This window comes from Nicotiana sylvestris, chromosome 5 (assembly GCF_000393655.2).
Source record: "Nicotiana sylvestris chromosome 5, ASM39365v2, whole genome shotgun sequence".
NCBI classification, from domain to species: Eukaryota; Viridiplantae; Streptophyta; class Magnoliopsida; order Solanales; family Solanaceae; genus Nicotiana; species Nicotiana sylvestris.
The window spans coordinates 21,953,927-22,025,702 of NC_091061.1; the positions used below are offsets into that span (position 1 = coordinate 21,953,927).

A 71,776-nucleotide genomic window follows, 5' to 3' on the forward strand; every position below is an offset into this window, starting at 1 on the left:
TTTTATTGTTTGTTGAAAATGAAAAAAAAATCGTTATTTTGTCTTTTTCAAAAATAGAAAAGGAAAATAGATTGTCTTGCCAGGAAAAAATAAAAATGGAAAAGAATCATGTTTTAAAATAGTTCGGTTAATTTGCCCGAACTACGCGGGTTTGATTCTCACCGGATGTGAGATACGTAGGCAACCCTCATCGGGTCCAACCCCCTTTTTTTTGCTAAATAGCCAAAAACCAATAAATAAATAAATAACGTGTCAAAATTTTAATTTTTTCATAAAGAAGTCGGACGGTGTACAGCCTTCCCTTTTGCTAAAAAATAGCCAAAAAATATGTCAAATTTTAATTTTGTCATAAAGAAGTCGGGTGACGCTGTTTTGACAAGACATAGTTGAATGTTCCCGAAAGAGACGCCGGAAGGCTGACTTTGCATAAACAGCCACCTTTGGGTCATTTCTTAAGATTTGGTCCAGTTGACCCACAAAGCCTTAAAAATCTTCGTCCCCGAGGCGCTGAAGGGCCGTGTTTGCAACACCAGGTTTTTATTGTAATTTGAAAAAAAACAGTCAGCGGTCAGGTGAATACCTTTGGGTTTTGTCAAAAATAAGCCGAGCCAGCTTCGGCCGCGTCTTAAACCGTTCTTGCCGAAATAGCCTTAGAGTATCTTTCAGTTGTCGAAAGGTTATTTTCGTAAAAGAATGGAAAAGTTTGTAAAGTGTCAAAATAATCCTCCCCGGCCTCAAAATTCATGTGAGATTTGGAAGGGGCCACATTTGCAAAAATAGTTGTTTGGTTGCATTTGTCAAACGGGGAAAGAAACTGGCCGTTTGTAAATCTTTTGATTAGAATATGTGGGTTGTTTGATTTTCGAGTTTGTAGGTCATCTTCAAACCTTTAAAACCCAGTTTGTTTTAATATGAAAATTGAAAAAAAGTTTATTATTGTTTATCTTTTATTGGTCCGAACTACGCAAGGTCTGATTCATGCGGGGTCATGATACGTAGGCAATCTCCATAAGATTCGACCACAACAAAAAATGAGAAAAAATGAAAAAAAATCGAAAAATGAAAAAGAAAAAGAAAAAATGAAAAAAAAAATGATGAAAAAATCGAGAAAAAAAAAGAAAAAAAAAGAAAAAAGATGTTGTTAATAATGAGGACCTTTAGAGTCCATTCTAACCTGTTTTATTTTGAATCACAAAGAAAGAAGGTGGTTGGTTTGTGGTAAGCCGGAAATACAAGGCTCAGAAGCATACTTTGCGGGGATCAGGCCTGATAACAGAAGCACTCAAATCATATTGGGACTTGTTGACTAAAGTTGATGATATTGAAGTTGGCAATGGTCTGGGCAATACTGATGCGAAGCTCAGTGGCTGAAATGCCAGTTTTGATAAAATGGGAGGACGCTCCGTTCCTTGGTTAGCAGGAGAGAAGTTTTTGGTGGCTTATTTTGTTGTCATTTCTGTTGTCCGGATTATTCTTAGGGTTGTAATCCGAATATTGTCTTGTGTCAAACCTTCTTATCTTTCCAGTTTGTCATATCAGTTTGTTTAAGTTTTGTCAAGGCTGTGTTAGGATTTTATTATGGTTGTTTTGTTTGTTTTATTATTCAAACCATTTCGCCGGTAGTCTAATACAAAAGCCGGTCTTTTATTGTTTCCAGTCATCTTTTTGTTTAGTCCTTTCATCATTTTGTTCAGCGCCGATTCTCGTGACATGACATGCGCACACAGTTTGGGCCTAATCTTAAAAGTTAATCATAAAACCCTCGGAAGGTGATCAAAGCATTTAAAGGAAATAAGAACGGTTTGAGATTATTTGAAGCCCGAGTCATGTGGAACTGGGGCAAGTAAAACATAAAGAAAACCGTTAAATGCAAGATTCGCCAAATTGGCATGAGGGTCGTTCATGAGAATGAGAGTGTCGCCCAGCAGTGCTTTAGAAATGACAAATGAAAAAGCAAGTGTTTAACACAATTGTCAAGTCCAGCACCATCGGAAGAGACTATAAATCTATGATCAATTGTGTTGTTTGCACTTGGCATGTTTTGAAGACTGGAATAACGAAAGCATTTTGTTCTGCTACCTAAACATTTTATCCTTCGTTACCCCTTTTGAGCCTTATTTATTTTCTTTCATACCCCTCGTTCGGAATCAATAGCAACGACTAGGAAATACGAGCCTGGAAGGTAAAAGAAAAACAAATAAAAAAACGAAAAAAAAAGGAAAAGAAAAGAAAAATGATAACAAAAAAAACAAAGTAAAGTCAAATGAAAACAGAGGAATTGGGAACTACGTTTGACCGGATTCCTCAAAGAGGATACGTAGGCGCTTCACGGCTCGGTCATAGGGTGCATAATGGTCATAATGTCCATAGTGTGCATGGTGTAATAAAAATAATAAAAAATAAGTAAATAATCCCCAAGCAAGAAACTGGGGCAAGAGTTGTGCTCGTTGTAAGCAAAATTGGTTCCGAAGGTTGTAATTTTGAACCCCAAATTGATTTGTTTTTGAGCCTTTAATACCCTTTCTTTCTAAGCCTATCCAAAAAACCCACATTACGGTCCAAAGAAAGACCTTCTGATCAGTCTGCAAAAGATGCCAAGTCAGACAAATGAGAGTCTTACCGGCGAACATAACATTCTGTTCCACAGCAGAAAGGACTCTAATCTCCAGCAGAGAGAGTCATACCGGCAACACTCCAAATCCCCAGCTGGAAAGTGATACAAATGAGAGAGTCTTATCGGTGAAAATCTTCACGGACACCATAAGGCGATGAAAGCTGAGAGAAAAACCAAAATGAGAGAGGCTTGATAGTGAAAACCCTTCGGGCACTACAAGTCGAATAAGATTGGGAATCAGATGGGGAATTGCCAATTGAAGGTCTTGAAAGACGATTGACGGCAGAGGATAGACCACATGTGCATGTAATGACCATTAGAGTCGGTATCTGCATTTGATAGGTTTTTATTTATAGTTTCTTTTGTTAAAGAGTCATCTTTTTCATTTGTCTTTTATTCTGTTCCCTTTTATCTTTTCCTTTCATAGAAAATTCCCCAGTAGAGCTTGTTTGGTCAAAACCAGTGGGAAATGACTTCAAAATGGGCCATCAACTCTCCAATCATGCAAGATAAGATCTGACTAGTACATCCAAGTGGTATAGTCAGCAAGGAACAAGCGCGAGGCCAGTGTCAAAAAAGATATCCCCGGCAAAAGGGAATTGACAAAAGGATTGACGAGTGTCAAGAGGGATATCCTTGCCGAAATCAAAGGTTATAAACCTCAAGGCCGAGGCCCGTGGACAAATCAGAGAGAGCAATGAGCATGATTTGGGAAATTCATGCGAGACTAAAAGGTCAGGGAAATGCCAGTTTCCAGGCTATGTCACAAAAGAAGAGGGATATCCCCAGCAGAAAGGGATTATCCCCAGCAAATAATATCATCCCCAACAAGTTGTGGAGCGCAGAGCAAGGAAGGAGAAAGGGAAAACCATCCCAGTAGGAGTATCACAACCAACCATCGCATTTTAAACTAACAAATTCTGTTTGATTTGAAACAGGTAAAGGAAATGGCATTGATGCCAGAAATGCATGCACAAGGGATATTATCAAACTGGGGCAGAAAATTTTCCTTCCATTTAGAAAATTTTCTGGAAGTCAGGTACCCATTCGGGGAAGAATAAAGATAACGCCAGTCTCAAGGGAAGTGGTCTTAGAACCAGTGTTGCCCCCAACATAATAAGTTTCAATGGAGGAAGTTGTTCCCCAGCAAAGGGATGAAACTTGAGCTCAGAAAAAGCAAGAGGCCAGCATCATTCCCAACAGCCTTCCGAAGAGTGAAGCACTAGTTCAGAAGGAATCAGAATCCCCCAGCAGTGTTATCTTCGACAGCGTTATCCCCAGCTGATAACATTTTACCACCCAACAGGTAAGTAAATAATTCCCCAATAGTGTTATCCCCAGCAGTTTCAAGGAGTCCAACACAAGTTTGGTGAAAATCGGTATCCTCAGCGGTTCCTTTCGGGGAAAGGCAAAACGAGTCTTAAGGGAGGTAGTCTTCGAAGGAAGAAGCTATGCAAAAAACAAAACAAAGAAAAGAATAAAAAAAAAGGGGGAAGCAGTTTGCAGAGGAATGAAACATCCTACTCAAAAGGAAGTAATTTTGGAAGGAGTAAGATAACATATTTACTCAGCAGAGTTATCCACAGCAGTGTTATCCCCAGTGGATCATCGAGATGTAGAAGCATCCTCGACAGAGTTTCGGGCAACCCAGAGTGGGTAAGGAAGAAAAGGAAAAGTCATCCCCAGCAAAATAATCCCCAGCAGTTTCGAGGGAAGACAACACAGGTAAGTAAATAATTCAGGAAGAAGGAAATGGTTCACGCATAGGAGAGGCATTTCCTCCTAAGTCTAGTTTCACCCATAGGAGATGCATTTCCTCCTAAGTTTACTTTTACCCCATAGGAGATGCATTTCCTCCTAAGTTTAGTCTTACCCATAGGAGAGGCATGTCCTCCTAAGTTGTTGTTTAACCAATAGGAGACGCATTTCCTCCTAAGTTTAGTTTTACCCATAGGAGATGCATTTCCTCCTAAGTTTGTTTTTACCCATAGGAGAGGCATTTCCTCCTAAGTTTGTTAGTTTCACCCATAGGAGAGGCATTTCCTCCTAAGTTTAGTTTCATTCATAGGAGATGCATTTCTTCCTAAGTTTAGTTTTACCCCTAGGAGACGCACTTCCTCCTAAGTTTGTTTTTACCCATAGAAGAGGCATTTCCTCCTAAGTTTGTTTTTACCCATAGGAGATTTCCTCCTAAGTTTGTTTCACCCATTGGAGAGGCATTTCCTCCTAAGTTTAGTTTCATTTATAGGAGATGCATTTCCTCCTAAGTTTAGTTTCACCCATAGGAGATAGATTTCCTCCTAAGTTTGTTTCACCCATAGGAGAGGCATTTCCTCCTAAGTTTGTTTTTTTACCCATAGGAGATGCATTTCCTCCTAAGTTTATTTTACCCATAGGAGAGGCATTTCCTCCTAAGTTGTTGTTGAAATCAAGAGTCCGCCTGGAGAATAGAGACATTCAATTTTCAATTTAGCAATCAGGAGTCCGCCTGGAGAACAAAGACATACTTTTCAAGTTTGACGTCAGGAGCCCGCCCATACAGTTTAAATTTCAAAAGTCAGGAGTCCGCCTGGAGAATAGAGACATTCAATTTTAAATTTAGCAATCAGGAGTCTGCTTGGAGAATAGAGACATACTTTTCAAGTCTGATGTCAGGAGTCTGCCTGAAGAACGGAGACACACAGTTCAAGTATTGGTTGAAGTCAGGAGCCCCCCTGAATAACAGAATGGTGATTTATTGGTTGAAGTCAGGAGCCCGCCTGAAGAGAGGAATGGCATTTATTTTTAAGGTTGTTGTTGAAGTTGGGAGCCCGCCCATAGAACAGAGGCATACATTTCAGTCTTTACATTTCAAGTGTTGAAGTTGGGAGCCCGCCCATAGAACAGAGGCATACATTTCAGTCTTTTCATTTCAAGTGTTGAAGTTGGGAGCCCGCCCATAGAACAGAGGCATACATTTCAGTCTTTTCATTTCAAGTGTTGAAGTTGGGAGCCCGCCCATATAACAGAGGCATACATTTCAGTCTTTATATTTCGAGCATTAAAGTTGGGAGCCCGCCCAGATAACAGAGGCATACATTTCAGTCTTTACATTTCAAGCGTTGAAGTTGGGAGCCCGCCCATAGAACAGAGGAATACATTTAGTCTTTTCATTTCAAGCGTTGAAGTTGGGAGCCCGCCCATAGAACAGAGGCATACATTTCAGCTGTATGCACGTGATTTTTGCCCTATATGAGAATTACTCCCAAAAAATTCAAAAATAAAATGATTTTTCTTTGGTGTGCAATTTTGTGATATTTTGTGATATTTTGAATAATTATTTGTATTTGTCTGTGCATGTTTATTTGCTAAATTAATAAAAAATACAAAAATATGTCGCATTTTGCATGTAGGATTTAATTCTACAATTGTTAGTAATTAAATTTGTTTTACAAAAATTAAAAATTACAAAAATAGGGCATCGTTTGCATTTTTAGCATTTAATGTCCAAATATATAATTTTATGCTTAATTAATACTTAATTGTGCGTTAATTGTTATTGGGAGTTAATTTGCGCTTTTATAACTTAATTTAGTTCTTAATAATAGTTTAAGTATTTTTATAATTTAGTTTTAGAGAAATAAAAGAAGAAAAGAGAGCGAAAATATAAAGAAAGTCAGAATTGGGCCTCTTCTTCGATTTCAAGCCACAGGCCCAAAAAATGGCCCAATCTTCCCTACGACCCAGTCCATTTAGAACTGGGTCGACCCAGTCCATAACCCAAAAGACCCAAACCCCTTTGTCTTACATTTTACAAAACAAAACAAAAATTAAAAAGACAAAAAACCCTAAAACCTAAAAACTAAGTCATCCGCCTCCCCCCCCTCCTCTCTCTCTCGTCTTCTCCCCAAACGACCCCCAACCTCAAGCAGCCATGGCTGCCCCCCCCCCCCATGGCTGCCCAGCCTCCATTGTCACCACCCTCACACGAACTTCCCCCTCCTCATCGTCCAGACAAATCCTCAAGCCTCCAGCTCCCATAACTGCTGCCGATGCTTCGTGTTTCTTCTCCGATAACGAGACCACTAGCTGCTACTGTTTCGTCGAGCTGCGTTGCTGCTGTGTCTTCTTCTCAACATCGATGTTGATACTTCTTTTCTTTCTACCATAGCTGCTACTGTTTCATCGAGCTCGAACCGGAGTTAACATGGTTGCGCCAAACAGTGTCACTGCTGCTTCTCTTCCTCTGTCCAGCTCCCTGCCGCTGCTGCTTCACTGCAGCTTCTTCGTCATTACCATTCCCGTCCAGCTCGAGCTGGTTTCAGCTGGGTTGAAGCTGCGGACTGCTGCTCCGTTCCGTCGAGTTCGTCGTCGTTTGGTCGAAGCTTCATCTTCTCCGAGCTGCTGCCTCACTTCATCTTTTTCATGCAAACAAACCAAACGCACCCAGCTGCTTTTGTTCTGCTCGCTGCTGCCCGCACCCTTAAGTCGGCGTTGCTTCAGTTTGCTTCTTAGATGTGTTCGTCGTCGTTTGGTCGAGGCTCGTCAAAATAGTCCGTACATATTCGTGTCGATCCGGTTAGTAGATTTTGAGTTTTATTTTGTCCGTATTTTGTTTTGATATGTTCGAATCTAAAATCGTCAAATGTTTGTTTTGTTCATGTTTAGATATTTGATTTTTTTGGTTTTGTTCATGTTCATGGGCTTTGTTAAATTAATTTTCAGATTTCAAAATAGAAGACTAATTAGTTATTTTTCATGTTTATTTCATGTTTGTACTGTTGTTAAAGTGAATATTTGTTGGTTTAATGTTTGTTAGATTCAAATTGAAATTTAATTAATTGTTTCTTCAATTTGTTTCATATATTTGATGTATTTTCCGGAAATTGTTAATATTGTTAAGTTCAAGTTTAAATTCATAATTGTTTCTTCTTAGTTTTTGTTTTGTCATTTGCCTAAAAGAATTTAGTTGTAATAAGGGAAGTATGTTGGTTTTAGTCATTTGAATCCGTCGTTTTTATTTTTAGATTTAATTCATGTTCATATTATGTTTGTTTGATTTTGAATCCGAAATGTGTATAGTTTGATTTCTTGTTTACCATTTGTGATTATTTCTTGAATTGGTCTCATAATCTTGTTTAAAGTTTAATATAAGAATTGTTTGTTGTAATGTTGTTAGAGTGGATTTTAAGTTCAATATGATTGAAGTTAGAAATCTAAATATACTTGTTTGTTGTAGTTGTTGAATCCGAAAATAGAATTGTTTGTTGCTAAAATATTGTTCAATCAAATTTTAGTTGTTCTTTGTTGTTCAATTTGTGTTCATGTGATTTGTTGTTGAAATGTTGTTAAAATCGTGTTCATGTGATATTGTTGTTATGATGTTCATCCGTGTTCATATTGTTGTTTGAACATTGTTAGAAATTGATCATATTGTCTATATTTTGGTTAAGTTTGATTAATTGATGTGTTATAGCTGATGGGTAGTTTGGTAAATTTGTAGTACGTTCAGGGGGGTAGTTTAGGAATTGTACATTTTGTAATTATTTATTTGAAGCATGGGGGACAAAATGAAATGGGGTGGGTTGTGATATGATTATTTAATATAAAGGGGGGACAAGATTTAATTTAAAGGGGAATCTTGCATTATTTTAAATGAAGCATGGGGGACAAAATATAATGGGGTGGTGTGATATGTTTATTTAATGTAATGGGGATGAGTGGAAAGATAATGGGTTGGGTAGAGAAAAAGTATTGATTTAATTGATTAAAAGATTTATGGGATGGGATTATATATATGTGAAGTCTTGAACACAAAACAAGACATAGAGAAGAGAGACGAGAAAAAATACACACACAGATAGAGAGAAAAACGGACAGAGAATAGAAGAGAGAAAAATTCCGAAAAAATATTTAAGCTTTCAAAATAAAAATAAAAGCTAAAAAATCTACTGCTTTCTTTCTTTGTTTGAAATTAGTATTAATGGTTGTTGTTTCATTTAAAGCTTAAAGCTTTTGTTTTTGGGATTACTACTCCACCGGTCTGTTACCGGTTTGTTACTGTTGCTGGGCAGTTGTTGCTGTTGCACTGTTATTACTGTTGCTGATTTTCATCTTCATTTTCTTTTGCTTCCAATATCAGGTACATATCTTTTAAACTCATGTTGTGAAGAGCTTCAACATGGCAAGTAAATGAAGTTTGGAATTATAAGGATGTCTTCTACTCATTTAAATTTTATTAGTTTAAATTTCAGTTTTGTTTTAGTTGGTTAATATAGTATTAAATCAATTAGTAGATTAGTTCTCTTTCTTAATAACTAATGGCTTAGTTATTTTAGGAACGCGATCAACTCATTTCTTTTAATATATGAAATAATGTCAATGATTTTTTTTACAAAATATAGAGTTAAGTGTTTGCAAATATTCGCATAGGCAGAGAATAAGAATTGGTTTATTTATCTCAAACTCAATCTTCGTAAGCAAAATTAACCAAATAATTATAACTTTGGACTAAAAACAAGTATATGAGAAGGATATGGGATTTATAAGCACGAATCGCAACATTTTATGTCAAGGAATATGTAGAAATAGAGTTCGCATTAAATATAACAATGAAAATTCTTCAGAAACTATTAATTTGTCTATCAAATTAATTCTTTTTCCAGTTTTATATGCGATTCGATTTTTGGATATATTAATGTTGTATCCACGATAAAAATGGTAGTATTTTTAGTTACATGTTGTTTGTTTCTTTTTCATATCATTAATTCTTTAAAATTTGAATAGTTTTGAGGTATATAATTCATACGCGTAAAATAAGACTTGTAGCAACGCCTAATAAATTTTGAATTCTTTGTCAAGAAATTTGGTGGCATCCCAATCGGTGATTCTCCATGACTCTTACATTTAAAAATAGATGGATGCAATAAACATTTGTAGAGAATTTATATTACCGTCAAGAATATTTGCATAATTAAGGATGCGTTCGCGTGACTTGATTATACTTCTAAAGGCAATTCGGATTATGCGTTCGCGCAACTTCGAGCAAATTTTTATTAAAAAGAGATTCGTCGGAGGATCTTAAATTAATTTCATAAAACCCGAGATGTACGGTTCACTACTTAATCATATAAAAAGTGCGAATGTTCTTGATTTTATTTAAAAATACAATTTCGAAAAAAAATTATTTTATAATAAATATATTATCAATATCATTGTGTACACGTACGCGTGACACGATTTTTCACGTTAAAAAAAATAAATAATATATAAAACGAATACACGTATGCGTGATTCGATTCGAAGAAGGGTCTTTAATTGTAAACAATCTAAATAGAAGCGGTAACAAAATCATGCAATAAAAATGTAAAATCGAGATAATCAAGCCAAACATAACAGTTGAGCGACCGTGCTAGAACCACGGAATTCGGGAATGCCTAACACCTTCTCCCGGGTTAACAGAATTCCTTATCCGGATTTCTGGTTCGCAGACTATAATACAGAGTCATTCTTTTCCTCGATTCGGGATTAAAATTGGTGACTTGGGACACCCTAAATCTCCCAAGTGGCGACTCTGAAATAAACAAACAAATCCCGTTTCGACTGTCCTTTAATTGGAGAAAACTCCCTACGCACCCTCGCGGGGGCCCATAGAACAGAGGCATACATTTCAGTCTTTTCATTTCAAGTGTTGAAGTTGGGAGCCCGCCCATAGAACAGAGGCATACATTTCAGTCTTTTTATTCCAAGTGTTGAAGTTGGGAGCCCGCCCATAGAACAGAGGCATACATTTCAGTCTTTACATTTCAAGCATTGAAGTTGGGAGCCCGCCCAGATAACAGAGGCATACATTTCAGTCTTTAATTTTCAAGTATTGAAGTTGGGAGCCCGCCCATACAACAGAGGCATACATTTCAGGATCAAGTCAGAGGACAATAAAATAGAGGGTTACAATAGGAATCCCCAGCAGGAAACAATAAAAATCCTCAGCACCGGGAAGCAGAAGGTTGCAACAAGAGGTCCCAGCACAAACTCAAGTGCATGTGTCAAAAGGAAGAAAAGCATCGGAAGAAAAGCACCGGAAGAAACGCAAGCAGACAAGAAAGCAAGGCAACAAGAACAAATTGCAGTCTAGCCTAGCTTCTTGTTTTCTTTTAAGCATGGTGTAACAAGGAGATCGGTAAGCAGTGGTAATAGCATGCAACAACAGTAACATTGCAGTCTCACGGTAGTCCCAGCTACCAAAACTTCCCGAACTACATTGACCTGATTCCTGTTTAGCCCAGGATATGTAGGAAACCTTTGAAGCAAAGGTTCGGTCAAATCTTTTTAAAAAAATGCTTCACACGGAGTACTCAGATGGGCAAAAATCGCTCGCTTTATCTTTGCACGAAAACCCTTCGTGTCTTCGGGCAAAGAGGGCAGCTGTAAGCACGTGATTTTTGCCCTATATGAGAATTACTCCCAAAAAATTCAAAAAATAAAATAATTTTCTTGGTGTGCAATTTTGTGAAATTTTGTGATATTTTGAATAATTATTTGTATTTGTCTGTGCATGTTTATTTGCTAAATTAATAAAAAATACAAAAATATGTCGCATTTTGCATGTAGGATTTAATTCTACAATTTTTTAGTAATTAAGTTTGTTTACAAAAAAATAAAAATTTACAAAAATAGGCATCGTTTGCATTTTTAGCATTTAATGTCCAAATATACAATTTTATGCTTAATTACTACTTAATTGTGCGTTAATTGTTATTTGGAGTTAATTTGTGATTTTATAACATAATTTAGTTCTTAATAATAAATTAAGTATTTTTATAATTTAGTTTTAGAGAAATAAAAGAAGAAAAAAGAGCGAAAATATAAAGAAAGTCGGAATTGGGCCTCTTCTTCGATTTCAAGCCACATGCCCAAAAAATGGCCCAATCTTCCCAAACGACCCAGTCCATTTCGAACTGGTTCGACCCAGCCCATAACCCAACACCCCTATTATCTTACAAACAACACAAAACGAAAAAAAAAACAAAAAAAAAAAGAAGAGAAGAAAACCCTAAAAAATACTAACCCATCCGCCACCCCCCCCCTCTCTCTCTTTCTCTCTTCTCCTTCACCATCTTCAAGCTCCATCCATGGCTGCTCTACCCCCTCACCTCAAATGATGCTTGTTTCTTTGTCGTCTTCAAGTCCGTTTATGCCCAAGTTCGTTGGTTTCGTTTAGAGTTCGTTCGATGTTCGTCGTTGGACATTCACGGTTAGTTATTCTAAGTTCTATTACGTCCATAATTTGTTTGATATTTTCAGATTTTGAATTAGCATAAGTTTGCTTTATTTTTCTTATTTTGTTTTAGATAAAAATTGTTAGTTTAATTATATTGTTGTTAGATTTAAGTTGAAGATTCAATTTAATTATTTTCAGTTTGTTTTATTAATTTTAAGAGGATTTAGTTTTAATGTAGAAAGGTGTTAGTTTAAATCGTTTAAATCCGTTGTTTGTTGTTAATATAGATTTAATTCGTATTCATTTTTTGAAGTTGGTTTTAATTCAGTGATTTAATGTGAAGTTATGTTTTGGTTTTAATTTTTGGATCATGTATCTTTGTTATAATTTTTGTTGGATTTAATTAAGAAAGATTAATTGATTATTTGAAGATTAGTGATTTGAATATGTTTATTTGTTTTGTTTAAGTTTAATTCGAAGTTTGAACAAAGTTTGTTTGTTATTGTTATTGAATATTTTCATTCATGTTCATACTTTGTTTGGTTGATCTTGAATCCGAAATTTGTATAGTTTGATTTCTTGTTTATCATTTATGATTATTTCTTGAATTTGTCTCATAATCTTGTTTAAGTTTAATATAGGAATTGTTTGTTGTAATGTTGTTAGAGTTGATTTTAAGTTCAATATTATTGAATTTAGAAATCTGAATATACTTGTTTGTTGTTGTTGTTGTTGAATCTGAAAATAGGTTTGTTTGTTGCTAAAAATATTGTTCAATCAAATTTTAGTTGTTCTTTGTTGTTCAATTTGTATTCATGTGATATTGTTGTTATGATGTTCATCCGTGTTCATATTGTTGTTTGAATTTATGTAAAAATTGGTCATATGGGCTATATTTTGGTTGAGTGTGATTAATTGATTTGTTATAGCTGATGGGGGTAATGTGGTAAATCGCAGTACGTTTGGGGGTAAAATAGTAATTGTAATAAGGTCGGAGGGGTAGTTTAGGAATTGTACATGTTTGCAATTTTTTTATGTGAAGCATGGGGGACAAAATATAATGGGGTGAGTTGTGATATAGTTGTTTAATATAAAGGGGGGACAAGACAAACTTTAGTGTGGGGGAATCTTGTATTTGTTTATGTTAGGCATGGGGACAAAATATAATGGGGTGGTGTGATATATTTATTTAATGTAATGGGGATGAGTGGGAAGATAATGGGTTTGGTAGGGGAAAGGGATTGATTTTAATTGATTAAAGGGTTGGGATTATATATAGGAAGGTCTTGAATAACAAGAGGGGAATAACAAGAAAAGAATAAGAACGAGAGAGAGAACAAAAAAAGAAAATAAGAGAAAGAAAAAAGGCTGAACATTTAAGAGAGAGAAAATTCCGAAAAATATTTAAACTTTCAAAATAAAAAAAAACTAAAAAAAATCTTCTGCTTTCTTTCATTGTTTGAAATCAGAATTAATTGTTGTTTCATCAAAGCTTGAAGCTTTTGTTTTTTTGGGGATTACTGCTCCACTGGTTTGCAAACTTTGTTCCTGGGTTGTTACTGTTGCTGGGCTGTTGTTGCTGTGTTGTACTGTTATTACTGCTGCTGATTCTCATCTTCATTTTCTTTTGCTTCCAATATCAGGTACACAACTGAAAAGCTGGTTATTGTAATCCGAAATATGAAGCGTGAATACGAAAAAATGAAGAGTTGAAATTCTGAATTATATTCAATTATATTCTGAATTTTGTTTGTATAAATTATTTAGCTTGCAAAAAATCAGAATCATGTAGATATTTAATACATATAGTGGAACATTCGACGATAGCTTAACAAATGAACTATCTACATCTATTGCCTAAAAATAAATAAATGGTGTAGTAATTCCGTCGAGTCAAAAATCAAACGAATAGGCCATCTAGTAGGAAGTTGGTAGAAATATTGTTTAGTTAAATAATATTGGTTAATTTCAGCATGTAAATGGTCTAGGATTAAAATTAGAATTGCTATGTTTTTTTTTAATTTGACAAACTGAGAACATGCCTAGTATAATGTAACTAGGTAATAACATGTAAATAAATTAAGATATTTCTCCTTTATTTTGTAGAGACAAATTTCAATAAAAAATGTAGGCATTTTAGGACTGTCCTTTTAAAAATAAAATGAGATGAGCCTCGCCCAATAAAATGCACTAATTGCGGGGCCCTCAATAAATGTTTAATTGAGTATTTAGAATTCGGAATGGACTGTTTAGTGAATTTCACAGTCTTACCCATAAATAATAACACGCTAATTGCTTTAGGCGCGCATTTTAATAAGCTTACTTTCTTAAATTCGGGTGTGCATTTCATGCGACCCAAATTCAAATCCCAAAACATTGAATAAAAATACGTTCCGGATCGCGGGTGCATTTTATGTGACGCAATCCAAAGACATGTTTTTTAAACGATGTTCACATTTTTAAAAAAAAAATAATGATAAAAGCGGTAAAAAGATAAAATTTGCACATGAGCTCATAATTGTATAAAAATCAGATATTTAAGCCAAATATGACAGTTGAGCGACCGTGCTAGAACCACGGAACTCGGGAATGCCTAACACCTTCTCCCGGGTTAACAGAATTCCTTATCCGGATTTCTGGTGCGCAGACTGTAATACAGAGTCATTCTTTTCCTCGATTCGGGATTAAAATTGGTGACTTGGGACACCCTAAATCTCCCAAGTGGCGACTCTGAAATAAATAAACAAATCCCGTTTCGATTGTCCTTTAATTGGAAAAACTCCCTTCACCCCTCGCGGGGGCGGAAAAAGGAGGTGTGACACCAACCCTTTGAGCCGGTTACCTTTCCTTGATTACTCTCTTTGGAACCTAAAGTTTTATTGTAAAAAAATGAAATCAAAAATGAAAAGAAAAAAATCAAAACAAGTTCAAGTCGTCCTAAACTACGTTCAACTTGATTCCAAAAGGATATGTACGCAGCCTCTCTCTGGGGTTTAGTCACACCAAAATAAAAATCCAAATTCCCCTAAAAGTGAAACTGGGGCAGATGTTGTAATGGTCCGGTGATGATCTCGCCTGAATGGTTCCAAAGTTGTAATTCTATCCAAATCATTTTTACCCAAATCCTTTCAAGTCCTTCTGATCAATCGGTGAGAATATTCAAGGATCAAAGAATACGGCTACTTGGATCCGATGCAATAAAAATGAGAGAAATAAAATGAGAGAGTCTTATCTGTGAAAACCCGTAGGGGCACTATAAGGCGACAGTGAGTAGAGAAATGAGAATGTATTATTGGTGAAAACTCATATGGGCACCATAAGGCGACGGTTAGTAGAGAAATGAGAGAGGTTAGTTAGCGAAAACCTGCAAAGGGCGCTACTAGCCGAATAAGGGTCTTTGATTCTCCGGCATGAGCACAACCAAGACAAATTCAAGATGAACATTTGCGGCGGATTTTGAGAATTAGACAACTCAGACGGATCAGGCGTCCAGTCCAAAATGCATGCCATGGTTCATTAAAGTCGGCACATACCTCCAGATAAGTCTCCCTATTCCTTCCCCTGAAAGGGACACCTTTTGTTTAAGCACAGTTCTTTTTTGCTTCCAATTATTATTCTATTTTTACCCATAATTTTTCTTTGAGTCCCTTTTGGTCTAATCTCGCATCAAAATTGAAGCAAAGAAAGGGTTGCAAAACTAGCTATAGTTTCCCCGTAATGTCGAGCACAATTTGTGGCATATATGGCATTGACAAAGGCATGAATCCATCTGTGATCTTATTTGATAAGGCAAACAAAGTGTCTCAAAGAAACTGAAAAGGTCGCCTAAGCAAGACCTGCTTCATAAGAAAAGTCGATAAAGCACTACAGACACAAACTGATACTGGGTGCAAGACAACTGGGCTTGATTTTAAAGAAAAATAGCCTTGCCTTAGAGACAAGGGTAGCGGTACTATGGACATCTGGGTATGAAATAGTTGGGGGCAATATTATAAAGCCAAGGTCTCTAGAAAATGATACAGAGCGGCAAAGCATCTCGGTACCATACTGACAGAATCGGTTCTTCGACAGTAGTGGCCGTGAATCAAGTTACTCAAGGCATCAAGGCCACAAACCAACCACCACTTTGAAAACTCATGAATTTTTCTTTGTTTGAAGCAGGAACAAAACATGCAGAATGGTGATTATAAAAGAACGAATGTCACCAAACGTAAGCTCCTTAAAATCTCCATTATTTCTTTTACTTTCGGCATACATCACTATTGTTCACACCTCCAATTTTTACATTAGCTTAACCCAGGTAGAACCTTTTTTGCCTAGGGGGATCCAGCTCATAGCTCCGGGTAGAAGTACTCTTCACTCAGGTTATTTTTACGTAGCTTAACCCAGGTAAAACCTTTTTCGCCTAGGGGGATCCAGCTCATAGTTCCAGGTAGAAGTACTTTTTTCTCAGGGTGTTTTGCGTAGCTTAACTCAGGTAGAATCATTTCGCCTAGAGGGATCTAGCTCATAGTTCTGGGTAGAAGTACTCTTCGCTTAGGGTGTTTTACGTAGCTTAACTTAGGTAGAACCGTTTCGCCTAGAGGGATCCAGCTCATAGTTCCGGGTAGAAGTACTCTTCACTCAGGTTGTTTTTACGCAGCTTAACTCAGGTAGAATCCTTTCGCCTAGGGGGATGCAGCTCATAGTTTCCGGGTAGAAGTACCCTTCGCTCATGGTGTTTTACGTAGCTTAACTCAGGTAGAATCCTTTCGCCTAGGGGGATCCAGCTTATAGTTTTTGGGTAGAAGTACTCTTCGCTCAGGGTGTTTTACGTAGCTTAAATCAGGTAGAACCATTTCGCCTAGAGGGATCCAGCTCATAGTTACGGGTAGAAGTACTCTTCGCTCACGGTATTTTACATTAGATTAACCCAGGTAAAACTTTTTTCGCCTAGGGGATCCAACTCATAGCTCCGGGTAGAAGTACTCTTCACTCAGGTTGTTTTTACGTAGCTTAACCCAGGTAGAACCTTTTTTGCCTAGGGGGATCCAGCTCATAGTTCCAGGTAGAAGTACTCTTCTCTCAGGGTGTTTTACGTAGCTTAACTCAGGTAGAACTATTTCGCCTAGAGGGATCCAGCTCATAGTTTTGGGTAGAAGTACTCTTCGCTCAGGGTGTTTTACATAGCTTAACTCAGGTAGAACCGTTTCTCCTAGAGGGATCCAGCTCATAGTTCTGGGTAGAAGTACTCTTCGCTCAGGTTGTTTTTACGCAGCTTAACTCAGGTAGAATCCTTTCGCCTAGGGGGATTTAGCTCATAGTTTCTAGGTAGAAGTACTCTTTGCTCAAGGTGTTTTACGTAGCTTAACCCAGGTAGAACCTTTTTCGCTTAGGGGGATCCAGCTCATAGTTTCGGGTAGAAGTACTCTTTTCTCAGGGTGTTTTACGTAGCTTAACCTAGGTAGAACCTTTTTCGCCTAGGGGGATCTAGCTCATAGTTCCGGGTAGAAGTACTCTTCTCTTAGGGTGTTTTACGTAGCTTAACTCAGGTAGAACCGTTTCGCCTAGGGGGATCTAGCTCATAGTTTCTGGGTAGAAGTACTCTTCGCTCAGGGTGTTTTACGTAGCTTAACCCAGGTAGAACCGTTTCACCTAGGGGGATCCAGTTCGTAGTACCGGGTAGAAGTAATCTTCGCTCAGTTTGTTTAATATAGTTTAACTCAGATCAAACCTTTTTTCACCTAGAAGGATTCAACACTTTATCAATAATACATGGTGCTAACACCCGATTCTATTTTCTTCTAGTAAGAGAAGGTACCAACCCCTGATTACATTTCCTTTCAGTAGTACTGGGTACCGATCCCTGGTTACACAATCATTCATTACCAAATTTTATCCCTTTTAGCTAGTTTTTACTACTGTTTTTGTCTGCCTTTTCAATAAATTAGATAATTTACAGATTTCCCTAATAACTCACAAAAAATTTCTAGTGCTAGACTGGGGTAGAAAATTTTTGTTCGTTTTTGTTTGTCTTTGATTGCTTTGCAGGCTCTGCCGTATAGCACAAGTGACGATTAAAGCTTGCAGTTTCAGTTTCTCATCAGATCCTTCGACCACAAGATAGTCAGAGTTTAGCTTTGATAATGTGTCAGCAGCCCAGCTTCTCGAGATTCATCTTCCCAAATTCTGATCCAGAAAGCAAGCCATCGAGATTGAGTCATAATATTTTCTTCAAAAGAATTAAGATCCAATCTAAGGTCAACACAAGCGAGCAGGTCAAGAATCAAGATTTGACTCCGGAAGACACGTGGATAGAAATTTTTGTACTCTTAGTTTGCAGACATATGTAGTGATCTTCTCTTTTTCTTTTGATGTAAGAGCAGTAACGGTAAGAGTAACAGCAACAGCAACAGCAACAGCAGTCTTAACTCTAGTGTCTGGTAGTCCCACCTACCAAATTTTCCCAGAACTACACTGACCTGATTCCTTTATAGCCAAGGATATGTAGGCAACCTCAGAAGCAAGGTTCGATCACCACCTTTTTCAAAATGCTTCCACTAGAGTGAATATGAGCAAAAATTATCCATGGCATTTATTTGTCTTTGCACGAAAACTCTTCATGTTCTCGAGCAAAGAGGGGCAACTATAAATGCCTAATTTTTGCCTTGTATATATATATGTGTGTGTGTGTGTGTGTGTGTGTTTGTTCTTATTTGTGTATGTATAGGTTTTAAGAGTTGAGTAATGGTTTGATAAATGAGGTAGGGATTGGGCTAGTATAATTTAATTAAAATTGTGCCAAAATTGGCCCAAATTTTGAGCCCAAAAAGCCCAAATCCGGCCCAAAAGGGGGCTGCCAAGAAGAGCTTAAAACGACATAGTTTTGTCTTGAAACTACGTCGTTTTGGTTACGTGACAAGATTCAATCTCATTCACCCATCTTGATTTAATCCAACGGTCCTAGTTTGATCTTCATCCTAGGTATATAAAGCCTAAAATCCCCAAAAAATTGCCCCATTTCCCCTTATTTCCCCTCTCTTCTTTCCCTCTCATCACTCTCTCTTCTCTCTCCCCCCAAGCCGCCGCCGCCGCCCCATTGCCGCCGCCGGAAATCCCCCACCGATGGCGTCCGACCTCCAATCCGCCCCAAAATTTCACCATATAATCTCCAACACCTTCTCTTTCCATATCTCCAAACCAAATCCTTCAAAATCCCCTAAAACTCCTTGAATCTTAGATCTAGGAAATTTTAACTGCCACTTTTTGCCTCAAATTCTTGAAGCTCCGGCCACTACCATCCCACAATACCTACATCAATGGATAGAACTCCTCAAGACCTACCTATTGATTCCAATTTCTACTCCAAAAATCTGGCGGCCAAAATCCGGCCAAATTCCGGCAACCTCCCCGAACACCTCTTTTGGTATACCACCATTTTTTCGGCCACTTGAATTGTAAAATGGTAAAAATCCTATTCTTTTTCATGGATGATTTTTTTTATTTTATTTTTATTTTTTCAGATTTTATTTTTGTTTATTATTAATTATTTTAGCATTAGTTTTTGAAGTTTGAAATGTTAAATTTTCTGTTTTTGCTCTTGTCGAAGTAGTAAAATAGTTTTGTGTTGATAAAAGTGAGGTAGTGAAAAATACTTAAGAGTATATGGTACTTGTTTGGTTGTTTATTTACTACTTCAAGACTCTTTGAGTACAACACTCAAAAGTCAAATTGTTTGGTAAGAAAATGTAGACATTTGGACAGTGTTTGAATAAAAGTTTGTCTTTGAATAGTGGAGAGCATATTTTATTTGAAATACTTGACAAGATTGAACCAGAAAGTCTGGCCTTTTGAATTTAAGAGCAGATTTTGTAGAAAAATCTGTCAGAAAGATTGATTTTTAATCTTGAAATAGCTGGTTGTTTCTGAGGAAAAGAAAAAGAAGGAGGACACTCCATCTTACTGAGAGAGCTCTACACACAAAAAAGAAAAAAAAATCAGTAGCTATAATATCCCTTAGCAGCTTTTGTGAGTTGATTCTTAAGTGAAAAACTTGTTTAAGGAAAATAGAATAGTTTTGAAAGATTTTTCTGGAGTTACATAATTGTACTGTTTTGCTGGGGTATTTCTAGTTTATTTTCTTGGGTTTGAATCTGCTGGTTGTCGTTGTCTTTTGCTATTGTTGCTGCCCGTTTAATTGTTTTTCTGTTGATTTTGGAAAGAGCTGACTCTCCTGTATTTGTTCTTCTTTCTGCTGGCCAGGTAATTTTCGGACCATGTAAACTCATAAAATCGAGTTGGAATGAAAGATAATGACGTTGGGAAATATTAGTAACTTCATCTTTCTATTGTAATTCATTTTTATATGCTCTTGAATGTTTGATAATGTTATAACGATATGTTAGTTAATTAAATTGTGTTAAGCATCTTTAATTATTTTTATTTTTGCAAAGCATTAGATATAATTCCAGTAGGCATTTGGTAGTCTGAAAAGAGCATATATATTAAAATTTGAACCCTTGTAGCTATGTTTGTCCCTTTGTTGTCACCAAGTTAAGTTTTTTTTTTTTTTATTATTATTATTATTATTATTATTATTATTATTATTATATTTTAGAGTCCCAATAATCTTTTTTTTATCTCTTAAAAAATATTTATTATGTAAGGTAGTTAAGTTGTAGATTAGAAAGACAACCTGTAACCTTATTTTTGTAAATAGTTGGGTACGGATTGCAAATAGCAAGATATGGCCAAATCTGTAACATAGTTTTAAAAGGCCATATCTGCAGATTTAAAGTCCAAAAGCATATGAGCTTTTGGATTTTGTCTTGGACATGAGCCCATTTGACTCCATCAACCCAATAGTGGGTTGTCTCATTCAATGTCAAGACAAACCCACATCTCACTAGTTTTAAGCAATGTCAATTAATAATTTTCTCTCATTAGTCTCATCTTTTAAATTAGCACTCATAACAATAATTTTCTCTCATTAGTTAAGTTGTAGATTATTATTCAAATCTTTTCTTTATTTTTTTAAAATAAATAAAAACGGACATAAGAAAAACATAAAAATCAAATAAATCACAGTTTATCCAAGTTTAATTCAAGCCAAATGTAGTCAATAAAGCGACCGTGCTAGAACCACGGGACTCGGAGAATGCCTTACACCTTCTCCCCAGTCAACAGAATTCCTTACCCGGACTTTGTTTTCGCAGATCAATAATAATAGAGTCAAACCTTCCTTTGAATAGGGATTCAAATAAAAGGTGACTTGGAACACCGGCAAAAATTAATTCCAAGTGGCGACTCTGTAAATAAAATAATCCCTATTTCAAATTTGTCACTTTAATTGGAAAAGCTCTTTAACCCTCAATTCATAATATTTTATACTTATCTCTTGAAGGGGTAAAAGGGGATGTGACAGTTGATGGGATCAGTCGGTGTCTCGTGTGTAAGGCCCTTTCCTGAAAGAGGTCGCAACAATGAAACAAAAACCATCTAATGGCTGAATGTGCCATGGCCTTCAAATATTTGAATAGCACGATCGGTTAGCTAAGTTATTCAATATTCAGTCAGTATATATATTCCATATTTTTATTAAGTCTACCTTGCACCTATGTAATCCTATTACTAGAACATTTATCCGCGCTTCACGCGGTCGTAAAAAACTTTATTGAACTTACAAAATACTTTTTTCCTACTTTTCGAATATATTAATAATAAGAAAGAAATAAGTTCCCGTAAAAACTTCAAGTATTGACAGCATTCCATATGGTAAATTAAATAAAAGGACCGTAACATTTAAAATAAAAATGGGATAAGATGGAAATATATTTATCTAATTAAAGAAATTCCTTCTCAAATATATTTATCTAATTAAAGAAATTCCTTCTAAAACGTAAAACATCTCGTGGCGTGAATGTTACGCACATACCTTAAGGAACTCGATTGAATGATCGTAGAAGTATTACTTTTCGATTTTTTTGTCTTTGCTCTATTTTATTATTCTTCATCAATAACATTAATTCTTAAATATAATTGCCTTTTTAATGTTGATTTATTTTGTATAAATCAAGTAGTAGGTTATTCTATTTTTCCATTAAAATTATAAAACCTTCAAATTCACGTGTGATGTACATCATATTCACTTTCTCAAGAACTTTACTGATAAGAAGTTTTCCCAAAATCAATTTCAATTAAGATCAATGATGAGTATACATAAAGGGTGGAGATGATCTAAACTTGTGACTCATTTTTTGAGAATATCTACAATTCAGTACTTAAGTTTTCAAGTGATAATATTATATTTTTTTAAACTTTAAATCACCCTATAAAACAAAAATATTATTATTCAAGTTACTTCACATTCACGTTTTCAAGAACTTAATTGATATGAAGTTGTTTTAAAATCATTTATGAATATACACAAGCTGGAGATCTAAACTTTTATTTGAGTAACATTTGGTTCATTTTTTATAATATTTACATATCAATTTTACCACAATTTGCAAGTGACGATATTATGGCTTACCCTTTTCAAGTATTAATTACCTATCAAAACAAAGATAATATTTAAAAAACAATCTAAAAATTCAGAGAAGAAAATATACATACTTCATGCACCACTTACATATGAAAATATTCTGCAAACAACTTTGTTGACTCTTAAGAGTAGAATTACTCTCCGATGAAAACTTGCAAGGAGCAACCATTTTTGTAGTTTTGTTAAATACATGACCAAATAATTTTTGTATCATAAGCCGAGCTCTTCAATTCTGCTTGTGCTTAATTCTCAATAGTGTTGAAATACTCAAAATCAAAATCAAGATAAGCATATCCAAAAATCAGTCTGCAAGTACACAAAACAAATTTGTCTAAGTAGAAACAGCAACAAAAAAATACAAAAAGAAAGAAAACGAAGAAAAAGGAAAGAAAAAAAAGAGAGATTTTATGAAAAGAAATAATTGACCACAATAAGGAAAGAATAAGTAGGGTACATATGATCTTGCAGATTTTGTAGACATGAAATAAGGAAATACAATTAATAAAATTGAATGTTCACGCCCCACGAAGTAAGAAACGGAAGACAAATTTTAGGAAAGAAATAATAATGGTAATAATGAGGAATGAATAAGTAAGATATATTTAATTCTCGGTAACTTTTTAGACTTGGAGTACTGAAAAAGTTCAAAATTTTGAGAAAATAGATAAATAGAGATTCTTGTCAATGAGACATGTCACATCAACTCTCAATTTCCCTCTATAGATTTTGTACATTTCATCTGCTTAACAGGTTAACATAGGTGCATCATCACTGGAAGTTGTTTGTCCTATATTAAGGCCAGCTAAGAGCTGAAAACGGGAAAAAATTAGAGTTTCCTCTTCAACAACAATAGTTGAAGTGTGACCCAACTGATCCTAACACTATTAATACCATTATAACCAGTATAGGTAAATGTGGGGTCGGATCTAACCAGTATAGGTAAATGGGGGATGGGATCGAATATGAGCGGGTTGAAAATGAGTTTATCACTCCCTGTCCTTTCTCCACGTGAAGATAAGATGATATGAAATTTGTTTTGAGTGATCGTTAATGAAATATTTAGTCCCTCAGTCCCATTTTATGTGCCTTTTTTACATTCTATTGAAGATTAAGGCATGTTATTGCAGGTTTGTTTGTTGACAATATATGTGGAGCTTTCAAGTGGTATAATTAAGCACTTTCAAGTTTAAATATACTCAAAGGCAAGTGTATATAATTTTTAGAAAAATATTATGTACATATATGTATTTAATAAATAAAAAATTGCAAAGATATGTCGGATAATATATCTTGAAGCAATTAATGTGCGTCTGTCACCTTGAAGCGATGTCTTTTCTAGTACTCATATGGAGACAACGGGATAGTTAATTAGAAGAATTAAAGGAAGTAATCACAACAGATGCGACAAGGTAAATCCATTTCATTTTTATTAAATGTATATATGTGTAATGGATCCAATATCTAAAACCAAATACAGAAACCACATATTGATATATTAATACTGAGAACAAAGAAATTACACTGAAAAGTAACAATATCTAAGGATAGTACAGAAAGAAAGGAGATGAGAGAAAAAGACTAGGAAGAGAGAGACCACGAGAGGGGTATTTCCAAATAACAATTCGCATAACCTCCTTGCCAACCGCTAGTCCCTTTTATCTGATTCCTTACTGCAGTTATTGGGCCTGAATCGTAAATTAACCTTTTTAAAGGCTTTGTCCTCTGGCTTCTTCTCGACCCAATAACTCTTCTCAGCTCGATATCGGGTTGGGGCTGATTCGTAATAATACATATTGTATACAGGGCGGTGGCGGAGTGTTACTTGCGGGGTATTAATAATGAATCTATTAAATATGTGTAAATATTTAATTTCAAACTCAGTAACTAAAACGAACTATGAAAAACATGACAGTTTAAAACCCATAAACTTTAAATCTTTGCTCTCCTATACATAATAGGGTAGCAAAATCAGAAAGCCTTAAATTACGTCTAATTTATTGTGTTACATATAGATAAAGCAGTCTCTGACCTAGCAAGTGGATCGGGTTAACCCACTTAATCCACAAATTGGCCCGTGAGTTGATGCCGGAAACCAGCCCAATCCCCACTATAGCGGGCTTAAAATGGGCCAGTCTTAAAGCCCAAAATTCTAATACTTGAGGCCCACTTGTTCGAAGTGGGATGTGGACTAAAACGATACAAATGGAGCCCAAATTCTAACAGCTTTCTGCGTTAATTCTCGCCGAACCCTCTCTCTCAGCTGCCAACTCAAGCGTTCTCCTTCTCCGACGGCTGATATTGTATGTTTGTATCTTTAATTAGACCAGACTCTTTAACCTTCTTTTTTTTTTTGCAGTGATTATTAGTGGCAAAATGCAAATGCTTAGTGAATTGGATTAAAATGACGTGTTTGCTTCCATTTGAATAAAGCTTCAAATTCCTGTGTAATATATCAATAGTATTGCATTTTCATAAAATAGGATTTAAGTTATATGCAATGACATTACAAAAGAATTTTACACCATTAGCATAATTTAACCTGTTATAGTAAGTTACTTGCATTTGAGAATCATTATATTGATGCAAGTAATACTATTAGTGTAATTTAACCTGTTATAGTAGGTTAGTAGCTTTTTAAGTGACTTGATGGCATAAATACTATTTACACCGTGCATAGAACTTAAACTCAAATGTTAATAGTATTGCATTTCCATAAAATAAGTACATATTGATGTTCACGGTGCCTTTTTTTTGGAAATATTTTGGTGAAGACTTACCAATTGCAATTGCAAGATGGCTGTGTTTGCCATTGCTATATATAACCTATAAGATTGAGCATATTTGTCAAAACCCGAATTCTAGAACTTCATTGGCTTTATGACATAAGTTTTGGTGGATAGAGTTACCCAGTACCTGTGTTGGTTGGATATATCAACTATGCATGCAAGCTAACAGGGATATTACTGCTATTTAAAAAAATAGTCACTAATAATGTGAATTGGTGGTGCATTTTTATTTATTTATTTCAATTTGCAGAATACTGTCATAGATGCTTTAAATGTAGTAACGCGGTCAGTGAGGATTCATAGCCTACCCTAACTTATTTTGGACTGAGGCAAAGTTGTTTTTTTTTCTTTTTGTGAAAAAAAGAATGATTGTCAATTCGAGACGCTAGGATGTTAGAATGTATTTGATGAATCCCTCTGTCATCGGCAGTGTTTCAAAGGCTCATTTGCGCGCTTAAGCCCTGAAGCTCAAAAGAGCTCAGGGTATGCGCTTCGCTTCACTTATGTTGCGCTTCAATGGAGGCAAAACACTAAGGCGCGCGCTTCATTGCCCATAAGTTCTATGTTAATAGAGCAATAAAAAACAATAAATATAATTAGCAAAAAGATATATTAATTGTTATGGAAATCATTATGTATTAAATTGTCACTTTTTTCTTGCATTATATATATATTTTCTTCGTTGCGCCTTTTTAAACTAAAGCCCGCACTTTAATTGCGCTTTGCGCTTAGAGCTTTGAGAGATGTGGAGTGCTTTTTAACGCTTTTCGCTCGTGACAACACTGGTCGTCGGTGGTGGGCCAGGTGGAGATTGGTCTTTGATCAGCAATGTTCCATTGCTTTGGGAGGGTAAGGACAGTAAAAGAAAGTTAATGAGGTTTTCTGAATTTGTTCGTTGCTTATGGTAACAACCTTGGTGATTAAGCTGTGTTGTCTGTAAGCCTATGCATTGGGATTTTTGATGTGTTGCTCGACTTTCTATGATAAGTCATCTATAGTTCTGAGCATGGGCTTTTTGTATTTGTTCCTAATTTCAGCGTTGAAACTTGCTACTGAAGTATTCAACAGCAGCCAAAAATGTCTCGGAAAGGATTGATGGAGCAGGACCTAAGCAAATTGGATGTGACAAAGTTACATCCACTTTCGCCTGAAGTTATTTCTCGTCAGGCTACTATAAACATTGGTAAATTAGTTACTTATAACTCTATATTTTTTTTCTCTTTCTTTTCCTTCTCTCTCCATACAAGCGCTTTTACACTTTACATTAGTCACACTGAACTACTGAAATGTAATTTCATCATCTAGGTACTATTGGCCATGTGGCTCATGGGAAGTCAACAGTTGTAAAAGCTATATCTGGTGTGCAGGTATGTCGTGTTTAATACCTTTATCAATATTATCCATTTCTGAGAAAAAGAAATCTGTACCTTTATCAATGGAGTTAAATTTCTGAGTCTTGATATTTTATCCCGCTAGTTCATAAAACTCTGGTCTGACGTGTCAGTCCTGTTGTTTAGTTACTATCGAGTGATATTTTGATTCTAGTAAACAGTAAATACAGGTTCTTATTTACCTTTTTATTTAACAACTATTCTTAGAGTGAATTATTGATATCTAAGGCTTAGTTGCTATTATTCTTTTTTCTGTGTGTAGTTCATTTACTAGAAAGCATTTCTGAGTTCTATCTTTTTCCTTTTGTTTTGGAGAAAAGATAAAGTAATGTCACGCACTCCTATTTAGTTTGGTGATAATGAACAAAGTTATCACTATTATATTAACCAACAAGATATGGAGCCTATGTTAGTTGTTTGGGAAACTTATGCTGGATTAATCAGCTTTTACGGAAATTAATGTTTTTTAATCTGTTGTGGGCTATATCAATTGATATTTCTTAGATGTTGATTATTAAGTCCTTGTTTTGATCTGATCTTTGTTTACTCTTACTTATTTTACTCGTACTGTGTTCACTGCAAGTACTCAGACTGCGAATAATTATACCCACTTATTGTGCAGACTGTTCGTTTTAAAAATGAGCTAGAACGTAATATTACAATTAAGCTTGGATATGCAAATGCTAAGATATACAAATGTGAAGAAGAGCGCTGTCCTAGACCCATGTGCTACAAGTGAGTCCTTGATTTGAAACAGAAACATTGTTGTGCTTCATTTGGTAGCCTGTGCTGTAACAACAATCATTTCCAGGGCATATGGTAGTGGAAAAGAAGACAGTCCCATGTGTGATGTCCCTGGTTTTGAGAACTGCAGGATGAAATTACTGAGGCATGTATCTTTTGTTGATTGCCCAGTAAGTTCCTCGCATGCCACTCTCTACAGTATGTATTACTGCCATTTTGCCTGTGCATTCTGTTTCTGTACGAGATGATTAACCTTTAGTTTGACTGTGCTTAGATATTACCATACCAGAGAAATATTAAGGATTGTTGCTTTGGTATTGAAGCAATAGAAAAGTGTTAAAGAAAAGGTTCCAATAAATTATTTCTGCTGAATTCGAATCCAAATTGATACACCTTTTCCTTATCAAAAAAAAAATGAATTATTTCTGCTTTCTTTGTACTGAATGCTCAACATTATATTTAAGCTTTAGTGTACCCATTTAATTTGCAGTACCTATTAGCTTTCTATAAGATTGAAAGAAGTCTTGGAAGATAAGTATTTTTCTTCCCCGTGTTTTATGTGTGTTTCTATTTTATTTATTTATTTTTGTTTCAGAAGTATAGGCCTATTTTAGAAAGATATATCCAGCTTTAGTATCGTTATCTAAACAATCGCTGGTGACCCTCAACTTTGCATCTTTGAACCGTTTATTATAATAAACTACTATGTAATTGTCCCTTTTGCTGAAAATTACTGCACCTTTTTTAACGGTTTTGGATATTGGATATTTGAACTTGCGGCATGCACTTTGGAATACATAATTTTAAGAGATTTTTCTCTTTAGTTGTGTTGTCATTAACGTACACTTATGTTACTCTGTCAGTAGATAATTCTCCTTACTGGGGGAGATTAGTTTGTTTAATAAATTGCAGTCATAACACTGACAAACTAATTCATGCTGTACTTTGCATCCTTGTGATCTCTGCCGCATAACTTTCTATTATACCAATGCTGCCTATAACATTGTTTTCTGCAGGGTCATGATATTCTCATGGCTACGATGCTTAATGGAGCTGCAATTATGGATGGAGCCTTACTTCTGATTGCTGCCAATGAGAGCTGTCCCCAACCTCAAACTTCCGAACATTTAGCAGCGGTTGAAATTATGCGCCTCCAACATATCATAATTCTTCAAAATAAGGTTGATCTAGTCCAGGAAAATGTTGCCATCAACCAGCACGAGGCAATTCAGAAATTTATTCAAGTTAGTGGAATACTGCTTTTCTTTCACCACTCACATTCTGTGCTTCATTTGTGAGGATAGTCAGTCTTATCATACCATAATTTCAAAATCTTATTCAGGGAACTGTTGCAGATGGTGCCCCAGTTGTACCAATATCTGCACAACTGAAGTACAATATTGATGTCGTTGCTGAATATATTGTGAAAAAAATTCCCATTCCCGAAAGGAATTTCATTTCACCACCAAATATGATTGTTATCCGGTCATTTGATGTCAATAAACCTGGTTTTGAAGTTGATGATATCAGAGGTGGTGTTGCTGGTGGCAGTATTTTGAAGGTATCTTTCTCTTTTCCAGCAATTAATGATACTAGTCTTTGACAGTGGGTTTAATTTATTTATTTTTTAATCACATAAATTTTATTAAATAATGTATTTGAATCGTAGAATAACAAGCAAAGAAAAAAATTCATGCCCTGGAAATGATGAAGGTTAATGATATTTAAATAACTCAACAAAGGAAGAAATATTACCCTCATGGAAGTCCTACAATTTTAAATGCATCATTGAATTATCCACATATTATTGAATTTATATAAAAACGACCTTTTCAATTAATTGACTTGCACCTTTATAGCAAAAGGAAGACCTTCATAATGATTAATTAGATTCTTTGCGCAGGGTGTATTGAAGGTAAATCAACTTATTGAGGTTCGCCCTGGAATTGTTGTCAAAGATGAGAGTGGAAACATCAAATGTACTCCAATATATTCAAGAATAGTATCATTGTTTGCCGAGCAAAATGAATTACAATTTGCTGTGCCTGGAGGACTCATTGGAGTTGGAACCACTATGGATCCAACATTAACACGTGCTGATCGATTGGTGGGACAGGTTCTTGGGGAGGTTGGGTCACTTCCTGAAGTTTTCGTCGAACTAGAGGTAAATGACTTCCTTGAAACATTTCAGGAACTTTTTAACCAGCTAAAACAAGACTATATGTCTCTTCTTAAATAACCCTTTTCTCTTTTAAGCTTTGAAATAGTTAAGTCTGTTGTGAAGGAACTACTTTTCTATGAGTCTACTGTTTTTGATGGACTGTGTTATCAAATTAATAGGCTCACTCTTTATCCTCCTTCCCACTGAGTTCTTCTAGAGTGCTCTTATGTATCCTTTCCTTATTTCTTTACCTTTGAAATGCAGGTGAATTTCTTTTTGCTCCGACGTCTTTTGGGTGTGAGGACAAAGGACTCGGAGAGGCAGGGTAAAGTCTCAAAGTTGGCAAAGGGAGAAATCCTCATGTTAAATATAGGGTCTATGTCAACAGGGGCTCGTGTTGTCGCTGTGAAGAATGTATTCGCGAAATTGCAATTGACATCACCTGTGTGTACCAGTAAAGGTGAGAAAATTGCTCTTAGCCGGAGAATTGAGAAGCACTGGCGACTTATTGGTTGGGGCCAAATCCAAGCTGGTATTACTATTGATATTCCACCCTGCCCCATCTGAGTAAATTTTACACGACTAGTTACTGAACAGCTAGAAAAACTGTTAAAAACAACACAAAAAGTTGGATTTAGATGTGGAAAGGCGAGTAGTTGCGGGTAACTATTTTTTCCAGGTAGAGTAGAAAAGATTATTTGAAATTCCAGATATTCTATAGTCCTACATTTATTTTCCACTTGTTTCTTTGTCCAAGTGGTTGCATCTTGTATTTCATTAGTTTAGGTGGTTACTAGAATGAGTTCCATTCATCTTGCAGCAGATTTACGAACCAACCATTGATGTAATATTATCTACTCAATTTTGTATGCTTTCTACTGAAGTTGCACAAACCTAAAACTAATGCTTGTTGTCAAAATCCCAACAAATGTGCGTGATTTTACAAGTCAAAACCTTAGGGTATAGAGTGGATCATACTAAGCAAATCAAGAAACTATCGCAGGTATAGTTATTGGGACTAGGATTTAAAAAGTTAATACCATTTGCACTACTGTTAAGGGAAAGAAGGTAGAAAGATTTTTCCTTTTAATGCTTTTTAAGAAGTTTCCCTACCCTACCAACCCCTAGAACTTAATTAGGGACCTAAATACCTAACCAAGTGATTGATTGTATTTGTATATATTTCTGGTGGGTGCTAAAATAGTAGTATGTCCTTTAATAGTAAAGTTCATAAGATTTCACTCATTACTACTTAGCCGAAACAGACTTAAGTGTTATTATGACATGGGGTCGTCATTGCAATCGTGTCGATGATTAGTAGTTATCACCGAAGATAGAGCTACGATTTCAACAACGATCTCAAGTGCTAATAATTGAATTTAAATTTTAATACAAGTATATTGTCGGAGCAAAAGCTATTAGATTCGGCTGAACCTACCACCGAGCTTCTGCCCCTGATTATCACCCATTTAGTACTCATCCTAATTTCCTCAATCAAGAGTTGTAATTAGGCATAAATTGTCAGAGCAATAGAAAGATGATGTAATATTATGTACATTTCAAATGCTGGACGAGATATTGTGTGAAATACTCAAAATAGCAGAGAAATAAAGTATAGTACACTTAAATGTGTCAAAGAGTGAGTAAGATAAGTAATATTATGTGTTCAATCACAAATCAGATTCCAACAAAAGATCTTTTACCAACCAAAACTGTGCTTCTGACACACTATAACCCCTACAACCAAAAGAGGAAATTAAACAATAAAAAAGGCCGTCTCATGCACAAACAGGATTCGGAGGAAGTCCTCAACCCAAGAATTATGAAATAGACAGCCTATGCAAGCATTAGTAGTACTTTCACGCAACAAACTCTGTAACCTATAGATAATAGGAAGATAACTTTAAGAGTTGTTCACCCAAGAAGTATGACGTGCAAAGTCTTCCATAATACAAACATTAATCAGTACAAGCGTGTGACTTATATATCATAGGAAAACAACTTTATAATCGTCGCTCTAAGGCTCTCTTTGATTCTCCTAAACAGTGATGATACATAAAACAAAGATGAACAAAACCTCATAAATGAACATAGTCTAAACAATAAAAATGTAAATTTGTATAGTGTCATTTACTTTGTGAACTAGAAAAACCTTCCTAGCCTCTAATTTGTCAATAAAGAAGGAATGGCAGCCAAATTTGGAGTAGCATTCTTGTTTGAGGCTTCTCTTTTCTTACTTGATAATGGTTTACTAAAAGCTCTCATTGGACTTGCTAATACCCATCCCCAATAAGATGAAGAAGAATTAGTAATCATAAAACCACTAAAAATCCCTCTACATCTTACTCTTTCTTTAATGCATTCTTTTCTTGAGGAAACTCTATGTTTACCTTCTCTTTGAGACTCAACTCTGCGCAAAATACAATCACCTGAAACGTTTCTGCTTCCACAGCCAATAGATCTGGATCTTGAATAAACCTGAATAGGACTGATCTCATTTTCCTCTACCACTATAGAACCACCACTCAAAGCTGAAGATGAAGGAAAGTTAATGTCTTTTGTAGGGTTTTCAGATTTCTTAACTGTGGAAAAATGTTTAGAAGATGAGTTGTAAAGAAATGACCATAACCCTTTTTTCTGATGGACAAAATTTTCACCTTCAGACTTTCTTGATTTTGTAAAGTTAGTGGTATTCTTGATGTTGGTTTGGAGTGAAAGAGATGAAGAAGTAATGGAAGTGTTACCAAAATCAGATTTAAAAGAAGAAGTTGAAGAGGAAGAAGAATAAGAAGGAAAAACAGCAGAGGAAGAAACAAGGTTTCCAAGTTTTTCTTGAAGGCAAAAAGGACAAATCCCACCTGGGGTTGTATTATTTTTGTAAGGATGATTTGTACATTGGAAAATACCTTCACCTATGTTTTCTTGAACCCCTTCCATCACTATTTTCACTACTATATAGTAACTAGTAATAGCTTCTCTTCTTCTTGAGAACAGCTAACTAGAGCTTAACTTAAAGAGCTGATGAAAAAGAAAGAAAATTAAGATAGTTATGAAATGGAAAGATGGAGAGAAAAGGGAGGAGAAGAAGAAGAAGGGAAAATGGCGAGAATGGGGAGTAAAAATGAAGGAATGGAAATAAAGGAAAAAATATTATGGCATTGAAGTAGGAGAGATGGTATTCCCGAGGAGCATGTGGAATCCTGACTAACTTAGATGGAGTAGTAGTAATTAAAGGAGCTGATAAACAAGACAATAAACCCCTAGGAGCTACTAATATGCATATTAGGTCTCATTTTAACTGTTGTTTTAGCGCTTTTTTTAATTTATTAAAAAAAATAATAAATACAATATATTGTTTATTAAGTTTTCCTTATTTAATGAAAGTAGATTGATTTTTTCCTCTTAAACGCTATGCATTCTTATTATTTCATCCGTTTCAATTTAGATATTGATAGTTTGATTCGGCAAGAAGTTTAAGGAAAAAAATACTTTTGAAATTTGTGATCTTAAAAGCTTAAGGGGTAAAAGATTTGTGGGGCATTGTTCAAATTCATCCCAATCAGTTGAAATTGATAAGAGAATAAGGAAGGAGAAAGTGTCGAACTGTTTTCTCTCATTATCAAAATGAATAGAATGCCTAATCAGTAAGCTATACAAGTATATTATATACTAACTCTAGCTGCTATATTTAAGTTAACGGACAGCTGTCAACTAACTAATACCAGTTGTCAACTAAGGCACTAAGGCACAGTAGTGCATGTTACTAACTCATCTACACCCTCCCTCAAGCTAGGTGAAATGAAGATGTTTTCCATTCCTAGCTTGGACACCAAGTAAGAATGTTGCGCCTTAGTAAGACCTTTAGTAAGCACATCGGTTTGTTGCTCAGCAGAGGAAAGGTAAAGAGTAGCCACCAAACCTTGCTGCACCTTCTCCCGAATAAAGTGACAATCAATGTCGATATGCTTAGTACGCTCATGGAAGACAGGATTAGCAGTTATTTGAATGGCAGATTTGTTGTCACAAAATAGAGACACAGAGAGTTGAAAATAAACCGACAGTTCCTTGAACAAGCCAATGATCCAAACAATCTCAGCCACCGTAGAAGCGAGACTCTTATACTCTACTTCAGCAGAGCTTCGAGAAATAGTTGTCTATTTCTTGGACTTCCAGGAAATCAGGGAGTCACCAAACTTCACAAGGTAACCAGTGACAGACCTCCTTGTGTTGGGACAAGAGGCCCAATCAGCATCGCAATATGCAGCCAACTTATTAGAACCAGTCGCAGACAAGAAAATACCAAGACCAGGCTCTTGTTTGACATATCTCACAACTCTACGAGTTGCCTCCATGTGAGACACCTTAGGAGCCTGCATGAATTGACTCAGACATTGCACAGCAAAAGCAATGTTTGGTCGAGTAATGGTCAAGTAGAGAAGCCTGCCAATTAACCTCTAATAACTGGAAGGATCGGTCAGGAGACAGTCAGCTGATTGACCAAAGTGTTGATCGTATTCAGCAGAAGTAAGCTTGAGATTTAATTCTATGGGTGCACCAAGAGGCTTAGAACCAGCCAGCCCCATGTCTGAAATAAGCTCTAAAGCATATTTCCTCTGATGCATCACAATACCAGTCTTGTTTCTAGCGAACTCAATACCTAAGAAGTATTTGAGTTCCCCTAGATCTTTAATCTTGAAATGTTGCTGCAAAGCATCCTTGGTCTCTTGAATTAGCTGAGCATCATCTCCAGTTATAAGGAGATCATCGACATAGATCAAAACAACCACCATCTTGCCAGCAACCTTCTTAGTAAGCAAGGAATAATCCAAATGACTTTGAGAAAACCCTGAAGAAATCAATGTAGTAGTCAACTTAATGTTCCATTGTCTAGAGGCTTGCTTAAGGCCATATAGCGACCTATGCAGCCTACAAACAGAGTGTTTCCCTAAGGGAACAAAACCTTGAAGGAGCTCCATATAAACTTCTTCATGTAGGTCGCACTGTAAGAAAGCATTAAAACATCCATATGATGTATGATCCATCCCTTAGAGGCAGCCAAGGAAATCACGGATCTCACAGTAACCATCTTCGCCACGGGTGAGAATGTCTCTTGATAATCAATACCCTCCTTTTGGTTGTATCCCTTTGCCACTAATCGTGCCTTGAACCTCTCAATTTCACTAGAGGCTTGATACTTAATTGTATACACCCTTTTACACCCTATGGCCTTCTTACCTTTGGGAAGAGGCACCCTTTTATACCCTATTTCAGCTTTCATGAAATCTTTCCATCTACTATCTTTAGCAGCTTTATGATAATTTCAGGGTTCCACTTCAATGTAAGATTTGGCAATATAGCTTTGATAAGAGGTAGACAAACCAGTGTAGTATAGCACAGAGGAAATAGGGTAGAGACAAGTATTAGCAGTAGGACGACCATTATCTGGTCTGACGAAATCCTTGAGCCAAATAGGGGTTCTACTAGTTCTGTCTGATCTTCTCAAACCAGGAAATGGTATGTCTTCGTAAGCTGGTACAATAGCTCCCTGATCGGCATTAGAAGATGGTGGTGGTTCACCTGCTATCAAGATTGTATCTGACATCACCTCTCGAGACTGTGGAGGTTCTTCTGCTGTTGTAACTATAGCCGGCAGCACTTCCTGAACATCTTGGGTGTTCTGAACTGGAAGTAAGTTAAGTGGTTGAACATCAGATAAATGCTTCTGAACAGAATATTGCATCTTCTAAACAGGACATTGCATTTGTTGAATACCCGGCATCATTTGAAAAGGATACATATCTTCATAAAACACAACATCCCTACTTACAGATATAGTTTTGTTCACCAAATCTAACAACGTGTACCCCTTTTGAGCAGCCACATAACCCAGCATAACAGCCTTAATGGCCCTTGGAGCAAATTTGTCTCTTCTAGTCAAGCTAGTAGCATAACATAGACAACCAATAACCCTCATATGCGAAAGATTAGGTGGCTTCCTGAATAAGGCCTCATATGGTGAAATATTTCCCAGAACTGTGGAAGGTATCCTGTTAATCACATAAAGGCAGCTTCGGTACAAATACCCCAAAACCTGATAGGTAAATGACTCTGAAACCTAACAGCCCTGGCAGTTTCTAAAATATGTCTATGCCTCCTCTCCACTGCTCTATTTTATTGTAGAGTATATGGATAAGAACTCTGATGTACGATACCAAATCTGTTGAACAACTTAGTGCAATGGCTATTAAAAAACTCTGTCCCATTGTCCGATATAAATGACTTAACAGCTTTGCCAAATTGAGTGAAAACCATGACAATAAAATTCTTAAGCACAGTAACAACATCAGATTTTAGATTCAACAAGAAAACCCAAGTTTATCTGGAAAAATCATCTACTACCATAAGAAAATATCGCATTCCATTATAAGTGGGAGCTTGTAAGGACCCCAAACATCCATGTGCAACAATTGAAAAGAGTCAGTTGTTCGACTACGACTAACCGGAAATGGTGCTCTAGTTTGTCTAGCTAGTGGGCAAATAGCACAATGGTGTGATATAAAGCTAGACTTATTCCCAAGCATGGAAATCTTCCTAAGAACTGGCATATGTACATGACCTAATCTCTTATGCCATAGTTCTGCAGATACTTCAGTTGTTGCAGCCAAAGACTTCATAAGGCTCCTGGCATCTTGTCGTTTCCTTTGTGACTTCAACACGTACAAGCCATCCTCCTCTCTACCAATCCCCTTCACCTTCCCAGTGAAGAGATCCTGAAAGAGAAAGAAATGAGGAAAAATGTGGCATAACAACTCAGTTCCTTAGTCAGCTTTGATACTGACAAAAGATTAAATCTAAAGTTCGGTACATATAACACACGACTTATCAGATCACCTCCAAGCAACTCACAATTACCAACTTGTGTTATCTCAGTTGAATCTCCATTTGGAAGTTATACCTTTCCTGAATTCCCTACTAATCCATCACTATTCAATAAAGATGCATCATGTATCATGTGATTTGTCGCTCCGGAATCAACTATCCATTTAGAAACATCTACAGAGGAAGAAAGTGGTTTACCTGCCATGTTAGCAATAGCCTCGCTAATGGAAGATTTACCCAACATGCTCAAAATTTGATTGTATTGCTCTTGTGTGATGACTGGAGTTGCATTCAAGTTAAGTCTTTGTTGCACATTAAGACCTCTCAGCACATTGTCACCTCCTTCTAATGGAGTGAGACATGTAGTCACTAAATTCTCCTTCTTCTTCCCTTTGAAATCAGCTGGATACCTCATAATTTTGTAACATTTTTCTTTCAAGTGCCTTTTCATGCGACAGTGCTCACAAACCATCAACTTAAAGCAGCTTGTTCTTATGTGACCTTTCATATTGCACTGGTCACAATATAGGTTTTTTCTGATTCTGTCCTCCATTTCTAGCAGCAAGCAATGTTGTGGGATCGACTTTGTCCATCAAAATATAAGTGCCTCCTGCAAGTTGTTTTTGGCTTTCATCTTGCATTAATATAACATAGACTTGGTTGATGTTTGGCATAGGTTTCATCATTAAAATTTGACTGCGAGCATGACCATAATGGTCATTCAATCCCATTAGAAATTGATAAAGACGCTGCCTCTCAAAATTTACAAGAGAGTCCCTAGACTTTGCACAATCACAAGAAGGAGGTACCAGCGAGTCATACTCATCCCATAAATCTTTCATTCTGGAAAAATACTCTGAGATAGATGAGAGCCCCTGAGTTAATGTAGCAATTTCCCTATGCAAGTAGTAAGCTCGCGAATCATTCACCTTATCAAAGCGTTCCTCCAGGTCCTTCCAAACGAGTGCTGTACTGGAACGAAATAAGATCCCAGACAGTAGATTTCGATGCACGTTCCCCATTAGCCATGAAAGCACAATAGCATTGCAACGGTCCCAATCCTTTGCGAGATCGCCAGAATAATCAGCTCGAACAATAGAGCCATCAATAAAACATAATTTGTTGCGTCCTAGAAGAGCTACCTTCATAGCTCGGCTCCAAATCATGTAATTTTCCATACCGACAAGCTCAATCCCAACTGATAGTGAACCAGGTGTATTGGACGGATACATTTATAATGGATGATGATGATCAATTATAGGAGAAGAATTTCCCGTAGTCAAAGAAGTAGTACCGCCAGGACTCCCCATAATCGAAGCTCAAAAAGCGAAATACAAAACAAAAACAGGAATTGCCGACGAATCTCTCGAAATTTCAGTCAAGTAATCGACGAAAAAAACCCTAGATTCACTCAGCTATGAATTGCCGATGAATCTCTCGAAATTTCAGTCAAATAATCGATGAAAGAACCCTAGATTCACTCAGTTTTCGCTCCCGCTCTGATACCATGTTCAAATTCATCCCAATCAGTTGAAATTGATAAGAGAATAAGCAAACAAGGAAGAAGGAGAGAGTGCCAAACTGTTTTCTCTCATTATCAAAATGAATAGAATGCCTAATCAGTAAGCTATACAAGTATATTACTATATTATATACTAACTCTAGCTGCTATATTTAAGTTAACGGACAGCTGTCAACTAAGGCACTAAGGCACAATAGTGCATGTTACAAACTCCTCTACAACCATGATATTTGTGTGGTTATAAAAGCTTCTCATTAAGGGTAAAATGAGGAGTTTAAAGTTGAATTATTTCAAAATTTAGAAATGTGTCATTTATTTTGGAACAAACTAAAAGTATCTCATCTAATTTGAAACAAAGGGAGTAATAAATGTAGTTTTATATTCCTAAAATGATAATTATTTTGGGACAATATTTTTAAGCTAAAATGACATTTAAAATGGGACGAAGCGAGTACTTATATGTTTGTATATTATTGTAAATATAAATGCACTATATGTATGTAGCAGATGTATATTCCCTCCATTTTAATTTATGTGATATAATTTAATTATGTACAAAATTTAAAAGAAAAGAAAGATTTAAAAATTATAATCTTAAACATATATAATAATTATGTGGTAATGAAATAAAAACTTCACATTTAAATTATTTTTAAAAAGCTATCATTCTTGTTAAAATGGAAAGAAATACTGAATTGAAACAATGGAGTATGCATAAGGGGTATTTGCATAATTTAGATAAATTAAAGAGGAATTAGCGTAATTAACCAGTAAATCAATGTCAATATAAGTAGTACAATTTTCAATGCAGACCTATTTATCCGTGAAACAGCCAGCCTTTACAGAAAGAAAAGAAAGGAATCTCTGTATTTGCAAAGGATTTGTGCAAAGTCCAAGGTGACACTGCTGCAGCAAAGGGAAGAAGACAACGGAGATATGGGTTTACTTTTTATGGGGTTGTTTTCCATAAAGAATGTGGGAAAAGTTTCTGATAGCAGTAGATGTAAGCAAGTATTCTTCACAACTTTCATCTTTTAGCCCTGCTATATGTACCTACAGCTTTCACTTCTTTGTCGAGAGTCTTCAGTCTTCACTCATAGCTTCTTTATTAGTCAAGCTTCTAAAATTAGTTTATTTTAAAAAATATTATTTTAAAAGTATTTTGTTTAAATACTTATAATAAAAAATAATTTATGTTTGATTAATTAATTTGAAAAATATTTTTGTCAGCAATTTATAATTAAATATATTTATTAAGTCCACGAGCAAACTCAACCTAATCTCAATCAAACCTCACGGGCAACGAATTTACTTGGACCGAACTTAAAAACCTCATTTTTAAATGAAGTTTTTACCTCATGTATTAAAGGTTGATACCTTATTTATTTTAAATAAACACCTTTTTAAAAAATTATATTCCATAGCTACTTTTTGATTTTTATAGCCAAATATCTATTTATGGTCACCTCCTACCCTTAATCCATAAAATACGTTTTGTATTATTTTTCTTTCTTATTTTTTTAGATTTTTCTCCACCACTCTCTCTCTCTCAACGCCAATCTTTCTCCATGAATACAATCACGATTCTCCATTGATTCATCTCCATTGTCTCGCCAAATTTTCATTGTCAGTAGGTTGGGGTTCTAAATCAATGTCGAAATCAAGCCATAGAGAGAAAGATGGAGGTTCGAAATCTGCCATTGAAAGGTGAATTGATGGAAATTTTTGAGGGGTTGTATATTTGAAATATGAATTGGAGGGATTTGCAAATGAAATTATAGTGAAATATTTGGGGAATTTCTTTCGTTTTTGCACCAAATTTTGAGAGTTTCGAGTCAGAATCGTGGCCCTATCGACGATACGGCATTAGGGTTGTTCTTGAATAAAGACGACAAAGTTTGGGGCTGAGCAACTTGAAGAGTCTGTTACCTTTTTTTCAATTGTATTTCAATGTATCTCGCTGTATTCTATGTATTTCATTGTATTCATTGTCTTTTTTTCATTGCATTTCAATGTATCTCGCTGTATTCCATGTATTTCATTGTATTCACTGTCTCGCTATATTCCACGAATGTATTCATATATTTTTTTTAGTTAATATAATTGATGTATGCAGATGTATATATGTATTCAAATGTATTTGGAGTATATATTCATATGTTTTTGCACTATAGATAACCTGTTATACTTCATGTATTCAATGTATTTTTATGCATTTAATTGTATTCAATGAATTGTATAATTTCAATATATAAATCTATTTGTAAAGACACCACAAGAAAATATTTTAGTAAAGATACCACTAAAAAAAGAAAGGATGGATTGAATCTCTTAAGATTGCTCTGTTTTTTAGGTGTTTTTCCATTGAGAATCTTTTTATAACCGAAAATACAAATTTTGTGTGTTATAATTGAGTTTGTTGAGTTATATTAGGAGTCTATCGCGTTAATTGATTCACTTACCGTTTTTAAACAGTTGAAGACCTTTTTTCGCAAATTTTGTTATTGTATTCACGAATATAGCTTGTGAATACAGTCGAATACATTCTCTGCTTAGCTGGACTCCCCTATTTTCTACCGAGTTTTGCTACTGTATTCATGAATACAGTAGGAAAAATATATCAAATACAGTCTATAACAATTGAAAAACATAGCTATATGAAGCAATTTAGTAAATGATGGCTATAGCAATCTAATAATCACTAAAACATAGTGGTTTCTGAAAATTTCTCTTTTTAATAGGTTTCAAAAATCTTAGCCCAAGCTACTAAGCTAGCATTTGGCCATAGATTCCAAATTTGTTTTAAAAAATCTGATTTGGATGAAGTTTGGTTTGAAGATGAAAATGTGTTTGGACATACATTTTCAAAATATATTTCCTAACTTCATTTAGGAAAAACATGTATATGATTCCCAAGTTTTGGGATTTTGGCACAAAATCAGCAATTGGGGTTAGGGCTGGGCATATATCGGGTATAACCGATAGCCCGAACCGATAAAAGCTTATTGGGGTATCGATATCGGGTAATCGGTTTAATGGTTCGGTAACATTTTGTATTTTTTCACTATTGGGTTATCGGTTCGGGCCACGGGTTGCCCAATTTCTTAACGGGTTAACCGATAACCTAATAAGATTTAATAAAATTAGGATTTTACCCAATTTCTAGGGCTTCATTCTCTCTTTTTCTCCTAATTTTCCCAGCCACATTCAAGATTGCAGTTTCAATGTTCACTCTTCAGACTCTAATTCAATTTTTGAATAGTTCTTCTTCAAATTTCAATGTACAACCACATTCTTAGAATCTTAGCGTAAATTTGTATTCCAAAATTACTTCTTTGTTAAGAACAAATTTCATTCCTTTCTTTTGAGTTTTACAGTAAAGTTCGATAATAAAAATATAGAATTTTTGATTGTTTTCAATTCTTTATTTTGTGCTCATGTTTAGTACTATGTTTGTACTTTTAAATTTTAAGGTGAAATTGCTACTACTTTGTATTGTTATTAATGTAGTTGGATTGTTGAAGAATTAACACTATTTCAGTTGTATTTGGACAACTTTTGAATTACTAGTACTCGTATTGCTCTTGATACCATTGAACTCTGGAAAATGATTGATCTCTTGATTATAGTTTGGTAGGAACCCAAAAAATTGTAATTTATGTTCCTATTAACTAATATTTCCAGTGAAATGGATATGGAATGCTTGTGGAGTTGTAGTATCAATTTTTGAGATTGCACATGTCATGAATTTGTCAAAATGAAACATTCTTCAAATATTAGTTGTGGCTAGAACGCAGAATTAGGTAGTATACTATATGTTAATTCTTCTCTTTTTTGCTTAACTCGAGTGAATTGTCTTCTCTTTTTTGCTTAACTCTAGATTGAGTTATCTTATCGGGTAAACCGATAACCGAACTGATAATGATCTAACTGATTAACCGATAACTAATATCTTATCGGTTTGATTATCGGTTTCTCATATTTGTAAACCAATAACCGATATGCTAAACCGATACTATTTATAACTGAAACGACTGATGCCCACCCCTAATTGGGGTGATTCTAAGATTTGGGATTTGGGATTTTGCCAAAATGTGGGCAAAATTTATGGCCAAACATGAGTTTTGAAAATAAATCCCAAATTTATTTTGGCAAAACTCATGGCCAAACGGGGCCTAAATTGCGAGCTAAGTTGGGCCAACCTAGTGGGCCAAACGCATATTAACAACTATACTCAGAAATATTTATTAAAAACTTCACCAAATACTAAGATTGGAAATGAAATGTCCCAAATAAGTCCTAACTTACCAACCTCTAACCATTAATTATAAACTTACCAAAATTAACCAAAATAAATAAGGATTCCAAATTCTATCCAAGAATCACACGTAAATATCTCCTTCCATATTTTTAAACGTGATGAAAAGATGGAAAGAAAATTTCATGAATGAGGTAGAAAAAAGGTGATTATATATATATATATATATATATATATATATATATATATATATATTGATGACCCAAAAGGTCATCACTTGCTTTTAAATTAAATTCTGTGTTTTCGAGGCCTTGAAAACTCATTTAGAGTCACCTCGATTTACGTGCGCAGTCCGGGCGTGTAGCTGGAAAGCTTAGATATGAAAATCTATGAAAAATGATAAAATTTGGCTATAAAGTGAGTTAATTTGACTTCGGTCAGCGTTTTAGGTAAACAAATCCGGACCTATAATTTGATGGTCCCGGAGGGTCCATAGGAAAATATGGGACTTGGGCATATGCCCGAAATCGAATTCCGAGGTCCCAAGCCCAAGAAATGAATTTTTTAAGGAAAATTATTTTCTGAAATTGTTTAAAGGAACTTGAAATAAAATTTGATTAGAACATAATGCTATCGGGCCCGTATTTTGATTCCGGAGCCCGGTACAGGTCTTATATATGATTTAAGATGTTTCTGTGGAATTTGGTGAAAAACGGATGTCATTTGACGTGATTCAGACCTAAATTACTAAAATTGATGTTTTAAGAAGTTTGAGAAAATTCTTTGATTTGAGGTTTAATTCGTTGTTAATGATGTTATTTAGGCGATTTGATCACACAGATAAGTTCGTATGATATTGTTGAGTTAGTACGTATGTTTGGTTAGGAGCCCCGAGGGCTCGGCTGTGTTTCGGATGTGTTTCGGAAGGATTTGGACTTAGGAAAGGTTATAGGTTTTTGTTGTTCAGTACCCAGGGATTTTACCCTTCGCGTGTCCCACTCGCGAACGTTTAAGAAAAATCTCTCAGGTGCCCAATTTCTTCTTTGCGAAAGCGAAGCTCGAGATGCAAACGCGAAGCTGAGGGGGGAAACCCTTCGCGAACGCGTCCCTGCACTCGCGAACGCATAAGGTCCTGGGGAGGGGTCATCAATTTGTTCATTGCGAATGCGGCCACTAGCCCGCGAACGCGTAAGCTTGAGGAGCCAAAGCTCCGCGAACGCGTAAACTTGAGGAGCCAAAGCTCCGTGAACACGAGCCTTATCCTGCGAATGCGAAGGTCTGTCAGACCTAACCCATCGCGAATGCGATGAGCCTATCGCGAACGTGATGGGTAAATTCGCCCAGTTATTTTAAAAGACCAAATCAGTAGCCATTACGGGATTACACCAAAATTTCATAACTTCTTCATTTCAACTCCAAATTAGGCGATTTTTGAAAGGGGATTCCACCACCAATTCATAGGTATGTAATCTTAGACTCATTTTCTTAAATTTCCATTAACACCCATTAGATTTCTAGGCTTAAATAATGTAATTAAGGGTAGAAAATTAGGGATTTGGGTAGAGTTAGGGCTTTTTGATATATTTGATTTAGACTTCGTTTTGGGGTCGGATTTGAAAATAAATTACATATTCGGGCTCGTGAGTGAATGGGTGATCGGGTTTTGGTTCGAACCTTGTGTTTTGACCAAGTGGACCCGGGGTCAATCTTTGACTTTTTGGGAGAATGATTAGAAAGCTATCATTAAGCATTGGAATTGGATTGTTTAACATTTATTGATGTTATGAAGTCGATTATGTATAGATACAATTGATTTGGAGCCGAATTCGAAAGGAAAGGCGGTGATTGATGCTTGAGTTGGCCGTGGAAGTTCGAGATAAGTGTTTGGTCTAACCTTAGCTTGAGAGATTAGGAATTGAGTCCTATTTGCTATGTAGTAATTGTTGAGTACGACGTATAGGCATGGTGACAAATATCTATACGTTGGTGTCTAACATGCCCGTAAGTCTTTATATTGTGATTATCATGACTTCGTTGTATCTTTTATGCCTTGGCGATGGTTTTTATTTGTTGTATAAAGTTTGTGGAAAGAATTGTGACCTATGAACATTGAGGAGCGTTGGCCCAAGTTGTATGACAAATTGTGAAAGTATAAGTGACAATTGAACTTTTAGAGCATTGGCTCGAGTTGTGAAATGAGTTGTGAAGGTATAAGTGATAATTGAACCTCTAGAGCATTGGCTCGAGTTGTGAAGTGAATCGTGAAGTAAAAATGAAAAAGAGAAGAGATTATTATGTTGTCACCCTTGCCGGGCTATTGTTGATTTAATTGTTATCTCCCTTGCCGGGATGTTGATGTTGTTCCCTTGCCGGGATTTAATTGTTGACTTGTTGCTCCCTTGCTGGGATTCTTATTGCAATTTCCTTTATTTTCTTGCCCTATTGTTTGTGATTGTTATTTGGGTGAGGAAGAGAGTTAAAGCACGAAGGGTGATGCCGTGCATTGTTTGTTTTGTGAAGAAAGAGTGTAAAGCACGAAGGATGATGTCGTGCCGCACGATGTACCATTCCTTGCCTATTATATTGATTTCATGGTGAGGAAAGAGTGTAAAGCACGAAGGGTGATGCCGTGCCACACGATGTACCATTCCGTGCCTATTGTATTGATTCTTATGGTGAGGACGAGAGTAAAAGCACGAAGGGTGATGTCGTGCACTTGTCCTTGATTTTCCCTGATTCTTGCTGATAATTGAGTTATGTTGTCCTTTACATTTATTTACTGATTTTCTGATGTTACTTGATTTTATTTCGAGGTTATAGATTCCCTTACCCTATTTGCCTTGTGATTGTTGTTTGGGTGAGGAAGAACGTAAAGCACGAAGGGTGATGCCGTGTATTGTTTTGGTGAGAGAGTGTTAAAACACGAAGGGTAATGCCGCGTATTGTTTTGGTGAGAGAGAGTAAAGCACGAAGGGTAATGTCGTGCACTTGTCTTTGATTTCCTAATTTTTATTGATAATTGTGTTACAGTTTCTCTACACTAAATTGCTGGTTTCCTGTTGATACTTGTTGTACCCCGCAACATGATTTTCCCTTCCTATTTTTAATTGAACTGTGGTGAACCTCATACTTATTTGTTGCCCTTCTGTTACTATTCGATATTTCCCCGCAGCACGTTTGCCCCCTCCCATACTTGACTGTATATGACTGTTTCTTTTTGTACTTCTTTTCTCGCCATATATAGTTAAATTGCACACGTTTATTTGATAGTCTGGTCCTAGCCTCGTCACTACTTCGCCGAGGTTAGGCTAGGCACTTACCAACACATGAGGTCGGTTGTGCTGATACTACACTCTGCACTCTTTTGTGTAGACCCCAGTGTTGTAGACTTCGGACCGCAGAGGGATTGCTGATTCTTGCTCATCAGGCGATCCGAGGTAGTCCTGCAGGCGTCCGCAGGCCTTGCCGTCTCCTTCTATCTACTATTCCTATTTCTTTCATGAATTTCTAGAGACAGTGTTGTATTTAATTCTTTCAGACTCTTTATTTGTAGTATTCTTAGATCGTATGTGAAACTGTGACACCAGTTCTGGGTAGTCGAGACTCAAACAGTTGTATTAGATATTCATGTTCAGATAGCTTATTGTTTTTCTTCCGCTTATGTTAAATTTCGTTGTCTAAATGTTATTACTTCGAAATTGTTAATGGATATAAAATGGGTAAAAAGACAAATTGTTCACGTAATTGGCTTGCCTAGCTCATAGTAGTATGCGCCATCACGACTCCCGAGGGTGGAAAATCCGAGGTGTGACATATATATAATAATGGTTATTTTTCAACAGATATGGTTGAAATTTATTGAAAATATATAAATGAGTCAAATACAATATTTAGGAAGATTAGAGGTGATTTGATCTGATTTGGCATCAAAATTCGTAGTTAAAATCGAGTTCAAAAAATTCGTTTGCGACACATGTATCAAACATGTATCGCACATATATCTCACACACAGGTGTACATAGATATCCATACGATACACATTTGATACAAATATGATATAGATGTGATATACAAATGATACAGAGTGTGATACACATATCATCTTTTTTCTATGTTCATCTTCTACTTCGAATTTTCAATTCAAACCATATCAAAACTCTACCAAATCATCCAAAAATTGGATTTAAACTCCTTAAGATATATCCAATCTATTCCAATAACACTCACTCAAAAGAAAACAAAATTCAAAAATTTGACTTTTTTTTACCACAAATAGCTAATTAGCTAATATTGATAATATTTTATGAATTGGTTAATTTTCATACTAACTTACTGATGGTCTGGCATAACTGATAATTTTTCTATTAATTACTAATCAAAAGTACAGTTTAAATTAATTAGTTAAATATAAATTACTTCTCACTAAAAATATTTTTCCAAAGTTTTTTTTAAAGAAAATTAAGTTTCAAAATATGCAGAATTTAGAATCGTAAAAACATTTTCTTTAGAGTCTGTTTGGAAAGCCACCCTGTAATTGGAATTGGTGTAATTACAAGGGTAGTAATTACACAGTTGTGTAATTACGACGACCTGTTTGTTTGTCATAGTGTTATTACAGTGTAATTATATGTTTACTGTTTGGTTGCACAAGTGTAATTACATAGTTAAATTAAATTTTAAATTAAGTAATTATCAAAACTTAAAAGTTAATATAATAAATATATGCCTATAAATTTTTATAAGTATAAATAATATTATATTTGGTATTTAAGATGTATATTTTTTCGTGAATATACATTAATTTAGTAATCATATATTTATAACTAATATTGTAAAAATAATTTATATATATATTTTTAAATTAATAATATTTAGTTTAGATAGTTACAAAAATTAAAAATATACGTTTTATTTGTTCATCATGAAATTCATGTTTGATAAAATAAATTAATTTATAAATATATGTCATAGCATTAGTCAAATATTTCACAAAACTCATCTATTAATTCTAACTAAAAAATGAACAACATGCAATGTGAGCCAATACTACTAAAACAAGTAAATTAGAACCATGAATATAACACAATTTCAAAATTCAAAAAATAAATAAAATAGTTTAACATATATGTCAAATTCCGACATAATATAGTAAGTTCCGCTGCAACTTAAGATTAGGAAACATGACAAGTTTATAACCACATTCAACAATAAAATTCCACTTTAATTTCATCACTCATTATATGCCAAGTTTGTTAATGACTCATTAATATTTTTAATATTAGGAGGTGTAGTTTCAAAAAATAAAAAATAAAAAATAAAATATAAGTAATTACATGTAATCACAAGAAGCAAAGATAGAGAAACAAAAGATAAATAATGTATAAAGAAAAATATATTTTAAAATTTTAAAAGAAATTAAAAGTAAAATAAAGTTAAAAATTAAAATAATAGAAATAAAAAGTTATAAAGAGAATAAATTAAAATAAAACAAAAAGGAAAGAAACTAAAAGACAACCTTGTAATTATACAGTGAAATTATAACTAATTCTCACCCCTCAGAATTAAAGAATGTAATTACACCCTCCAATTACACGAATGTAATTACACCCTCCAATTACACTTAATTCCATGACTAAATAAACAAACATGCCAAAATGTAATTATACTCAATTACACCCGAATCCATTCCGAAGCGGCAAACAAATCAGAAAGACCATCTCTCTCTCACGCGCGCGCACACAAACGCAAACTCTCTTTCTTGCACTTTTTTGCACCGGCCCCGGCGTGTCAGCCTTCAACTTCAAAACGGAAAGAGAAGAAGAAAAGAAGAAGAAATGAGCGAAGACACGAAGAGAAATGGTATCGGAGCCGGAGCTGTGGTGGTGAAGTCTTCGTCGGACGATCGCAAGTCGTTATCAGCCTCCTCCGATGATCGCAAATCCTCTTCGAGTTCAGCTACTTCTACTACTGTTGGGAAGAAGACAGTAATCATAAAAAGTGCCGATATGAAACCTGACCTCCAAAATGAGGCTGTCGACATTGCTATTGCTGTATATACTCTCTCTCTCTCTCTCACACACACATACACACACGAATTTGTTAATTATTCACGAACAAATTTTCGGAGTGAGAAAATAATTACTAGTAACTGAAATCGTGAATAAATTTCAGTTCTACTCACTGCCGGTGCAAAAAATATTTACACAATCAGGTCATTAAAGTTTGTACACAATTAGGTCATTTGGCAATTACTGGGGAAATCTCTTGATACAAATTAATTGGTACTGATAAATATGGTAACTGACCAGCTTTCACATGTTAAAATGTCTGTGCATATGACTTTAAATCGTTTAAATTATTTAATTTATAAAGTGTGAGTAGACTTTGAACATCTCGTGATTATAGCGTCTAAGTTATTTTCTTTAATTAGAGGCCAAATGAGTATATTTCCTGAACAAAGGATCTTTTGTTTGAGTAAAACAATTTAATTAAGGATTTAAGTTATATACACTGATACTGTAAAAAATATTTTAACCCGTGATATTGGTCCGATATCATTTTTACCAGATTACCTATTATAATACTTACCAAGAGATTCATCTCTAATTACCTAATAAAGACCTTATTGTGTAAATACAATATCTTTTACACCGTCAATGCGTAGAATTTAAACTCTTTAATTACGTAATAAATTTGTGAGTCCAATATTGAATGTTTCTCTATTTATTTTCTAAGTTATTATCTTTGATTCAAGAGACAAAAAGTGTATTTCTCAGACAAAAAGTGAGATGGATCTTTGCTTGTGGTTATTTTGGACTCAAAACACAAAAATAGGTGAAAAAAATAACCTGTGACCATTTTATTTATAGCGTATGGATTGCATGCGCTATACCTTAACGGCACATTTGTCTTTTGAGGTATAGCACAAATATTAGATGCGCTATATAGGTATAGCGCATCTAATATTTGCGCTATACCTGAAGTTGAAAAGACAGATAGGTATAGCGCATCTAATATATGCGCTATACCTGTATTAAAAAACGGCCAGTCCTTCTTTGCGACAGAACCCCATCTAATATATGCGCTATGCCGGATTTTTGTGTAAAATATAAAAGTTAACAAACAAATCATTATGAATGAAATAAGTTGAATATTATTTAGAATTAAGTTTTTAGTATTTTTTATATGAATAATTATTAAATATATCGTAATTAGTTATGAAAATTAAATATTTAATTCTCTTATAGCCCAAAAGTATTTGAAAAAAAGATGACAGTTAAAATAAAACCCAGCCGAATTTTAGTCAAAAAATATAAGAAACTAACATATAAAATATTAATATAGAAAATTTATCAGCTTAAGTAATAATATAGAAAATTTATCGATTAAATATTAATATAAAAACTATCGCAATATATTTGAAGATGTTAAACGATTAAAGAGAAAAATACTTTAATTGATATTATTCAATTTACAGACATTGTCATGGAACTTTTCCATGTGCATCTTGGACCTGCTATTCGAGAGCTACAGTTGCTCCAGGGTGGCCATAGATCTTTACACATATGAGATGGACAATTGGTGTCCCAGACCTTCCACCCCATACGTGTAGACGATCTTTGGGGGTTCACTAGGGACCACCACTTCATCCCCGTACAGTTACACGCCTTGAGTGGAGGGGTTTTTACCGGATTATAGAGATCGGCCGATTGCATTTCGACTGGTCTATGATCATGGCTATGATAGATGGTGGCGACCGGAGACACACACATTTTATCTACCTATCGACGAGGCTACTATCATGCTAGAGGACGTGGAGGTTCTATTCGAGTTGCTTGTTGATGGTATGGCTGTCAGCTACCCGCAGGTCCTTAGAGACTATACGAGAGAGGATTATCTACATATGTTGCAGAGGCTCACAAGTTTCCAGCCTGCGGAGCCGACTGCTTTGAGTGGTGCCAGTTGATTGCAGCTGTCGCCCGTTAGGCAGCATCTGGTGTCGCTGCACGCGGAGATTACGATGACTCACCCGACAGAGTCTATCAAGCGGCAGACAAGGTTGTTGTTGCTGCTGATGTTTGGTGATATTCTATTCCCCGAACACTTCGAGAAACGTAGTTAGCTTGCGATTTCTTCATCATCTGGAATGGCTAGATGAGTTACCTGCTTACATCTGGGGTGGAGCTGTTCTAGCCTACCTTTATAGGCAGCTGTGCTGGTCGTCCATGGGCACCTTGAGAGACGTCGCCGGTTTTATTCCGCTGCTGCCGGTGATAACATTATCAATTCTTTTTATGATTATAACAGAGATAATACAAAATGACTTAAATTTTACGTCCCCAATCAATATTAAGTTTGGGCCTGGGAGTGGTTTGTGCAGATCCAGCCACCTCTCCCACCGATAGCTCCAGATTTACCACCTCTACCGTCTCTACCACTTGCTAGGAGGTGGGTAGATAGGTGAGGGCGCGTCCGTGAGGTCAAGGCTCAACATCATCTCCCTTATTACAGGGATCTGTTGGATTTACTTGAAGACGCTCAGGTAAATGTATGACTAAGTTTGTTTGGTAATGCTTGATCTGTCTTGCATTTACTATCGATTCTTTTGATTAATAAATAGTTCATATGGAGGCCATATAGCGACGGGCTCATCGCTAGATTGCTAGACTATTGCCCCCGCGGTGGAGCTATGTGGATGTCTTCAGTCCCACTTATATGTCTCGATATAGTCGAGCATCATGCCACCCAAAAATATATGTCTTGATGTCTCTCGGTGGCATAATGCTCGACTATATCGAGACATATAAGTGGGACTGAAGACATCCACATAGCTCGATCGTGCGAGCAATAGTCTGGCAATCCAGTGATGAGCTCATCACTGTATGGCCTCCCTATGAACTATTTATTAAAAACAAAAGAATCGTGAGTAAACGCAAGACAGATTAAGCATTATCAAACAAACTGTCATATATTTACCTGAGCGTCTTCAAGTAAATCCAATAGATCTCTGTAATAAGGGAGATGATGTCGAGCCTCGACCTCGCGGGGGCGACCTCGCCTATCTACCCACCTCCTAGCACGTGGTAGAAACGGTGGAGGTGGTGCATCTGGAGCTATCGGTGGGAGAGGTGGCACGAACCGCTCCCAGGCCCAAAACTAATATTGATTGTGGACGTAAAATTTAAGTGATTTTGTACTATCTATGTTATAATCATAAAAAGAATTGATAATGTTATCACCTACAGCAGCAGAATAAAACCGGCGACGTCTCTTACGGTGCTCATGGACGACCGACACAACTGCCTATAAAGGTAGCCTAGAACTGCTCCACCCCAACTGTAAGTAGGTAACTCATCTTGCCGCTCCAGATGATGCAGAAATCGCAAGCTAACTAGGTTTCCTGAAGTGTTCGGGAACAGAATACCACCAAACATCATCAAGAGCAATAGCTTCGTCTGTCGCTCGATAGCCTCTGCCGGTGAGTAATCAGTAATCTCCGCGTGCAGCGCCACCTGATGTTGCCTAACGGGCGACAAATGCTATCGACTGGCACCACTCAAAGCAATTGGTTCTGTAGGCTGGAAACCTGTGAGCCTCTACAACATATGTAGATAGTCCTCTCTCGTATAGTCCCTAAGAGCCTGCGGTTAGATGACAACCATACCATCAACGGGCAACCCGAATAGAACCTCCATGTCCTGTAGCGTGATGGTAGTCTCGCCGATAAGTAGATGAAATGTGTGCGTTTCCGGTTGCCACCGCTCTATCATAGCCGTTCCGTCTGCTCAAGGCGTGTAACTATACGGGGATGAAGTGGGTGATCCCTAATGAACTCTCAAATATCGTCTATACGTCTGGGTGGAAGGTCTGTGACAACTATCCATCCCAGATGTGTGAAGACCTATGGCCACCTGGAGCAACAGTAGCTCTCGAACAGCAGGTCCACGATGCATAGGGGGAAGCTCTATGACGATGTCTGTAAATTGAATAATATTAATTAACGTATTTTTTTCTTTAATCGTTTAACATCTTTCAATATATTGTGATATTTTTATATTAATATTTAATCGATAAATTTTCTATATTATTACTTAGGTTGATATATTTGATATGTTATTTTCTTACATTTTTTGATTATAATTCGGCAGGGTTTTATTTGATGTGTCATCTTTTTTCAGATATTTTTGGGTTATAAGAAAATTTAATTTCATAACTAATCACGATATATTTAATAATTATTCATATAAAAAAATACTAAATAATATTCAATTTATTTCATTAGTAACGATTTGTTTGTTAACTTTTATGTTTTACACGGCATACCAATATATTAGATGGGGGTCTGTCGCGAAGAAGGATTGACCGTTTTTTAATACAGGTATATCGCATATATTAGATGCGCTATACCTATCTGTCTTTTCAACTTTAGGTATAGCGCATCTAATATTTGCGCTATACCTGTACTTTGACAGACATTTGAAAATCAGGTATAGCGCATGGATTGCATGCGTTATGCCTTAACGGACAAATGTGCCGTTAAGGTATAGCGCATGCAATCCATGCGCTATAGATAAAATGGTCAAAGGTTGTTTTTTTCACCTATTTTTGTGCTTTGAATCCAAAAAAAAAAATTCACTTTGGTTCCGGACTCTCTGCTTGATTGTCAGGAAGAGTCCAGAATTTTAAGTGTCTACGCTGATCAGAATATGACATGACTATACAACTTCTGAATGTTTATACATTTTGTCTCTGTGTATATTTTAGGCACTTGAGAAGTGTAATGTTGAGAAGGATGTAGCAGAACAGATTAAGAAGGAGTTCGACAAGAAGTATGGCCCTTCTTGGCATTGCATTGTCGGAAAAAACTTCGGTAAACATGCTTGGCTCTTCTTATCTTCCAGCTTGTTTTTTCCTTTTTCAAGTTCATAGGTGCTGCATTGGTTATATTGATAAACATTTCTACAAGAAATCAAATTTCCGTTTATCTAATTAGAAGTTTATGCTTGGAAGGTAACATGGTAACAAAGCTAATGTTAAATTGTTTTCTTCTTGCGGCCTATTGCAATGACATGCAATATATGTTGGAAATGTGCGGATCTGGCCTTCCTTCAGGCTTTGTCTTGAATGTCAGGGTGGATTAGTATTTGTGCATTTTAAATGACTTGTCAAAGGATCTTATTTTCGTCTAACTTTTTGATCTTTGAAGGTCAAAGGAAAAGCTTACCTGGGAAGGGGGTTTGGTTAAAATTTCTGTGTTGAGGTTTTCACCACTCTTGGTAGAATATATCTAGGTTCAATAGTATTAGGTGGTTCGGTAACTACTTAATTAGAATTATGCAACTACTTGTAACATAATTTGGCAGATCGTGTTCGAACACAATCTCATTACACTTTTGGTTTTTCCTGCAACAAAATATCAGTAATCACAAAACTTGGTGAGAATGACCCTTTTTTCTAACAACGGGTCAAAGGGTAATGGATATCATCATTTCTAACACTTCTCAAAAGATAATTTATTGGTTGGCCAGCATCTGGCTTAGCCGGCCCCATTATGGTAAAAGAACCTTTGGTATCCTTTAGGATCTTAAAGGTATCAACATGTCCTTCAATCTTGTTAGGGTTTCTACAACATTGTCTACCTTGTTATGTGCTTGTTTTCTTGACAAACACATACACCCAGTTATTAAACCGCAATTGATGACATCAGAGATTCCTCTTGTGTTCACATGTAGGATGGTGAAACTTTCATTGCTAAGATTGTTGTCATGCGCCCACATGAGCGGCCAAACTCTCAGCTTGGTGGCATGTTTACCCATTTGTCATGTTTGTGTGAGATTAGAAATTGTGGTAGTAAATAAGGCAATGTTTTCTCTATTAATACACAATCGCTGAGAGATATTGTGCTTATGCATGCACACAGTTTTACATTTTTGGTGTTATCGCAAACTTAATTCTTCAGATGTCCCACGTTAATTTACTTATTTTTCTTTCGTCTGTTTTATAACTCTTTCTCCTAAATGTCATAATCTGGTAGGTAAAATTATTATATGCTAATGCCAGCATTGTCATTTATAAAGATGAATCATAAGTTTCTCGCTATGAAATTCTACTTTGTGTTAGTCTAGTCTTTTAGGTGATGAATGGTTTTTGTGATTACCTCCGGTCCTGTGAGATGCGAATAAATGGATTATGCATAGAGTATCATTTGTTATGCCTAAGTGGTCACACATGACTTTCCTGTGCTTGTGAAGAAAATCAATGAGTGATGAAGTGGGTTAGAAGTTGATCACGTCTAGATTAAAAGAAATAGGTTAGAGGTTGATCATGACTTAAGGAGAACTCCCTGTTTTAGTGATCCATTTGAGAGTAGAAGTGTAATACATCAAATCTATCAGAGAATCAGCAGTTTGCTACTAACAATAGTCCTTTATTTATCTTTACGTAGGACGAATCCTGTAATAGTTTGACAGGGTATTCATTCTTTGTAAGTGCTAAGGCTTCAGTTGTCAAACTATACTTAAGCTTCTTTCCGTTACTTTAGTGAAGCATCTGTACTTTTCATTGTGTAACTTGTGGTACTTGTTCAGAGCAGTGTAATAGAATTATCACATTTTTGGGTACCTATAGAAAGAAAAGGTTTTCCTTCTTGGTTCGCAATGGAGATTATACTGTTCTTTAATACAGCTATACTGACCACTTACCCTTGGTATCAAATAATTTGAAGGCTGACGCTAGTTGCAATAGCCAGTTTCGGTTAAGAACACAGCTATACTGACCACTTACCCTTGGTGTCAAATAATTTGAAGGCTGACGCTAGTTGCAATAGCTAGTTTCGGTTTAACAGCAGTTCGAAAGTAGCGACTGACGTTCAGCCAAAAGCTAGAGGACGCCAACCTCATCTACTACATTTGATAATTTGAAGAATTTTGGAGTATATGTTTGAACTTAAAGGCAAAATTAGCCTAGAAGCACCATGATAAAGTGGATTTTATCCCCACCCCTGGACTATACATTGGAACTCAAAAGAGAAAATTAACCTAGAGGCGCCATGATAAATGGGCTTTATCCCCACCCCCACCCACAATAAAAAAATAAGTACAAAATACAAAAGTAATATGTGTAGAAAAGTAACAAAGGACTACAGTAACTAAGCTCTCGTTTAACCACAGATTTTGGCAACTTTTTTTTAATTTTTTTTTGAAAACATTGTTTGTTCATAGAATATGATCAGTTTTTGAAAAACATTTGATGTTTTTTTTCAATTTCCCAAAATCTAGTTTAGGTAGTCTTTGGGTGAAATTTTTTCTTGCACTCACAAAACAAGTTTTTTTCAAATAAAATGCATGTCCAAACACAACTTCAACTTCCAAAAATTATTTTCCAACATAACTTCAAAAACTCGTTTTTTAAGTTTCAACCAAATTTATGTCTAAAGACTAGCTAATATTGTGTAGAAAGGTAGCAGAAAACTTGATCACCAGTGTCGATACTTATTAAATTGATTCACGCAGACCTATAGATTTTTCAATTACTTAGCTTGAATGGTCTTTTCACAGCTGAAGCTCTGTTAACATCTGTAGATAGTATTATCTCATCTGGTGGACGTATCTCATCTGGTGCTTCTTGAAACCACGTAGGACTTTTACTTTCTCTTGTTCAGACAGGAAATTGTTAAACCTTTTCAGATATCTTTGCCTGAGTTATATAGTACACAATTTAATATGGTTATATTTTACTGTCACTAAATTCTTTTGTTGCTCCCCTAGTATCCTTTTCTTTTTCCTTTCTCTAGCGCCATAAAACTAGAGGTGGAATATTTGCAGTGCCAGAGTATTGTATTTTTATTTCTTTGCTTTGGTAAAAGTTTCTTAGAGATTAATTGGTTTGACCATGAATTTTGTCTGAAGTGTACATCAAAAGAAATTACTTGATGCCTCTAACATATCATGCTTGAGGCTACATTTGTCATTTTGCTTTAGGTGTAAGAGGTTTGTGAATATAATTTTAGCGTCTTCGGCTCTGGTAGAGTATTTGTCCTCGTGCGGTGAAATATTAGGGGAGTTCGTAATTTGGAATAGCTGTCCTTTGCCTGAGTTTGATGTTGATGGAATTAGTTTTCCACAATATCTTGGTTGCTAATCTCAAATTGTGCTCTGCTGAACTTCTGCATAGCCAAGATTTTGTTTGCCCCATTATCAATTTCAGTTTTGTTGGTTGTTTGCCTTGGTTGAGGATTATAGATGGTACGTGTAGCAAAGAAAATGGTCGCTCAATTTAACTGTGATGAAGGCTGCTAAAGTCATTCCCAATTCGGATGAGAACCAATTCTGCTGTGTTGGTCATTTGTTTTTATTCCTTTTTTCTTCCTCCGTATACCAACAGATTGTAGAGTTTGGTGAGGATGGGAAGTCTTGTCTGCATTATGATGCTTTTTTGAATAATTTGTTCGTTTTAAACGAAAGATTGACTGCTTTGATCCACAGACTTATTATGCATCAACAACTCATGGCATTTTTGTGTTTTGCCTCTTCCCACGTAGGTTCTTATGTGACTCATGAGACGAACCACTTTGTATACTTCTATTTGGATTCAAAAGCTATACTTCTATTCAAATCTGGTTGAACTCGCTGGTGACAATGATAGAGAAAAGGGTGACGACGACAGTGATGTTATAGTCTGCCCATGTATGTATTGAAAATACCCAGCTACAAAGATCTAGTGGGAAATTCATGTACCTGTATAACCGAATTATTATTGATATGGTCACTCAATTATTCGAAATTATCCAGTAAAGTCATCTTTATTTCTTTTGTAACAAAAAATCATTTAACTATGCATATAATGATATGAAAAACGTCCTTATCATAAAAAGAAAACAAAAAAAGTGTTAAGAGAGGTGTTGGGTTGAAATTAAGCCCGGAGGATTTCTAGGTTTCTCAAATTGGGTAGCGTTTTTTTTTTGAGAATCATTGTAGTTATCTAAAATTTGTTGAAAAAACTTGTTATGAAATTTGATTTTATATGTTAAAATTCAAGGATGCTAACTCGAAGCAAGATCAAATATTTGAGCAAAATACATGGACTTGTTAATTAACTCTAATTTCATGTATAAGATGAACTAGCTAATTGGCTCAGGCTTACTTGAATGTTAGTACTTCATTTAAAGCTCAAAGGCTGATCGTGATCTGTGAACTGGAATAAATACAAGACCAATGTCACGACCCAAATCCCCGAACCCGGTCGTGATGGCGCCTCTCGTGAAGACAAGGCCAGCCAGACCAAAACAGAACACCTCTTTTAAACAGTTAACCATCATAAACAGTGGTAGCATATAATATAATGCTCATAAATTGCGGAATTTAACGATAATAACAGCAGGAACTATCCCGACACAGCCCAAACTGGGGTGTCACAAGTCATGAGTTACTACAGAATCTGCTATAGGTCTACAAAGTACGGAATCCGATACAACAATCTGAAGAAAACATAAATGATAGAGGATAAGAGAGACAAGGGGCTGCGGACGTCAACAACTACCTCGTAACTCCAAATCACTGCCTAGCCTGGAAGGAATCATCGCTCAGGTGCGAACTCTGCTATACCTGAATCTGCACACATGGTGCATGGAGTAATGTGAGTACTCCGACTCAGTGAATAATAACAATAAATAATGGCTGACAGTATGAAATCACGTAAAGGCACTAAGCAGTTCTATATCAAAACAGTAAAATCATTTAAACCTCTGTGGATAAGGAAATCATGTGAAATTCTTTAAACCAGGTAAAACAGATATAATCAGTATAAATCAGCTCCTCAAGCAGTTCAGATCATTTATTCGTTCTTATCCTCAGTTGTCAATTCATATACTTCTCACGATAACCGAATCAATATATATATATATACCGCTGCGGCGTGCAGCCCGATCCGCATATCGCTGTGGCGTACAACCCGATCCATAATAATAATAGTCGACTGCGCTCACTGGGGGTGTGCAGACTCCGGAGGGGCTCCTTCAGCCCAAGCGCTATATAATTGTTGCGGCGTGCAGCCCGATCCATATAAGTAGTTGCTGCGGCGTGCAACCCGATCCATAATATGTATAATATATATATCTGCTGCGGCGCGCAGCCCGATCCATATCATATAAAATATCCTCACTAGTGAGTCCTCGACCCCTCTCAGTCATTTAAAATCACAACCTCTCGGGCATAATGTACGGTCGGGATCTCGGCCCTCATATCTCTTCCTATTTATGATTAACATTTCAAAAATTTGGTTCATATCATTTTTAAACAATTGGAAACATGACTAAGGATATAAATTCTTTAACAAAGTAAGTGAGGAAAACTAGTCAAAAATCCCCTAAGGTATCTACAGGTCGGCACAAGGCCCCAAGCATGGCAACAAGCCCAATTCACAACAATAAAGTATATGTCTCAATCAAAAATGTAGTAAAATATCATTCGGGATGGACCAAGTCCCAATCCCCATAGCATTGAACCTCACGCTCGTCACACAGCGTGTATCTCAACTTAGTATAGCACTACGTTGTGCAAATCCGGGGTTTCAAACCCTCAGGACATCATTTAAAATCATTACTCACCTCGAACTGGCTAATTCTCTCGCTCACGACGCCTTTGCCCCTTGAATTGGCCTCCACACGCGTCGAATCTATCCAAAATCAGAACGAATACGTCACAATATGCTAAGGGAACAAAGCCCAAGCGAAAACATTCGAAAAATATCAAAAATCTCGAAATTAGCAAAACCTGAGCCCCGGGCCCACGTCTCGAAATCGGGTAAAATTTACATTTTCAGAATCCTCGTACTCTCGTGAGTCTAACCATACCAAAATTATCCAATTGCGATACCATTTGGTCCTTCAAATCATCATTTTACATTTTTGAAAGGCTCCACAATTTTCTTCCCAAATTCCATCTCAAATCATGAATTAAATGATGAATTCAGTGATAGATTCATGTACTCTAACCAAATCTGAGTTAGAATCACTTATCCCGACCAATTTCTTGAAAAACCTTCGAAAAATCGCCAAAATTCGAGCTTTCTAGGTCAAAATATCAAATAAAACCTAAAACCTCGTATTTATAGAGTACCCCTCGGATTCCGACACCGCTGACCGCACAAAAATGACCGCGGTCCGCGCAAAATCAGCGGGGTCCGCGCAGAAACGTCCGCGGCCGCGCAGGCCTTGCTCTGCAGGGACAAGCTTTAGTATTTTGGCCATAACTTTCGCTACGGATGTCCAAATTACGATATCTTTACCTTTCTGGAAACTCGACATGAAGGCTACAACTTTCGTTTTTGAATCACCTCAAAATTCCTTGTAAATCAAAAGATATGAGCTTCCGAAGTTGGACCGACGACCTGTAGGTCTTCATTTCGCGCGGACCGCGCACTTGACCGCGCCCCCGTGCCCAGCGCAAAAATGGCCGCGCCCCGCGCACCAATGACTGCCCCATCCATTTTCTAAGTTCCGGGATGTCCGTACTCGCTCAAAACTCACCCGAAACACACCCGAGGCCCACGGGACCTCAACCAAAAGCACCAACGCATCCTAAAATATTTTTCAACCTCGTTCCAATCATCAAAACACTTCAACAACGCCAAAAACCATCAAATTACCTCAAATTCGAGCCTAATTCTTCTAAAACTTCCAAAACACGCATTCGATAAAACCCCCAACCAAATCACGTCCGAATGACCTGAAATTTTGCACACATATCCCAAATCACTTAATGGAGCTACAACAACTCTCGGAATTCCATTCCGACCCTCGGATCAAAATCTCACCTATCAACCGGAAGTCGCCAAAATATTAACTTCGCCAATTCAAGCCTAATTCTACACCGGACCTCCAAAATTACTTCCGGTCACACTCCTAAGTCACAAATCATCCCCCGAAGCTAACCGAATCACCGGAAATCACATCCGAGCCCTCTAACTCAATAGTCAACATCCGGTTGACTTTTCCAAAATAAGCCTTCCTTAAAGAGACTAAGTGTCTCATTTCCTATCAAAACCAATCCGATTTAACTCTAATACACCGAATACCGATAACGAAATATGAAGAAGCATAAAATGGAAAAAACGAAGCGGTTCTCATGAGACGACGAGTTGGGTCGTCACAACCAATAACAATGCAACATACTCCTTCCGTTCACCTTTAGTTATCCACTATGGACTTTGCACACCTCTTACGAAATCTATATATATATTAAAGCAAGAAAGTTATCATATATAATTGCATTGTGATTAAGCCAAGTGACGAGCTAATAAATGCAAATAGTATATGATAACTTTATTCTCTCTCTCTCTCTCTCTCTCTCTATATATATATATATATATATATATATATATATATATATATATATATATATATATATATATATATATAAAGAATAATTTTGAATTTATAGATAATATTTTTAAATTTGATTTAAAATAACAAAGAAATTTATCTTCTTTTTTTTTGTCAAGTTATCATACTTAATTTGGTTAATGATCATATGCAATCATGCTAGGAACTTTTATTATCTTTTCTGATTATTTAAATACTATTGCGCCTGTGGTAAAAAAAACTATTCCATATAACTATAAAGCTCTTTCACATTTAAAACTCTATAATTAAGTTCTTTAATACAATATATCTAGATTTGAATAAATCAAATTTCTTTTAAAATAAATGTAACATATAGGGTACACGTCTATGGTTATCCAGATAACAAAAAAGAGCTTAAAAATCGAATAAAAGTTTACTTACATATATAATGAAGTAAACCTACATGCTGGAGAAAGAAACATCACAAAAATCAGTCAATATTCAAAAAACTTATTTTTTTCCTTTTTGAAAAAATATTTGTTTGAAGAGTCAATTGGTATAAATGGACATTAAATAAATAACAAAATTTTGCCTATATATTTGCTATCATTAATTTTAATTTAGCACCTACTAGGAATTGATGGGTATAAGCTGAAACCTCTTCATTTAGCTGCAATCAAGCCATCACTGCAAGGGTTTAATATTTTTTTGTTGAAGAATATTAGTTTCGAATCACTAGATTATGTGAAAAATTATTTTTCTCGAATTCAACAAGAGGGACATTGGTTTCTAATTGATAGTTTCTATAGCAATTTTCAAGTGTAACAAAAAATATATTTTAAAAAAAAAACTGGTATGACATGAAATATTTTTTTTAAAAATGTAAACAAATATTTCAAAATAGGATTATATTTTAATATAATGTAATTTTAAAATTAAATGGATAAGATATTTTTGAATTTTGTAGAGTTTTTAAATTATTATAATAGAAGTCATGTCATGGATAAAATCAAGAAACCGAAATCTTATGGAATATTACATAAATATCTGGCCAGATTTATTATTTACTTTTGACAGAAGGTTGTGCGAGGATTGCAAAGTTATCCCAGGTGAGACCCTTGCAACGCAACATAGGCTCTTGGTGATGGACGTTAGTATTAGGATAAGAAGGAAACAGAGGTCAGTACGAGGCCGCCCGAGGATTAGGTGGGACGCCTTGACTAAGGTTAAAGCCCAGGAGTTGGAAGGAAGGTTGTCGGCAATGGGAGCTTGGAGAAGTAGTGGGGACGCAAACACTATGTGGTCGACGACGGCGGACTATATAAGGAAGGCGGCGAGAGAGGTGTTAGGGGTATCTTTCAGGCCGCACCGGTGGCCACAAAGGAGACTGGTGGTGGAATGCAGTTGTATAAGGTAAAGTGGAAGCGAAGAAGGTGGCTTACCTGCGGTTAGTGGGGAGCACTGGAGAGGAGGAGAAGAGAGCGAACATTGCGAGATATAAGGTAGCTAGGAAAGAGGCAAAGATGGCAGTGACGGAGGCAAAGACGGCAACTTTTGCTCGTTTGTATAGGAACTAGGGAACAAAGGCGGGGAGAAGAAGTTACTCCGACTCGCTAAGGCGAGAGAGAGGACGGCTCGGGATTTGGACCAAGTGAGGTGCATAAAAGATGAGGACGACAAAGTTTTGTTGGGGGATGACCAGATAAAGAGGAGATGGCAGACCTACTTTCATAAACTTCTAAATGAGGAAGGGGATCAGGATATTGTACTAGGTGAATTGAGGAACGCAGACAGCCCCCATGAAATAAGTGATTGTCGGGACATTGAGGTCGATGAAGTCATGGAGGCAATGCGTAAGATGAGAAGGGGCAGAGCTACCGGACCAGATGAAATTCCGGTTGAGCTTTGGAGGTGTGTGGGTAGAGCAGGCTTGGAATGACTTACTAAGTTGCTTAATGTTATATCCAAGACTAATAGGATGCCCGAAGAGTGGAGGTGGAGTACAATGGTCCCGTTGTATAAGAACAAAGGCGATATCCAGATCTGTAACAACTATAGGGGTATTAAATTACTAAGTCATACCATGAAAGTCTGGGAGAGAGTGGTAGAAATGAGAGTGCGAAGGACGGTGTCTATTTCAGACAACCAGTTCGGGTTCATGCCGGGGCGATCTACCACAGAAGCTATCCACCTTATTAGGAGGATGGTGGAACAATACAGGGATAAGAAGAAGGATCTCCACATGGTGTTTATCGATCTAGAGAAAGCGTACGACAGGGTTCCTAGGGAGGTCTTATGGAGATGCTTAGAGGCTAAAGGGGTCCCGGTTGCCTACATTAGGGCGATTAAGGACATGTATGATGGAGCTAAGACTCGGGTTAGGACAGCAGGAGGCGATTCAGATTATTTTCCGGTTATTACGGGGTTGCACCAAGGTCTGCGTTCAACCCTTTCCTATTTGCCCTGGTGATGGATGCTATGACGCATCATATTCAGGAGGAGGTGCCATGGTGCATGCTATTTGCTGATAACATAGTCCTAATCGACGAGACACGACGCGGCGTCAGCGAGAGGTTAGAGGTTTGGAGACATACCCTTGAGTCCAAAGGTTTCAGGTTGAGCAGGACGAAGACGGAATACCTTGAGTGCAAATTTGGGGCAGAGCCGACGGAAGCGGGAGTGGAAGTGAGGCTTGATTCTCAAGTCATCCCTAAGAGGGGTAGTTTCAAGTACCTGGGGTCGTTTATTCAGGGGTCCGGGGAGATCGACGAGGATGTCACACACCGTATAGGGGTGGGGTGGATGAAATGGAGGTTAGCGACGGGAGTCCTGTGTGACAAGAAAGTGCCTCTGTTACTGAAAGGTAAATTTTATAGGGCAGTGGTTAGGCCTGCTATGTTGTATGGGACCGAGTGTTGGCCGGTGAAGATCTCACACATCCAAAGGATGAAAGTTGCAGAGATGAGGATGTTGAGGTGGATGTGCGGGCATACAAGGAAGGATAAGATTAGAAATGAAGATATTCGAGATAAGGTGGGTGTGGCCCCCATGGAGGACAAGATGCGGGAAGCAAGACTCAGATGGTTCGGGCACATTCAGAGGAGGAACACTGATGCACCGGTGAGAAGGTGTGAACGACTGGCGGTGGTGGGTACGAGGAGAGGTAGAGGGAGACCTAAGAAGTATTGGGGAGAGGTGATCAGGCAGGATATGGCGCGACTTAGGGTTACTGAGGACATGGCCCTAAACAGGGAATTGTGGAGATCGAGCATTAAGGTTGTAGGTTAGGAAAAATTGTGATGTCTTTTTTACAGCGCACTAGAGTGAGACTAGCTAGTTAGGAATTAGTCTTAGGATGTTATTGATCAACTACTGATGATGGGCTTTATCTTCTATGTATTAATACCCTACATATTCTCGTATTTCCTATATCTCTTATATTGCTGTTACTGAGTTTTTATGCTATTTATGTTATGTTATGGATTTTATGGTATTTTATGGTGTTTTATTATGAGTCTATTGATAGTGCTAATATAGTGTCTCTTGTTGCCTCTTTGAGCCGAGGGTCTCCTGGAAACAGCCTCTCTGCCCCTCGGGCTAGAGGTAAGGTCTGCGTACATATTACCCTCCCCATACCCCACTTGTGGGATTACACTGGGTTGTTGTTGTTGTTGTTGTTGTTGTTGTTGTTGTTGTTGTTGTTGTTGTTGTTGTTGTTGTTGTTGTTGTTGTTGTTGTTGTTGTTGTTGTTGTTGTTGTTGTTGTTGTTGTTGTATAGTTAATATCCATAGATGATATACTAGCAACACACGATTATACACATATTATATATGGATTATATATAAATTATAAAATCTTCAATTTTTTAATTTAAGTGGTAAGGCGAGCACTTATTTAGGTTGATTAGATAAGGCCAAAAGAAAAATATGGAAGAATCTATATATCTATATCTATATATATATTAAAGCGAGAAAGTTACCATATATAATTGACATTATGGTTAAGCCAAGTGGCAAGCTAATAAATGTCAATAGTATATGGTGACTTTATTATATTTGACTATTTTAGTTAAATACTTATATATATATATATATATATATATATAATTTTGAATTTATATATAAAGTTCTAAAATTTGAATTTAAATTAAAAATAAAATTTATCTTTTGTTATCATGTTATCATATGCAATCATGTTAGGAACTTTTGTTATTTTTTCTAATTATTTAAATACTACTTCGCCTCTAGCAAAAAAAAAAAGTACTCCATATAACTATAAAACTCTTTCACATTTAAAATCCTATAAGTATAGTTCTTTGAAACACTGTAGCTAGATTTGAATAAAACAAAATTCTTTTAAAATAAATTTAATATATAGGGTACACATCTATGTTTATCTAAATAACAAAAATATTTTTGAACATTAGTAGATAGTTTTATAATTATTTATAATAGAAGTTATATCATGGATAAATTCAAAAAACCGAAATCTTATGGAATATTTACATAATATACGGCCATATATATTCTTTACTTTTTATAACTAATATAAATAGATATATACCGATAACACACGATTATACACATATTATATATTGATTATATATAAATTACACATCATTCAATTTTTTAATTTAAGTGGTCGAGTGAGCACCTATTTAGGCTAATTAGATAAAGCCAAAAGAAAAATATGAAACAATTTCAACCAAAGAGTAAAAATATAATTAAAGTTCATATGTAGATAATATTTTATTAAAACTCATCCTTTTATAGTGAAATAAATTAATTTTTTGTAACAAAAAATATAATGACATAAAAAATAAGATAAAAGACAATAAATATTGAAAAAAAATGTTAGAAAGATCTAAAAACGAGAAATAAAAGATGACAACACATTTCTTCTTATGTTTCATCTTTGTTGAATATAAAAAATTTGAAAGTTAATCTCATCGATTTCAAATATTTTTTTTTCCAACTCAAATACATAGATTATAAGATAAGGATATCTTAGAATATTTTTTTAATTTATATTATATATCGTTTTTAAAAATCACTATTACTAACAAACTGATATGATATTCGAATTTGAATTGAAATGCAATTTGAGTAGTTTGCATTGAGGTTAAGCAAGTATGGTATCGCAAAATAACCTACTTGACAATTTTAAGACAATATATGCAATGTTTTATAATAATAATCAACTAATTTAACATCTAATGATTCAAAGAACAATTTTTTTTTGTATATATAGGGTATTAAAAATTTAAATTCTGGGGCTAGAGATAACGATAAACTTAAAGTGGAGTCATATTGAAATAAATCCGGTCAAAGAATCATTTAAATTTTAGATAGTTGATTAAAGTAAATTTTAAACTAATGATAATATCTTCACTTGCATCATTATAAAGATAATCATTATTATAATATATATGATGTTTTAGAAATTGAAAATTCAAAATAGAAATATTTTTTGAAAGATAAAATCATACCAAATAAGAGTTCAAATCGTATTATAAGAGTCACGTCGTAATCAAAGAATCGTTTATATCGTGTCAACCTTTGTGCGTTGCCATAAACATGAGTTATTATTTCACTTTGTGGTTATTTTTAGGTTCCAATGATACCTATGAGAATAGTGCAAAAATAAAATTATCACTACGAGAATTGACAAAAATGTTAGTCTTTTTTCATGTAGTGTTTCTTAACTAATATATGACGATTATCTATAATTATTTAGAAGGTTTAAATGTTAAGGTTATTTACATATAATTCAAATAACTCAGATATTTAACATGGTTAATGTCAACTATCAAAATGGAGTAAAAAAAATTCAGCAGCTAAAGAATGTTTTATATTTTTAGATAACCAACTAAAATGAGTTTTGAATTAAGAATAATATTTTCAATTACATTATTATAAAAATAATTATGATTGAAAAATAATGTTTTAGTAACAGAAATTTTAAGAAAGAAATATTTTTTAAGAGATACAACACACCAAATAAGAGTTCAAGTAGTAGTAAAAGAGTTAAGTCTTATCCAAAGAGTCATTCATTGTCTCAACATTTGATTGTTTGCCATAAATATGAGTTATTATTTTGCTTCCTGACTATTTTTAGGATCCAGTGACACCAGCAAGAATGGTATAAAAAAATGGTTAATTTTTTTATGTAGTTAATATCCAATGATTATCTATATTTACTGAGAAAGTGTAAATTTTAAGATTACTAAAATACAATCCAAATAACTTAAATATTTGACATGATTAATGTCAGCGCATCCGCGCGGGTACTAATACTAGTAATAAATAAAGTACATAATTTATCATGATATCCATATTAATTGATGCATATTTTTAACGGATTTGAGAAAATGATTTGAAATGAATAATTAATGTTGTGGGTATAATAAAATAAAAAAAGAAATTGTCTTCTCTTGATATGCTAAAAAAGACAAATAAAAGTGAAAATCTATTTTTAAAATACTGGACAAATAAAAGTGTACGGATGGAATATATCTTTACCAAAACAGATAGCAACATAAATAATGAGAGGCTGATCTAGAAATTTTTAAACATGAATGTACCATTAAAGAAAGGACAAAAAAAAGTAATCATTACGTGGAAAATAATCTATGTTTAATTTTTTTTGGCTAATTCATTATTTAATCAATTGCATCATTCAAACCATCGTAGAACATGAGTGCTATCAGATAATATTAGACTAATTCTAAAAAAATACATACATAAAATACCTATTTTGACGGAGAAATCATAGGTTCACTTGCCACATAATTTACCCTAAGAATCCGCCCCTAGCAACATTGACTCTCCTATCACTTAGAGGCCAGGAAAGTAAATAAGGTTAGTTATTTTACCACTCTTTGTGATAAAAAATACTCAAAAATGCCTCCTTTCCTAGAAAAAGGATAGAAAAGGAGAGAGCAGATTTCGAATATCATTGTAAACTTCAGAATTTAATAGAAATTGTACTAAATTTTAGAATGTTTTCCCATATCTTTACAATCCAATATATACGCGTTTGCCTGAACGTACATAAATCTTTGGGAAGGTGTGAGGTTCACTTGAACTCGCTTTAATTGTATGCATAGACAAAAAATATATAAAATGTATACATTACAAAATAACACTCTCATTTTGAATCCACTAAATCCAGAATTTCTTTATGTTCGAATTAATTTCCAGGCATAATATAATATTAAAGATGCATGCTCATTGATTGCCATTTAACGCCATCAGTTTATAGCAAAAGAAAACCAAAACCATGGGCTGATAATGGAAACTATTTGTTAAGCTTTCAATTTTCATACCACTTCTAGATATTCAAGGGGGAACAAAGGACACACTAATCAAAACAAAATATAAAGGGCAACCCGATGCACAAAATATCGCATATTCACATAGAGCTCGGGAAAAGGCCGTACATTGAGGAGTGTGATGTAGACGGTCTATCCTAATGTAAGTATTAATGACTGCTCCACGGTTTAAACTCGTGACCTATAGTCTATAGTCAAAACAAAATGTGGTGAGAATTAAATCTGGTATTGTTAAAAGAAAATCTCAGCACGTAGATGTCGAAGAAGAAGCTTGAGGTTTAATGGAGGCTAATGAACAGTTATCTTTTGGTTTTGTCTTTGTAGTTTCTTCTTCATCCTTGAAAATATGGCTGCACCTGCACTCCACGCTGCAAAATGCCCGATCACCCCTGTTCATGCGCAAGTATATTCAGAACAAGAAACCTTTTCATGTTAAACTTTAACTAAATGCATGTATTAACCTGATAAAAAATATTTACACAATCAAATTATTTGAGAATTCGTCTAAACCTGGTTTTGACAATAATTAAAGAGATTACTTTTGTGGCAGCATATAATTTTTCACACTATCAGATTAAGAAGGCCAACAATTTTACATGTAAGTTGTAACCATCTAGAGTTATCCTAATTTAGTAACTCAAAAATATAATAAATTAAATGACATGTTATAATCAATTAAAATAAATTTATAGTGTATTTTTTATTTATTATCAATGTATGCAGACTTTATCTCTATCCGAGGGTAGAGAGGTTGTTTCCGAAAGACACTCGGCTTAAGAAAACAAAAAAGACGAAGAAAAGAGATAATATGTAAGTACCATCAATAAAAATCATAGGAAGGGGTTTAACAACATATTATAAATAGTTAAAATCACGTTAATAATGTTAAAAAATAACAATCTTCTCCAATCAAATCACCAAAAGGAAATCTTTTTTAACTAATGAAGGAAAAAAAAAGGAAATATAAAGCTGCTTACTTGTACATGTAGATGTCTTGGCCAGGTAAGAGCTTCTGCTTACAAAGAAAACAAGAATCAAGAAATCCACAATTAGTAGTGGCCATGGCTATGGCTGCAAAAGAGTTTTGAGTGCAAAAAGGAGAGGATATTGTAATGTTAGGCGAAAAAGGTTTGATTGTCACAGTACTGGCTTTGTTGACTATATTTGAAAAAGAAGATGTAGCACAAGTTGCAGTTGCAGTAATAGCCACATTTGTTTTCGTCCCAGTTATATTTTCATTGCCTTCGAGTACTACACTTAGTCCTACCATCTCATGGCCTTTTATGTATTTTCTGAAATAACCCTATATATGGTTGAAGAGGGGATCTGGTATGGTGACTGATGATATATGGAAAAAAGCTCCTAAATATGACTAGAAGTGAAAGGGAAGAATGGAGGTCGGGTAAAATCTTATCTCGGATATTTACGTTAAATAAATATATAATATATTGCTTCACGAACATAATTATCACTAAATTAGTATATAATACATGTCTTTACGAACATGATTATCACTAACAGGATCAAACTTGGTGTTGCCACGTTACCCCATTTTCTTTTACTCTGCACCGGTACAGTAAAATCAATAATTATCCATTTATCCTGTTCTTTTATCTCTTGTTTTGTCGTTTTCTTTAATTTTCCTTATTATTATTATTATTATTATTATTATTATTATTATTATTATTATTATTATTACTATCCTCTGTTATGACTGAGGAATAGGTTGGTACATTAGATGATGTACCTTCATCTTTCCTGGATTGTATAAAATAATAAAATCCATGAATTCCTTATATAAGGAATGATCGGTATTACCTCCTGCTATATTAACAACAACTAGTTTTTGGTTTTTCATTTGGGCGAGAATATTATTCCCTCTATCATCGGTAGATGCCCTTCCTTTTCCTCTTTGTCGAGGAGGTCTGTATGTAGGCTTCATAATCTGTAGAACAAAAGAGAAAACTATTAGTTCAAATATTCTCTTGTAAGAAAATCAGGAAGGGTATTATTAGACCCTTTTTTGTATATTATTTCAAAATCAAAAAGGGCTAATAAATCTTGCCACATTGCAAACATTTGTTTGGAAATATCATGTTTAAAATCTTTATCAAAGATAAACTTTGCAGCTTAAAAATCAGTTTTAATTAAAAAAATTTGATTGTATAAATCAGTTTGAAATTTCATAACACATTTAACAATATCAAGAATTTCTTTAGCTACAGTTGCATAGTTTTTCTGGGAATCATTCCATTTTCCAGAATAAAACTGAACAAGATATTCTTGTTTATCTATTGGAGAACATTGTTTTAATATCCCACCATAACCATATCAGAGGCATCAGTTTCTACAACCTTTGCCCAAGTGGGATTAGCGAAAGTCAAACAGGGAAGGTTATTAACCTTCTGCTTTATTCTCTTGACTGATTCAGTATGACTGTTAGTCCAAGTCTTTGGGTTCTTCTTTAATGTCAGATGAACTCCGACTATTTGGAGTTATGCAAAAAGGAAATTGATTTCTTACAGCAGAAGTGTTTAATTAGACCCTCAAAGTCCAAATGGTCTTGTACTGCTTTTTATATTAATAAACATGCTGAACAGGAACGAGGAGTTCCTAGATTAGTGATTAATTACAAGCCCCTTAATAAGGCAAGTATCTGGCCATTAATTGCCATGGGTTATCCTTCCATTTAAGGTCGGATTGTTCCAAAAGAATTATTAACTCTTTTGTGTCCTTTCGGTTATAAACCTCAAAGGATGTTACTGCCATAACAACCAAGAATTTGAATACCATGCTCACTCAAAACAATTATACCAATATATATGTTAGTATTTTGGGTGAACAAGTTATTAAAATTTATGAAAAATTGGATAAGCTTATAGCTGAAGTCCAAAAAATTCAACAGAAGGATACTAAAAGTAAAGAACAAATCGCTACTACAAGTATCCAACCACCTCATGAGGTAAAAGACTTTAAATTGAGAAGTCTTGATGACATTGAGGAACTTCTAGTTCAGAAGTTGGGTGAATTTAGAGCTAACCCTCTAAGTCTAGAGCATACGTCTACTAGTGATCTAAAGGTAGATGATGAGATTAATAAAATCTCTGAAAAATATGCTCGCAAACCATACTAAAGAATATTTTACTATCCTAGACCAACCCCCCAAGATGTCCTAATAGAAGAACAGGACAATGACCACTACCACCAGGGTTATAGTGGGTCAGATATCTATGAATGGAACATAGATGGTCTTGCGGAAAGATAGATCTATACAATAGTACATAGAATGCTTATGTACAGTACTATCTCTAAAGTTAATAAAAATACAGATAGGGCAATTGCAGAAATGATTATTGCTGGATTAACTGGTCAGCTAAAAGGCTGGTGGGATAATTATCTCACCCATGACCAGCGCTTTCAAATAATGAATGCGACCAAGACTGAAGAAGATAGGACTGTTCAAAACTTAATCTATTCCTTAGTCATGAATATCATCGAGCACTTCTCTAGAAGATGGTCTGATAATAGTGAGACCATTAGAACGATGCTCCAAAATCTGAGGTGTAAAACCCTCACATTTTTTAGATGGTATAAAGATATTTTCTTATCCAGAGTGATGGAACTACCAGAGAGTAATAATACTCATTGGAAGTCTAAATTCATAGATGGACTCCCTCCCTTATTTGCTAAAAGGATTCGAAAGGTCCTTAGAGGCACCGATATGAGTATCAATTATGATACTTACTCATATGGTAAACTTTTTTAGTGTATGCACTCAGGAAGGTTTAGCTCTGTGTAATGAGATTAAACTAAACCAGCAAATTAAGAAACATCGTCTCACTGAGAGACAACAATTGGGCGAATTCTGTGAACAATTCACCATTGACATACCTTCTAATAAGAAGAAATCCCATAAGAAACAGGATTTCAAGAGAAAAAAGGGTTCGCCTGAAAAATGTTTGAAACGTTATGAACGAACCCAGAAAAGAAAGGCTTTTCATAAATCCAAAAAGGGTTATATTAAATC

The 71,776-nt window shown here is 35.5% G+C and overlaps 6 protein-coding genes and 1 long non-coding RNA gene across 10 annotated transcripts in view; 4 read left to right on the top strand and 3 right to left on the bottom strand.

The window, feature by feature from the left end:
• Positions 1-18,893: 18,893 nt before the first annotated feature.
• On the top strand, positions 18,894-20,220 carry LOC104231339 (uncharacterized). The gene is made up of 2 exons (XR_712067.2): positions 18,894-19,257; positions 20,055-20,220. It is a non-coding gene; the product is annotated as an uncharacterized lncRNA (long non-coding RNA).
• A 4,345-nt stretch (positions 20,221-24,565) lies between these two features.
• On the top strand, positions 24,566-30,318 carry LOC104231338 (eukaryotic translation initiation factor 2 subunit gamma-like). Of its 3 annotated transcripts, none has more exons than XM_009784313.2 (10): positions 24,566-24,635; positions 25,854-25,970; positions 26,159-26,304; positions 26,427-26,488; positions 27,135-27,247; positions 27,324-27,426; positions 28,273-28,500; positions 28,599-28,817; positions 29,160-29,420; positions 29,682-30,318. In XM_009784313.2, exons 3-10 carry the CDS (start codon positions 26,199-26,201, stop codon positions 29,982-29,984), a joined length of 1,395 nt encoding a protein of 464 aa, XP_009782615.1. In that variant the 5' UTR covers positions 24,566-24,635; positions 25,854-25,970; positions 26,159-26,198; the 3' UTR covers positions 29,985-30,318. The 3 variants fall into 3 exon arrangements, with proteins under 3 accessions (XP_009782615.1, XP_009782614.1, XP_070030393.1); XM_070174292.1 differs by lacking the exon at positions 24,566-24,635 and adding an exon at positions 24,668-24,779; XM_009784312.2 differs by lacking the exon at positions 25,854-25,970.
• A 1,262-nt stretch (positions 30,319-31,580) lies between these two features.
• LOC104231340 (uncharacterized) lies at positions 31,581-32,354 on the bottom strand. Its single transcript, XM_009784315.1, has one exon. The coding sequence runs from the start codon at positions 32,352-32,354 to the stop codon at positions 31,581-31,583; it is 774 nt and encodes a 257-aa protein (XP_009782617.1).
• A 4,460-nt stretch (positions 32,355-36,814) lies between these two features.
• Positions 36,815-37,528, bottom strand: LOC138868369 (uncharacterized). Its single transcript, XM_070145920.1, has one exon. It carries the CDS (start codon positions 37,526-37,528, stop codon positions 36,815-36,817), a length of 714 nt encoding a protein of 237 aa, XP_070002021.1.
• A 10,194-nt stretch (positions 37,529-47,722) lies between these two features.
• On the top strand, positions 47,723-56,898 carry LOC104231336 (uncharacterized). Of its 2 annotated transcripts, none has more exons than XM_009784311.2 (3): positions 47,723-48,126; positions 52,841-52,946; positions 56,616-56,898. In XM_009784311.2, exons 1-3 carry the CDS (start codon positions 47,911-47,913, stop codon positions 56,696-56,698), a joined length of 405 nt encoding a protein of 134 aa, XP_009782613.1. In that variant the 5' UTR covers positions 47,723-47,910; the 3' UTR covers positions 56,699-56,898. The 2 variants fall into 2 exon arrangements, with proteins under 2 accessions (XP_009782613.1, XP_070030394.1); XM_070174293.1 differs by lacking the exon at positions 56,616-56,898 and adding an exon at positions 53,809-54,049 and having other exon boundaries at positions 47,758-48,126.
• Positions 56,899-67,782: 10,884 nt separating this feature from the next.
• Positions 67,783-70,423, bottom strand: LOC104220051 (uncharacterized). Its single transcript, XM_009770849.2, has 6 exons — positions 70,383-70,423; positions 70,071-70,185; positions 69,568-69,694; positions 69,408-69,463; positions 68,727-69,052; positions 67,783-68,138 (listed from the first exon to the last, which is right to left on the bottom strand). The coding sequence occupies exons 1-6, from the start codon at positions 70,421-70,423 to the stop codon at positions 67,994-67,996; spliced, it is 810 nt and encodes a 269-aa protein (XP_009769151.2). The 3' UTR covers positions 67,783-67,993.
• A 517-nt stretch (positions 70,424-70,940) lies between these two features.
• Positions 70,941-71,776, top strand: part of LOC138868371 (uncharacterized) — a 1,320-nt gene continuing 484 nt past the window's right edge. The window contains exons 1-3 of the mRNA XM_070145921.1: positions 70,941-70,968; positions 71,079-71,452; positions 71,529-71,776. The exon at positions 71,529-71,776 is cut by the window's right edge and continues 245 nt beyond it. Of these exons, the coding sequence (XP_070002022.1) occupies positions 70,941-70,968; positions 71,079-71,452; positions 71,529-71,776 (650 nt within the window). The remainder of the gene's footprint in view (positions 70,969-71,078; positions 71,453-71,528) is intronic.

Coding starts and splice junctions, on each gene's coding strand:
- LOC104231338 (XM_009784313.2), top strand. CDS start 26,199: ATGTCTCGGAAAGGATTGATGGAGCAGGACCTAAGCAAATTGGATGTG. Junction 27,427..28,272: donor TATCTTTTGTTGATTGCCCA/GTAAGTTCCTCG, acceptor TGTTTTCTGCAG/GGTCATGATATTCTCATGGC. Junction 28,501..28,598: donor CAATTCAGAAATTTATTCAA/GTTAGTGGAATA, acceptor AATCTTATTCAG/GGAACTGTTGCAGATGGTGC.
- LOC104231340 (XM_009784315.1), bottom strand. CDS start 32,354: ATGGAAGGGGTTCAAGAAAACATAGGTGAAGGTATTTTCCAATGTACA.
- LOC138868369 (XM_070145920.1), bottom strand. CDS start 37,528: ATGTATCCGTCCAATACACCTGGTTCACTATCAGTTGGGATTGAGCTT.
- LOC104231336 (XM_009784311.2), top strand. CDS start 47,911: ATGAGCGAAGACACGAAGAGAAATGGTATCGGAGCCGGAGCTGTGGTG. Junction 48,127..52,840: donor CTGTCGACATTGCTATTGCT/GTATATACTCTC, acceptor TGTATATTTTAG/GCACTTGAGAAGTGTAATGT. Junction 52,947..56,615: donor CATTGTCGGAAAAAACTTCG/GTAAACATGCTT, acceptor CTTCCCACGTAG/GTTCTTATGTGACTCATGAG.
- LOC104220051 (XM_009770849.2), bottom strand. CDS start 70,423: ATGGCAATTAATGGCCAGATACTTGCCTTATTAAGGGGCTT. Junction 70,186..70,382: donor CTTGCCTTATTAAGGGGCTT/GTAATTAATCAC, acceptor TTGGACTAACAG/TCATACTGAATCAGTCAAGA. Junction 68,139..68,726: donor CAAGACATCTACATGTACAA/GTAAGCAGCTTT, acceptor GCGCATGAACAG/GGGTGATCGGGCATTTTGCA.